Genomic DNA, 72,089 nt, shown 5'->3' on the forward strand with positions numbered 1-72,089 from the left:
AACATTGCCCTGCAGATTCCGCATCTTAACAGTTCAAGCATTCCTGAAATTTTACAGCTTGCCGCTTAGACGATCTGAATACGCATTCATTAATGATCCAAATTCCTTCTTCCTTGCTCATTGGCCTCGATTTCACACTCCACAGATCATATTTGTTCAAAAACAATTAGATAGCCTGAATGTGAACATTCGAGAGGTAATTCCGTCAACCGAATCACATCAGAATATTAAGATAGATTTTGATGACATTTTCCCCCCAAACTCTAAGTTTCAATCAGCCACTTTTTTAAATAACCTGTTGCAAGATTACCTAGCACACGTGCAAACAAATAACATAATAGCTACGGACGCTTCAGTGAACAACGAAAAGGCGGGCGTAGGCATCTTCTCGCTTCCGCTTGGCTGGTCATTCTCCCTGAGACTGCCAGACTTCACACCTGTTTTTGAAGCCGAGCTTTTAGCAATTCTATTAGCGCTCCGGAAACTACCGTCGAACTCAATAAGTGCGGTTATAATAACAGATTCACTTTCGGTCTGTACTTCGCTTACGGCTTCACCCAATTCGCCACCAATAAAGACGTTTCTAACATTAGTTCCTCCGCAGTTGAATTCTCTAAAACTATTATGGGTACCTGGACATTGTGGCTTACGGCTTACATTTAAATGAAATGGCAGACGCATTAGCGCGAGCATCCCTGAGTGGACCAATAATGCAGGTTCTTCCTTTGGTGGCTCACATAACAGCAATCAGATATAGAAAATATTCAATTCATAGAGATGTCAGTGAATCAATAACAACATGGACAGAATATCAGCACCTCAAATTTCCGTGGAAAATCCAGTGGTGTCCATCAAGACAATCAGAAGTAGCGGTCACGAGATTACGCTGCCGTGTCCCTCCATTAAACCTATATTTACACAGGACTGGTCTGACGCTATCACCTCTGTGTCCATACTGTCAAGAAACAGAATCACTAGATCATTATTTTTTGGCATGTCGACGATACAAATTGTTAAGAAAAAGACATCTAGAACTTCCGTTCGCAAAATTAGGGTTAATGTTATCACCAGAAACCATACTATCTTTCGGTGCGTCAGTTATAGGGGTCAGCCACAGGGACGTATTTGATGCCGTTTGCAGTTACATAACGTCAACAAAACGAATATATTTTTAACTTTTGTCTTGTATTTTATTGGTTTTTGTATGTTTTCTTATATATATATATATATATATATATATATATATATATATATATATTTATCATCGAATAAGTGGCACTTCAAAAAAATAGGTGAACGTTTCAGCACGCAATTCTTGGCCAATCCCCCAGTGTGGGTATGAGCCATAATATGAGGCTATCATCATCATCATCAGCGTCCGGTCGCGCATTTGCTGAGCTCCGCACTGCTAGCGTTCTTTCTACTGCCAGCCATGCACTACCTGCCACGTCTGCGCAAGATCGTCACCAGAAAGAAGAAGCTAAAGCCCCAGGTGAGCGCAGTTTGTGCTATCCGTTAGTTTACGCTTAAGAGCAACCACGACTCAGAAGGCTGCCGTTGATGTGCGGTAGCTCAGCTGAAATTTCCTCGTCGCTGACGATCGAAAGGTTTAGGCCCGCCCTGCCCGAAAGGTTCCTCGCACAACACTGCCTAGATAAAGACGTCGCGTGTCCCTGCAGAACTCAACGGATCCGCTAACAAATTTGTTTTGATCATAGAGTGCGCGTAACAAAATGTGTACCTTGTCGGCTAAAGGTTACGATTTACCCTTAACGATGTTCCCGCTTTCCTTTTCTAGGCTATTGGAAGGTAGAAATCTATTTCATGAAATTATTTCGCATCTAAAGTATAGCTTTGCTTGCCTAGTCCCGCAATTCTCACTTCAGAAGAGAAGCCATTTGGCATCGAAACGTGTAGTGGAATGGAAAATGACAGCTACAGCGATGAGACGCGTGATGGCGGCAGCTGGGAACGCGCGCGGCTGTTACCATGGTTACCGAGATGGAGCAGCGCTCCACCTGATCCCAGAGGCCATGTTCGTGCCATAGAGTTTCGAACCAAAATTACTTGAGGGAACCCGGCGCCACCATGAGAACGATGGTTAGTTGGTTAGTACATGGTTTTGTCTGATCTTCGTTTTGTATCTTGAGACGTACTTGAGGCTTCATTTACTACGTTTTATATGCCTTTATACGCCATTTCAACGCAACATATATATCTGCGCGCTAGCGTAACTGGCCACCTCATCAATTCAGTGGTGTCTGTCTGAGGTTACGAAGCAAGAGAACGAGGAAGGCGCCTGAACGTGAAGCGAATCGCGTGCCGGGGATAGTACGATGGAGCGTGTCCAGCGCGCGGCAAAGTACCGCCACCTAGAGGAATGTGTAGGTTACGTTGAGCAAAGTTGGGATGGAGAAACGAGGCGAAGCGTCGCGCAGGAGGAAAGTAGGTGGAGGTGGAGTTCCTACAGATTTTCTTGTGATGCCCACGTACCGGGGTCGTCTGCTCGTAACATCGTACTCGCGCGCTGTGGCTGTGTGTACGAGTGAAAGCGTGCGACGGTAAGCTGATGATGGGGGCTCAATCTCATGTGCTCAATGGGAGGAAGCGCGGTATCTCGTGGTGCGCATGGCACCATGGAACGGGGGGAGGGGAGGGAGGGGAGACGTTGTACTTCGGCCGTGCGTAGTCCACGGGCTTTATTTTAAAGCGATCTGCTTCGGGGGCACAGTCTAGGTGGGCCGACGGCTCGGACCTTAGCAAGTGCTGTGTTCTTACCGCTCAGTTTACGATGAAGTGACAGATATCACGAAGGTCACTTCGCTCACTGCTACTGCCGCGATTCCTCATGCCAGCGTTTTGACAGCGAGTGTCCGCGGCCATCGAGTATGAATGTTCATGCTTGCCTGTGCGCGCTGACACCGTGCTGGGTAATTTAGATAGTAAGCACATGTTCACAACGGTGAGTTTTACTCCAGCGGTCGTTGCTTATGGCGTGGTAGCGCGAGCCCTCTCTTGAAAACGATCTACGATGCGGAGAGTGTAGGCGCCAAGGCGACCGAGGGCGGGTAGCGTCGTGTGCCGTATAGCTACCGAGTGCGCTGTAGCACTAAAGCTTCCCCTTCAGGCGAGGCTTTCTCACTGCCCCAACTCGGACACCGCCTATTCGAATACATGTAAAACACAGAATCGCTTTTCTAAAATAAGCCCCGGGCCAATTTTATTGAAATTTGCGGCATTCGAGAAAAAATGCTAAATTCTAGTGACTGTTACAAGCAGAATTGCAATTTATGGTCTCAATTTCTTACTATGATTCTTATATATATGTGGGTTTAAAAATATGGAAACCGGAAGCTTAGTAATTTGTCCCTCTGCAGCAAAAGCAGATATCGCATCCATCGTAACATTCATAACATCCATAAATCGCATCCATCGTAACATTCAAAGCGGGAAAATTTGATATATATTAATTTATGTCCGTCGCGTGCGGTCCTGTAGAACTGTGATGCGAACGAAAGACTGACGCCACTCCGATGTAGCCACGTGCCCAGAAATTGGTAGGCGTGCCTAATCCTTGATTTAGGTGTCCTTTAGTGGCACTCGCACCTCTGCTTTAGTGTTTTAGGTTAACCATAGGCAAACGCAACGCACGAACCGAACTCGCAGGCAACTGTTTTTCAATAATTAGCCGGAGAAATATCATGCCACCTTGTTTGTGAGGTCATTTCTGGCGTCATTACTTCCGCTTTCTACTTCCGTGCTTCCAGGAATTTCGCTAAAGTCGTGCTCACCTGGCGGTTCTCCAATATCTACGATTCTGTGCTTTAGTGTGCGGTAATGAGTTGTTTCTAATTATTTCTACTTGTTCCAGACACTTCAATTACTCAACTTGTAACAATACGTATGCTCCGATATCATGTATATATCATGAAATCCATGAATTTTGTGCTGTACCATTTCCTATTTTTTCTCATTTATTCTGAATTTCGTCCCCGGCCGTTTCAGTGATTTCTGTGTAATTTACATTATTGCAGACACATAAGTAACTCAACTTGTGCTTCGTTATCACATCTATAATGAAACCCATGAATTTTGTACTATGCTATTTTTTATCTACTCTTTCCTCATTTATTCTGAATTTCCTCCCCGGTCGCATCGACAGGTGAACCGGAAGTGCTGTGCAAGAAACAAGTGTCATTCGATGCGTGTGCCACTAAAAATCCCCGTGTTTATTAGGCAGCCACGTTTTATTCCTGTTTCTTAGTGATGTCACAGGGCCGTCCACACCAGGGCTTGACCACAACAGAGATAACCGAAAACACTAGAATTACTTACGTGACAATCTTAAACGTTTAAGGAGATTTTGCAACATTGCTGCTATGATTATAGGTGCATTTGAAAACCATTTATAACACACGGAATTTGTCAGCTTTGGATGTGCTATTAGATGTGATAGACATAATTGGGATATTGTATTTGATTGCTCAGGTACAGAGCTGTAAACTTGACATACTCGTTTTCGGGAAGTTTTCAATTGTTGACAATTTTTATAAATGCGATGGTGTAAATAAATAATCCGCTTCTAACAGTAATTAGATTTAAACTTTTTTAAAATGCAACAGGCCTAATCAAATATAGTGTAGTGGTTGCCGAGAAAACGATTTCTCCTTTCGTATATATTTACACAGGAGCCGCCAAGCTAAAGCTCACCCTTAGGCTTTAACACAATTTTAAGAATAAAGAAATTCTGTAATCGGAACGAAACGATGGATCTTGGCAGGTCGTTTAAGGACGTGGAACACTTGATTAAGCATTGGTGATCATAATTATTGACACAAATCCAACGCCTACGCTGGAAAGCGAAGCTTTTGGGAAGGGGCTAATTAATTGATATAAAACCAAATGCGATGTGAGTTGCGTTCATTCTCATCCCATCCACTGTGTAATCTGAGCAATGCTGATGCTTATATATAGCCAAAGTGAAAACCTTTATTGACTTCAAACCATGATTATGCTTATGCAATATACGGTTCATAAAGCTAAGCCGAAATGCAAACACCACTTCATGCAAGTGCGCATTGAGACGTTAACGCACTGGTGCCACGACGTGAAGACGAAGTTTGATGTTTGTTGAGGATACAATTGTGGAAAGAGGGATTTGCCGACAGATGTAAGACGCGAAATACAGTGGTATAATTGATATTTACTCGATAATTAATTACTGCAACTGTGGCCTAACGGACACTGGCGGCCATACTTTCCCGCGCACGAGCTCTCGCGCACACGTGCTCTCGGTCACGTGTAACGTGACGTAACACAGGCACCTTTAGTCTGAAAAAGTCACCTCGCTTTCACACCAAAGAAGTATGCTCACGACTGTGACCTAGGTATTACCGCGATAGCGTTAAGAGCCCCGTGTCGCAGGAAATCCGGTACCGGCGTCCCGCGTCCAGCGTCTAATTAAGTTGTTCCGAACCGCGCATACCCAACCACGCAGGCTCTTCATGCAGAGCCGAGACGTTACTGAAGGAATTGAATTTCTCCAAGTAAAACGCTTGAGGAAAAGTCGTAAAGTACGACTTACTCAAAACCAACAGACGTGGACAGCGTCAGATTGTAATTTAAATATGCGAGAAAACATAATCCCGTTGCGCGGAAATTAAACTCAAATCCGTTTTCCAGTTTTTATCATTCAAAAAGCGGCGCGCCCGGTTCCTTGCAAAGGCGTCCAGATGGCGCTCGCCTACGCGCATCTGCGGCCCATGCAAGAGCCAGCGCTTTTACCAGAAAAGTCGCCTTCGTGCATTGCGTTCGCTGCCAGCGTTTGCGGGTAAACATTATGGCTACATAAGCTGAAGCATGAGGAGCAGTCAGGGATCTTTGAATGGTATCACGTTCCACACTTAAAGGCGAAGCTTAAGCGCGCACAAAATTCTAGAGCGTAGAGGGTTATGCCCGATTCCAAAGGTCCATCCCGCCGTCAGACACGTAATTGTTTAAGTTTCTACCTGCAGGCTATTTGAAAAGACAACAGCATCTGTAGAAACGGTCAGCCAAGTCTAGAGGGGGTTGCAAAAAGTGTTAAAAAAAACCTTGGCTCTAAAGTGATGTAGCGGTGTCAATGCGGTGGTATAATGGTGACGACTATGCGTGGTCGTCATTGTATCGGTTTCTGTCCGACGACGCAGCTGACGAGGCCGCCCCAGCCGCTGGACTTCTACACGGAGAGGACCAGAGCCTCGATGGCATCGTGTGCGGCGCCCACAGAGCCTTCGCGACCCTTCGAACATGGACTGAGGCGCCAGATGATACGCGAGCGTGTGGCCGCGGCGGTAGTCGTGCCCGAGGAACTGCGCCACTGGGCAGATGACTTTCCGTGGCGCCGTGCGATGTACGCGGCCATCGTCGCGGCGGTCATCGTGGGCGTGTGCGCGGCGGCGCTGATCGTGGCCCAGAAGGTGGAGGTCGAACCGCGCATCTGCGACGAGGACTGCATGTTGTACACCAAGGTTCGTGTACAAAAAAAAGTCTATGGGCACTTTGCTGAGCTAAGCTGCGTTAAGCGAAATACTATCTATGGATGCCCCTGTAGCTCTTGTTTGAACTGTTCTGCGAACGGACACCGCCGTGGACGGTAAGCATGGGATGCAATCACAGCAATATGGCTGAAAGGTTTGTCGCCGATGTGCGCACACCCCCACGCGCATGTTCTCGCTCTCCCACGCGCCCAGTCGCACAGCGCTACTCGCATGGCGCCTCCTCTCCTAGCTCCCCTCGCCGGTGATCACCGCTTTCCTGCGTTCACCACGGACTGCGCCCGGACATTCATGAGCCACTAAAGGCTTTCGCCTTAGCATGATCACCTTCGCGGAAATACGTGCGACGAAGGGTTTTATGCTGTAGCTGATTCCACATTGAGAGAAGCGCTAAGTCCACGGGCGACATTGCAGGCCTGCGAGCGCTTGTGTAGCCTTCAGACTTGTGCATGTTTTCACTGTAGTACGGGTGACTCCGTTGCAATGTCTCAGGGGCTGTGGCACGCACTGAGCATGAGGATGAGGTCGCCCGGTCGCGGCGGTCTATTTCTATAAGAGGTAGAGTGTAACGAGGTTGACGTAGGCCGATGCTTCGTACGCGTCGTCAAGAATCCCTGTGATGGTCTTAATTTATTCGACGCTATGCTGCTACGGTGTAAGGCATAGCCACTGCCTTGCACTGAAATGTCACCGAGCCTCATGAAAAATATTTGATTGATGCTGAAAGTTGCCAGGCGCCCCCAAAGTAATGTTGTACTGCCTTGGCTGCGCCAATTATTTAAAGGGTGTCGTAATAGCGGAAATATAGCAATAGGAAGTGTTCTGAGAGGCATTTTTGGAGAAGCGAGCTAGCACGACAGGCAGTTGCCCATTGCCTTGACCAACAGCCGTAATGGATGCATCTTCATAGAGATTACGTGACGTTCACGTCAGTGCCCCTGCCTACATGTTTCATCCTCTGTGTCCTACACTCTTATTGAAGTTCTTTGTAGTTACAACATAGTTTTCTCAGCATTCTATACCGTGGTAGTTCAGTTGGTAAGGGTAGATGTAGTAGCGTTACCGACTAAGCAAAGTAGCCACTGTTGATAATGAAGCTCAGCTAACAATTCTAAATGCAGTTAGCACCGGAGGAAACAAAATTTGTACCCTATTACTGATATATCTAATCCACTCACGAATTTCGCACCGGGCCGTTTTGATGCAGGGAATGAACTCGAAACGTGCTTAGTTCACTCTGTAGCTCTTTTACAATAAAAAAGCAGTTAATCTTTACTGAGAGTGAAATAATTATGCACGAGGAGATGCTGTCAAGACCCCCGACGTCCCAGCTAGCTGTTGTGCAACTTTTTTTATCGATCTTTCTCTGTTGGTGATAGCTGATGTTTCGGAAATCCGCGAGGGTGATATTTTATTACAGCTTCAGTTACACTCCTCTTTAGTGCCCCTTCATTATCGTTAGTTTCAGAATAACAAAACAAACAAAACTAAAAAAAAACCAAAACAAACCCAGATCAGTGCACTTCACACAATAGTTTCCCCTCAGTGCATTAGAAATTACCACGATCCCCGTATCCTTCGCGGCAGCGGTGTCTTCATGGAGCTTCTTTAATTATTGTTGCTGCCGCATGAAAGAGCCACCAACAATGTTTCGCAACGACGTCTTCTTTGCATAGGCAGTGCATAAAGCTGGTGCATGCTTCTTCAGAACGGTTAGTGATATGCGCAAGTAATTATTGTTGTACATGGGAATATCCACTTCGGTCATCGTAGTGAAATAGGTGGTCCCCATGTGTGTTATCTACGACCAACTACGTTTCTAATTCGTATTCCAGTGTAGCCAGCCTTCTGATGCGATGTCTCGGCGCTGAACGCAGAGTATCAGAGGGATTGATTGCGATAGCGATTATACGAATGCCTCAGGCGCATTCACGCCGTCGCCACTGCCGCCGTCGTTGCGACGCAGTCCCACTCACGGCGCATGCGTGGCTCGCTCGCGGAGATTTCGAGAGTCTCCAAACACGTGGCGTGTGTTTGGCTGCAAAAACAAAGAAGCAAGCGAAGTGGGCGTTCCGTCACCGCTACGCTCATTCGCCTCGGTCGCAGAGCAAGGGCTGGGGTCTGGCTCACGCTCCAGGCTACTGTCAACTGGCAACGCACAGTCGATAGGCAAACTAGCGTTTCTGCTCATCTGCCGTGAGTGTGAGCGCTAAACTAACGATGTACCCCAGTCAGGCGGGCAACCTTGGTGTCACTTCGAGCGAGTGCACTTCGCCGTTAGTGTCACTCGCAGGCTGTGAAACGGAAAGGTTTAGTGACACTTGCTGTGGCATGGACTGGCCATGGAGTGTGTTCGAGGAACTCCGTTGCATTGAAGTGTGTAGCCTGTATGGCAAGGCGTCAAGGATAAGGGAATAAATGCTCGCAGGAGAGTCACCGCCAATTCTAGGACCACTTTTACCGTGGAGGTGTATACCATTACCTCTCCCCCCCCCCCCCCCCCCCCACCGCCTAATGAATTTGTCGTGTTCGCGGGTGAAAATAATCGCTTTCTTGGGCCGATCCCGGAGGCAGTACCATCGTAGGCTAAAATAGAAGTGAAAAGTGTGAAAACTTACTCCGATAACACGCACAGTGCATGACACATGTTTCGACAAAGACGAGCATTACGCACACCTTCGATCAACGTGATGGATCATAAGCCAGTAGCTAACAATGGGAGGCACAGAATGATTGATAACCACATCCGATTGTAACAGGCGACTGGAGGTCAATACTCATATCAAATATAAACTAAAGTGCAGGTTTGTTACAGCACAGTGTGTAACGCAGGACGTGACGTCACTACATTACATATAAGCAAGCAGAGCCAGGCTAGTAAGGAATTGCATTTGTGTTCTGACCATGCTGTGGGAAAGCCACGTATAGTGAGGATTCCTGAAGAGCAGCGCGCATGCGATGAGTCATGCACTAATTGTGGCCATGTTGTCCCTGCAAACGTCTTAATGTCATCTGCCCACCTAACTTTCTGCCGCCCCCTGCTGCGCTTCCCTTCCCTTGGAATCCATTCCGTAACCCTTAGTGATCATCGGTTATCTTCCCTCCTCATTACATGTCCTGCCCATGCCCATTTCTTTTTCTTAATTTCAACTAAGATGTCATTAACTCGCGTTTGTTCCCTCACCCAATTTGCTCTTTTCTTATCCCTTAACGTTACACCTATCATTCTTCTTTCCATAGCTCGTTGCATCGTCCTCAATTTAAGTAGAACCCTTTTCGTAAGCCTCCAGGTTTCTGCCCCGTACGTGAGTACTGGTAAGACACAGCTGTTATAAACTTTTCTCTTGAGGGATAATGGCAGTCTGCTGTTCATGATCTGAGAATGCCTGCCAAACGCACCCTAGCCCATTCTTATTCTTCTGGTTATTTCAGTCTCATGATCCGGATCCATGGTCACTACTTGCCCTAAGTAGATGTATTCCCTTACCACTTCCAGTGCCTCGCTACCTATCGTAAACTGCTGTTCTCTTCCGAGACTGTTAAACATTACTTAGTTTTCTGCAGATTAATTTTTAGACCCACTCTTCTGCTTTGCCTCTCCAGGTCAGTGAGCATGCATTGCAGTTGGTCCCCTGAGTTACTAAGCAAGGCAACATCATCAGCGAATCGCAAGTTACTAAGGTATTCTCCATTAACTCTTATCCCCATTTCTTCCCAATCCAGGTCTCTGAATACCTCCTGTAAACACGCTGTGAATAGCATTGGAGAGATCGTATCTCCCTGCCTGACGCCTTTCTTTATTGGGATTTTGTTGCTTTCTTTATGGAGAACTACGGTGGCTGTGGAGCCGCTATAGATATCTTTCAGTATTTTTACATACGGCTCATCTACACCCTGATTCCGTAATGCCTCCATGACTGCTGAGGTTTCGGCAGAATCAAATGCTTTCTCGTAATCAATGAAAGCTATGTATAAGGGTATATTATATTCCGCACATTTTTCTATCACCTGATTGATAGTGTGAATATGATCTATTGTTGAGTAGCCTTTACGGAATCCTGCCTGGTCCTTTGCTTGACAGTAGTCTAAGGTGTTCCTGATTCTATTTGCGATTACCTTAGTAAATAGTTTGTAGGCAACGGACAGTAAGCTGATCGGTCTATAATTTTTCAAGTCTTTGGCGTCCCCTGTCTTATGGATTAGGACTATGTTAGCGTTTTTCCAAGATTCCGGTACGCTCGACGTTATGGGACATTGCGTATACAGGGTGACCAGTTTCTCTAGAACAATCTGCCCACCATCCTTCAACAAATCTGCTGTTACCTGATCCTCCCCAGCTGCCTTCCCCGTTTGCATATCTCCCAAGGCTTTCTTTACTTCTTCCGGCGTTACCTGTTGTTTTTCGAAATCCCCTGGACCATTTTCTCTTCCATTATCGTCGTGGGTGCCACTGGTACTGTATAAATCTCTATAGAGCTCCTCAGCCACTTGAGCTATCTCATTCATATTAGTATGAGATAGCGGCTAGGATAGCGGCTGTAAAATGAGTCGTCTTCATTGACCGATAGGCTCCAAGACTCTGGCAGCAAATGCACTTTTGTGCGAGACCTGAAGAGACACGGTTCGTATCGTAACTGCCTGCCACAATATGGAGCCCGAACTGAGCGCATGCTGAACGGCCCACTCTTCGTCGTCTTCAGGCCCACGCTGCGCGACGGGACCGCACTGCGCTACATTGTCGATCTCTGCGGTGGCCTGGTGGCGCGCACACGTGACCTGCTCTCTCCAGACGAAGGTAGTGCACCGCAAGCATGGCGCCCAGACGAATGCGCGGTACCGCGTGAGTGCACTGGAAACGCCACGAGAACAGTCAGCCTAACGTACAATTTTTGACATCAGTGAGGCCAAAAAGAAAAAAAAGAAAAAGCTTGAAATCTTAATTATCGACGGATTCCGCCATTTCGACCAAGTTGAATTTGTAGTACATTGCCTGCTTGCATTGGCTCAACACAAACGGACTTGTTAGTGCGCTTACAATATTTATATTTTTGATGGTGGAAGTTCTGGTACAGGGTAGTGCGCATTTCGCTGCGGCTGTTCCAAAACAGGTTTTGCACTAATCGGTGCACTATTACTGCTCAAATTTTTCTGAAACATGGCGTTTTGGAGTCTACAACGTTTGGTATAACACTTCCCACAGTTAGTTGCCAATTTAAAAGGAATATTTGAAATTTACCTTCACCTATGCGGATGGGAGCTGCTGCCGTGATGGCGCAAGCATAACGTTGTGTTGCCGCCTGCCTGCAGCAGCTTAGAAAGTAGGATTTCTTGGAGGGCAGTTGTGTGTGGCCCGCTCCTGGAAGAGCCCTAAACGTACCTATTATTATCAATGCTTCACATTTCAATGCGAAATGTTAATTTGATCAGCATTCTCAGGGTACTTGACGCATTTACTGAGGTCTGTCTATCGGTCTGCCTGCCTGCCGGCCTGCCTGCCTGCCTGCCTGTGTATTTAGGCGTTTACCCGAGAACGTGAGTCGTTGGGTAGTACACGGCTAAATTAGTGTCTCACTAAGCTGCTGCGGTGAGGGAAAAGGGTTTCATACCAACCGTTGGACCGGCAAGTGGTACTGCACATGTGCTGCTGTTCAATGAACCTCTTTGTTGCCAACCTAGAGCAGCGTGTACATGCCACTTGGTCTTCGCCACTCTTTAACGAACCTCTTTGACGCCAGCTTGTGTCACTCGGTGTGTGGCACGAAATGAACATCGACATTCCTGCCGTATATTGTTTTGTCAGGAAATAAAAAAATTGTGCGCATGCAGAAAGTTTAGATCAAATGGCTCACCATGTTTTGTCAATGAACGAGCCAGCTAGCCAAGTGCTTTTCTCATAACTCTGACGCGTTGCTCACTACTCCTTGGCTGTGTGCAGCTACTCAACGAAAGCATGGACTGGTCGGTGGATCCTTGCCAAGACTTCTACCACTTCGTGTGTGGCCGCTGGAAGCACAAGTCGTCGGTGCGCGACCGCGTTAGCTACCGCTTCATCCAAGAGGTTGCCAACATCGCCAGGTGGGGGATAAGTTATTTTGTGTCTATAGAGTTCACATGCAAAACCACCACAGTGGTATTTGTTAAAAAGCTTGGGCGACTGGGTATTTCAAATTTCATCTAAAGAATTTCAAATTTTATATTCCCAAAGCTTTTTGGAATGGTTGAGAGCCGATTTCGTTTTTAAGTCATCGCTTTCTTCAGCTCTTTCCCCAACTGTGATATATGTCAGTTCCTGGCCATTTATGTGACTTTGAGGGTGACCTTGACACGTGATTAGGAGCGCTGAAGAAGTTGCGGTTGTAGTGCGTGCGTAGTTGTCAAACTTAGTTCCCTCAGCACTGTAACGCGACCCTCTAATCATTCGGCCACTGGAAGTGGTTTTCCCCACGGGAATAACAACTTCCTTCTTTTTTTACACCGGGAAAATGAAAAAAAGAGGATTAAAATTTCCGCAGACATGCTAAGGTTGAAGACTGGGCTTCTTGGTATAGCATACTAGAAGCTGGATTGCGCCACATTTTGACTGGACCGAGAGAAGGTCACACACACACACACACACACAAACACAAACAAACACACACACACACACACACACACACACACACACACACGCACGCACGCACACGCACGCACACACACGCACACACACACACACACACACACACACACACACACACACACACACACACACACACACACACACACACACACACACACGCACACACACACACACACACACACACACACGCACACACACACACACACACACACACACACACACACACACACACACACACACACACACACGCGCACACACACACAGCACGGGCATACACGCACTCACTTAGGCGCAGGTAGATTCAAAAAGGGAGACATAAAGACGTGCGTACCCGCCGTGGTTGCTCAGTGGCTATGGTGTTAGGCTGCTGAGCACGAGGTCGCGGGATCGAATCGCGGCCATGGCGGCCGCATTTCGATGGGGGCGAAAACACCCGTGTACTTAGATTTAGGTGCACGTTAAAGAACCCCAGGTGGTCGAAATTTCCGGAGTTCTCCACTACGGCGTGCCTCATAATCAGAAAGTGGTTTTGGCACGTAAAACCCCACAATTTAACTTTCTTTAAATAAAGACGTGCGCATGCGCAAATGCAAGTACACATGCTACACATGCTACCATAACGCGCTTAACAAATCATGCACGCACTCCATGCAAGAAAGCTTCAGTCATCAAACAGATCGTCTGGTAAAGGCTGGTTATCTTAAGTAGTTGCTGGTGTCAGTGTCAGAAATCATCCTCAGAAGTGTGAGCCAAAACAGAAAAGAACAAAGGGTGGATTCGACGACAGAAAAGGAAAAAGTAAAAACCGCTGTAGTGCCTTATATTCATCATATCTTCCATAGAATAAAAAAGATAGCCAACAGAGCACATGTCAAAGCAGTTTTCTCGGCACCGGATAAGCTTGGGAAGATGTGAAAAATGGTTAACAATGAATTCGTTCCAAGAGAGTGCAACATTAAGCATGAAAATCAATTTGTCTCTTGTAAATAGGGAGTTGTCTACGCCATTCTATTGTCATGTGGCAGGCTTAATGTCGGTCAAACGGGGAGATGCCTTAATGCACGCCTGAGGGAGCACAACAACAATGTGCATAATACAGTAAAAGGGCATCTGGGCATCCATTGTAGAGACTGCGACACTAATGCCTGCCATCCTGACTTCGCTAGAACACAAATTTTAAGTGAACACAGTAACCAACTAACCCGTGAATTCATCGAAGCAGCGCACATCGCCTGGTGAAAAGACGCATGCGTCAGTAGCCCCTCCTTATCCATTACGTCCAAAGAACTAGCATGTTTAGCGGCGGGAAGGATATGATGATTACAGGTATCTCCCCTGTTCAGTGCAGCGGGTAGGAATGATGGTGGATATATTGCTACGGGACAGCCGCCACAGTGTGGCTGCACTGATGAGGGCGAAGACGACGTGTGTGCCAGCTTGATATAGCGTCGCCATTTTGGCCTCCGTGAGCTTCCCTGTAAATAAATTGCAAATAGTATTCGGCTTCAGCTTTAAGTAACATTAATTTAGTGGAGGTGGACGTTCCCCGTAGCGGTCATGGAGCTTCGCAGCGGTCGCAACGGCAACAATGCAACTTCGGCTCCTGCTGGCGGCGCTTCATCTACGCAAGCGTCTCCGCCTGCAGCCTCGACCTACGTCGCCGTTTCACCACCTCGGGATCCTGGTGTTTTCAACGGAGTCGACAGTCCTGATGTTGACGTCTGGCTCGGCTTATACGAACGTGTCAGCACCAGTCACAGGTGGGATCCGACTATTATGCTTGCCAACGTGCTTTTCTACCTCGACGGAGATCCATTGGCGTGGTTCCAGACTCACGAAGAGGAGATCTCTACCTGGGATCTCTTCAAAGACAAGCTACGCGACCTTTTTGGCAATCCGTTTAGTCGCAAGTCAATGCTAAGAAAGCCCTTACCACACGTGTACAGACGTCGACCGAGTCCTACGTGTCGTACATTATCGACGTCTTGGCTCTTTGTGCCAAGGCTGACCCGAACATGACTGAGGACGATACGGTTAATCACGTCCTCAAAGGCATTGCTGACGACGCCTTCAATTTACTGGTATTTACGAACGTCACCAGCATCGATACCATCCTCAAGGAGTGCCGCCGTCTCGAGCGTGCTAGAGGCCGCCGGGTTTCACAGCACATCACGCGACTTCCCAACACAGCTGCAACGTCATCCTGTGACGACCTGTTCTACCAGCCGTCGCGATGTGACAACTTGACCAGCATCATTCGTCGTGAGGTTGAAGCGGCACAGCCGGCGGCCCCTTCATTCCCGTTACCTGTTCATTCTCCGGTGACAATCTCCTTGATCCAGGCCGTCGTCCGTCAAGAGTTGTCCAACGTCGGCCTGCAATCCATTCGTTCCGTACGCTCGGAACCTTTGTCTCCACGCACGTCCCCACCGCGCTCTTCTTACTCTTCTTATGGACAGCGCAACCCCTCCGAATGGCGAACCGTGGACGACAAGCCGATCTGTTTTAACTGCCGACGCATTGGACATGTCGCTCGCCACTGCCGCAGCCGCTGGGCTTCTCCGACGCGCTATTATCCTGATTACCCCCCTCGCCCCTCTAGCACATTCTTTTCCTTCGCCCCTTCTATGTCCGCTCCATGATCTGACCCTGTCACACATTTGACACGACTCCGCTACTCCCGCTCGCCTTCTCCCTCCCGCCGCCAATCTCGCTCGCCCCCGTCACGCCGTGCTCCTTCTCCGACCTACTCGCCGCACCCCCGACCGGAAAACTAGACAGTGCAGCTTCTGGAGGTGAAGCTGCATTGACGACATTGGCACGAAATCCTCGCTTCACCTTACCCACGAAGAAGAATCTTTTGGACGTTCTCGTCGACAATGTTCCTGTGTTCGCGTTGATTGACACCGGGGCGCATGTGTCCATTATGAATGCTGCTATTCACCGTCGGCTCAAGAAAGTTCTGACGCCTGCCCCGAACCGAGTTGTACAAGTCGTCGACGGAGAGTCTGTCGCTATTGTTGGCATGTGTTCTGCCCGACTCACCATTGATGAGCGGCACACCGTCGTTCTCTTCACCGTCATCGAGCATTGACCTCACGAACTCATTCTCGGTCTGGATTTTCTTGCGTATCATTCTGCCCTCAGTGACTGTTCGGCCGGCTCACTTCGCATTGACTTGCCTCTTCTTGCCGACGCTGTGGACCCCCCTCCAAGTCATCTGAGCTGCATGGATTTTATTCGCGTACCGCCTCACTCTGTGACACACGTCGACTTGTCCTCACCAGCTCTACCTGACGGCAATTACGTGGCCGCACCAATTCCGGCCGTTATGCTTACACATGGTGTTATCGTACCGCACACTTTGCTGAAAATTACTGGCAAGCGCACCTGCCTCAGGGGATTTCCTTGGCTATAATTAGCGCTTTGCAGGATGATGAGGTCGAGGCATTAATAGTGGAAGATCATTACAGCTCAGCCCATACCGTGAAGTCATCGCACGGTACTGACGTGGACATTAAGAGGATGGTTTTATCTGACCTTACACCTGCTCAAGCTGAACAACTTTGCCGCGTTCTTGTAGGCTATCGCGACATTTCTGACCTTGACAATAGACCCTTAGGTCAAACGTCCGTCGTGACCCATCGCATATATACTGGCGATGCGAACCCTATTCACCGACTTTCATATCGTGTTTCTGCGGCGGAACGAGCTGTTATCCAACAGGAAGTTAAAAAGATGCTTGCAAAGGACATTATCGAGCCTTCCTGTAGACCCTGGGCATCTCCCACCGTACTTGTCAAAAAGAAGGATGGGACGTGGCGCTTTTGTGTAGATTATCGCCACCTGAACAAAATCACAAAAAAGGACGTGTGCCCTTTTTAACGTATTGATGACGCTCTAGACTGCCTGTACGGTGCCACCTATTTTTCTTCTATCGCCTTACGGTCCGGCTACTGGCAGATATCTGTCGATGACATGGACCGAGACAAGACTGCATGTGTTGCCCCTGACGGCCTTTATCAGTTCAAGGTGATGCCTTTCGGTCTCTGTAACGCGCCCGCCACCTTCGAACGAACGGACTCTTAGCTTCAGGGGTTCTGGTGGTCCCCCTGTTTGTGCTATCTGGACGACGTCATCATTTATTCGCCCACATTCGACACGCATCTAGACCGTCTTTCAGCGTTTATTGACGTGTGCCGCCGCGCCGGTCTCCAGCTGAACTAGTCAAAATGCCATTTCTCTCACCGCCAAATCGCCGACCTTGGACACCTCGTAGACGCCAGAGGCGTGCGACCCGATCCAGACAAAATTCGCGCCGTTACGAATTTTCCTGTTCCGAAGTCTGCCAAGGACGTTCGTAGTTTCGTAGGGCTGTGCTATTATTTCCGACGCTTTGTGAAGGATTTTGCGACCATCGCACGTCCCCTTACCGACCGCTTGAAGAAAGACGCCCCTTTTTCTTGGGGTCCTGACCATGCCGTATCTTTTTCGCAGCTGACTACTCTCCTTACCATGTCTCCAATTTTGACCCACTTTGACCCGTCTGCCTCAACGGAAGTTCGGACTGATGCCAGCGGTCATGGCATAGGAGCAGTGTTAGCACAGCACTAGCGTGGACATGATCGCGTTATAGCCTATGCAAGCCGACTTCTATCACCCACCGAGCGCAATTATTCAATCGCAGAGCGCGAGTGCCTTGCTCTTGTGTGGGCTGTTGCAAAATTTCGTCCATACTTGTACGGACGCCCCTTCTGTGTCATCACTGATCACCACGCTGTCTGCTGGCTATCCTCGCTCAAGGACCCCACAGGACGACTCGCTTGCTGGGCGTTACGCCTGCAAGAATATACCTTCTCCGTGGTATATAAGACGGGACGCTTGCACAAGGATGCTGATTGTTTGTCCCGCTGCCCCGTCGACGAACCGGCTGATGCGGACGCCATCGCTTGCGTTTTCTCTGTGTCCCAGTTGCTTCAAATCGGCAACGAGCAACGGCGCGATCCTTCATTACGTGCCCTCATCGACCTTCTGGAGTCGACTCCTGGCGACGCCTCTCTCCGGATGTTTCTCCTTAAGGAGGGGGCACTATTCCCCCGCAGTTTTGATCCACATGGCCTTGACCTTCTGCTCGTCATTCCATCGCATCTGCGTTCGACTGTCCTCCAGCAACTTCACGATGCTCCCTTGGCTGGACACTTGGGCGTCTCGCGCACATACGACCGTGTACGCCGTCGATTCTTTTCACCGGGTCTCGCCCGCTCCGTGCGGCGCAATGTTGCCACTTGTGAGCCCTGTCAGCGCCGGAAGAAGCCCTCCACACCTCCAGCTGGATGTCTGCAGCTGATCGACATCCCACCCGAACCCTTTTTCAGTATTGTTCTAGACCTTCTTGGACCATTTCCTCTCTCGGGCTCCGGAAATAAATGGTTCGCCGTCGCTACCGATTATGCTACGCGGTACGCTATCACCAGAGCTCTCCCGACAAGTTGCGCTACTGACATTGCTGACTTTCTGCTCGATGACATCATTTTAGTGCACGGTGCCCCGCGCCAATTACTCACTGACCATGGCCGCAGCTTTCTGCCGGCAGTCGTCGAGGACATCATCCGCTCTTGCTCGACTAAGCACAAGTTCAGCACGTCCTACCACCCACAGACCAACGGCCTCCCGGAGCGCCTCAACTGGACCATCACCGACATGCTATCCAAGTACGTCGCGACCGACCACCACGACTGGGATCTTCACTTACCATATTTACCATATGTGACGTTCGCTTATAATTCATCGCGTCACGACACCGCCGGCTATTCACCATTCTATCTCCTAAATGGCCGAGAAACCGTGTTGCCCTTGGACACTTTGCTGCCCTCGGCCACACGTTCCGCCACTGAATACGCCCGCGACGCGATCGCACACACCGACCACGTGCGCCAGCTCGCCCGCACCCGTCTCGAGGCCTCACAGGAGCATCAGAGATGCCTCTGTGACTGCCACCATCGTGACGTGCACTTTTCTCCGGGTTCGCTGGTGCTTCTCTGGTCACCCGTTCGACGTTTGGGCCTTTTCGAAAAGCTGCCGTCGAGCTACACTGGCCCTTACCGTGTGCTACGACAAGTGACCGATGTCTTGTATGAAATCATCCCCACCGATCTCCCAGCGTCATCATCGGCTGCAAGTGACATCGTTCACGTGGCAAGACTAAAATCATACCATACACCCTTCACCGCGGATGTGTAGTATAAGCACCGGGACGGTGCTTCTACAGCGGGGGGTGATGCTACGGAACAGCCGCCACAGTGTGGCTGCACTGATGAGGACGAAGACGACGTGTGTGCCGGCTCGATATAGCGTCGCCATTTTGGCCTCCGTGAGCTTCCCTGTAGATAAATTGTAAATAGTATTCGGCTCCAGCTTCAAGTAGCAATATGTATGTTTTTTTGGTTTCTCCTATTGGTTGGAGCAGTTATATATGCTTCGTTCCAAGCAATAAACTTCAGTTGCAAGTCAGCGATCGTCCGTGTCGTTTCTCCCTGCTTGTCCCCGTGAACACCGCGCTGTTCCGTTTAAAATAAGTTTTTGGAAGGCACGCGGGCACCAGCGATTTCCCTGGAACTTTCCATAGTCATGTCTAAAAGCCGATACGCTTGACTCGCAGATCAGATTTCGATGATCCCCGACGGTGTTCGCCACCATCATTGTGGTCTGATTGTAGCCTGTTGTTGTGGCCACAGGTTCACTCAATAAAAACTGTTTCCTCAATAATAGTTTTCTGCTGAGTTCTTCACCGCTCTGCTAGATGACATCTGGTGGAAGTGTTAGCCCATTCATGTGCCGAACATCCCCACAAATCCCCGATCCAAGCCCTAAACCCGAGGACAACACCAACGTCGCCAAGGACCAGCGACCTAGCTGTAGGCAACGACTGCTACCGGAATGCGGACCTCTTCCTGAGAAGACCATGTGGATCAAGGCCAAGTCAACGACCCAATGGCAGTCCCAGCATCCATCATCCTGCTGTAACAACCTCGGGAACCAACAAGTTTCTGTGGATCACCGGCTGCAAACTCTGAAACCCGACTGGAGACATACGAGAGCATCACGATGTTCAACAACTAGAGCGGCTACGTCTAGCTGCGCCATGTCTATTTTTTTTTCATTGGAGTTTGCTGCTGGGACCTAGTTTGAGAACAGAGAGCGCCCTGGTTACTGAGGCCTATTTCATGAGAAATTCGTAAAGCTTTTCACCGGTGTCGTACAAAAGGAAAGGGCCGAACTTCTCTTAGGAATCAGGGTGCAACTACAGAACGAGAGCATCGCGATGTTCACGGACGAGGTGACTCGCCTCTTGCGCCATGCCGACCCTAACATGGCTGATGAAAAGAGTTCGGTTCTCGATTGTGGGTGTCAAAAAGCAACTATTCGCTGGATTAATACGCAACCCACCCAAGACTGTCGCATAATTTCTTCTGGAGGCCGCATCAATCGAGAAGACTCTTGAAATGCGGACCAGGCAATGCAACCGCCGTGCGCTGACAACGAACTACGCCGAAGCTGAAGCGCTAAGCTCCGACGACCTGCTCGAGACGATCAGAGTGGTCGTACGGAACAGCTGCCAAAGTTGTGCCCATAGTCGGAGCGCCAGGCTGATTTTGATTGCTGACATAGTTACTGGAGAGCTTCCGCGGTAATTGGAAGTACTGGAAGTTCCGGAATCGCTGCAACCCCAGCCGGGAGCGAAAACATAGGCCACCGTCGCCTACTGTCAAGGTCCAGCTCCGCGACCACGCCAAGGCTCCACAACACCGCAATTTCATCGCCCACTGCCGCCGCCGCCAGCATGTCCGCCAGTCACCCTGTGCAGCTACTCGAGGATGACGGGCATTCGGAGCACCCCCGACGAACGCCCGCTCAGCTATCACTGCGGGAAAGCGAGCCATGTATGTCGCCGATATCCATACCGCGGTTTGGGACGACGAGGGTTTGCCTTCAACGCGCCGTCAATGCGCCGTGCTCACAGCAATGTGAAGAGCCACATGATATCACCGACTAGCTTGCTGCCACTCGGTAGAGCCCTCAATGTTCGTCATCGCCCGGCAGATACCTGTCGCTGCAGCGCCGATCATACAGTGGTCCAGCTTTAATCCGGAAAACTAAATGCAGGAAACGACTGAGGTGGGGTTGCCTTCGTCAAACTGACGAAGATCATCTGCCGTCGATGGAGACGCCGAAAAGACTATCTCGACGACATATCAACAAGACGCCGCTTTGCCTACGAAGCCTGGAAGCAAAGAATACGCCCGCCAAGAAAGCCTTGACGACGCCACGTTAGAGCCACAGGTTAACATGACGCAGCTGTGATCCTATGCCCAAACCTAACTGCAACGCAAGAAAAAGAACCACTGGCTTCGGCGTGGTTCTTGACGCTCATGCAGTCAGCGCTTTAATAGACCCATCACCGCCCAGTTGAAGAATGTCAAAACTACATGGGAAGGCCCTCAAATTCGGACCGCAGGAAGAAGCCTAATAAGTCGGACAGGAATGAGCGCAGGAAGAATTACCGTTCGTGGCCGAATTCATCCTGCCATTTTTGTTGTCCTCTTATAGTGTTTTTCTTGATAGAATTTGTGCAGTTCAATTTCATCATTTTTTCTTTAGCTAGTTAAGTGGTTGTTTGTGTTGCACCGTGGCCACCGAGATATATGCGCGCAGGCGATGGCCTCCTTTTTTGTCGCTTCTCTTCTTTTTCGGGGGAGAACGCCTTCCTTGGTCTGCCCATCTTATGGGTGGATTGCACTACGAGTGCTCGAGTACGCCAGAGCATACTTCATCGCTAGGCGTAGCCCCCTGCACGCCTTATCACTAAAACAACTGCGCCGGGACGCACGCTCCTAGCTGTTGCGTCTCTATGTCTCGCTTAGCCTTTCCTCCTCTCCCCTTCCCTTTGCTTAGCTGCGCCGATTTTTCAGCGGTCGCCGGGCACGGCTGGAACTCAAGCTTAAGCAGCTCCGCCGTTCAAAATATCCAGGTGACGAAAGCTTTATTCCCACTGTGTAATAAGCATGCAAAATAAATATTCCATGCAAAAAGAATAATAGAAATTAAAACTGAAAGCAGGAAAGACTAGGTTTGGTAAGATATTAGCAGATATTGGTCAGAGATAACGACTCTGCAGAGTATACGTGTACAACGTGGTAGTTGGCATAATAAATGCTCAATCAACCCCATGCAAAGGGCAAGAAAGCAAGCAGATAAAGACCGTAGAATAGAAGAGAAAACCAGGCAACAATAATTAAACTCTTCTATCTATGATGAGCTACATCTTCGCGGATAATGATTGGTGTGTGATGGCAGCCTAATGATTGGTAGCCTAATGTAGGCTACGTATTTTTCATGAATTTGCACACGCTAATTGGTAAGTGTAGCGATCTGTACTTTTCGTAGATTTTGTTTGTGTGTAGTGCTGTGTCGCAGAGATGTCACCCAACCGGTCCCTAGTGCTTTCCATAGCTTGAAGCTCTATTGGCCGTCGACATTGAATCTCTGCAATGCATGCGCGAATTGAATCAGACCCAGAGTTAGTGCACAGCGATAACTAAGCCCCTCAAGCCAGTGCTAACCGCGCGCGCGCTCCTCCCTTCTGCAGACACGAGGACGTCCCGGCTGAGGGCCAGACAGCGGCGCAGAAGGCGGCACGGCTCTTCAAGTCATGCGAAGACATCGTGACGCAGGACACGGACTACGTGCCACGCATCCGCGGATACATGCGCGACGCCAACCTGCACTGGCCGGAGCACCCCGAGACACGGGAGATCGAGTCGGTGGACGTGTTTCGCAGCATTCTTGAACTCAACGACAAGTGGGGGTGGCCCTGCCTGCTAGACTTGACCGCCGACTACGTCAGCGATAGCACGTTTGAGGTAAAAAAATCCACGGGCACTTTGCTGAGCTAAACTGCGATAGGCGAAAGCCTATCTATGACTGCCTCTGTTGCCGTTGTCTGAAATGTTCTCCGAACGGACGCCACTGTGTCCGCGAGCATGGGATGCAAGCGAGGTGTCACCGGCTGTGATTGATAACCGATTTCCTGCGTCCTCCACGCACTGTGCACGGACACTCGTGAGTCACTAAAGGCTTACGCCTTCCAATAACAAGGACGACCGAAGAGGCGTCGTGTGTTTTAAACATTGCGGGTGTATATAGTGACGCGTCATGCTAAACTAATTGCTATATTTCAGAAGTGCTAACTTCCCGACGCCCAGCTCGCACGCAAGAAGATCTTACTTAGCATGCTTAAGAATCGCGAAAAAGTTGTCATATATATATGTGATCTTACAGTTAGTGTCCCACTGCCATACCTGGCGCCATCCACCTAATTGTGGGATAAGTATAGGCAGCAAATAGATTGACGGTTTGTCTCCTAGGTATCAAATGATGCTACTCATAAAGTATTAATATATCAGTATGGCATTCTTGTCCCAGATTTCTCGGACGTGAAGCAAGCTGAAGCAGAGTACTAGAACCGCACACCGCGTAAGATTTCGAGACATTTCTTTTCGCTATGGATTTACATCGCATCAATGGTTTCGCTATTTCCATCGCAACAATGCTTTACCGTTCGAACAAACTGCTTTACTTTTTAGCTGCTCCTTCAGGTCATTTATCAATTTGCAGGTCTTCGCACGTCCTACCAGAGGCCTTGATCAGTTCCAGTTCCACGCGGCGACGCTTGGCGTGGGGTCGCCAGCCCATCGGACGTACTTCGATGCGCTGTATGCCCACTATGGTGGAGGCGTCCTGAATGGCGTCACCTTCGAAGAGATGCTCAGTTACGAGCACGACATCATGCTGCCGCTGCTAGAAGCGTACCACGCCCCGCCCAGGAGATATGTGTTCGAGAGGAATCACTCGGATACCTCGGGAACGTGGGAACGGTGGACCAGCGACATCGAAGATTTCTACGGTTTGACCGGAAACGAGCGGGTAAACCCACAACCTGCTATGTGCTATTTACTGTCTTCAGTGTTGCTGGCGATGTTCGAAGACGGGCTCTTTGACGCTGTTGCGTTAAAAGGCGGCAGGCGATGCTGCCCTGGTTTGCTGCTCCAGTTCACACTCTGGCAGCAGACAGTTTGCTATGACTGCAGTAGCGTCAAGCCGCGATTTGGCTTTTGTTTATCATTAAAGTACAACTGCAACGTCAAGCGTTTTTTTTTGTGAGTGAGTTAGTAATCGCGAAATACTGCGGACATATTTATCTAAGGAGAGTCATTACAAAGAACCGGTGCTGCCAACAAAAGCACTTTACATTACAGACACACGAACGCTTTAGGTTACCATTGAAACTAATGGTGATTAAATTCTGCGAGCCCCATTTGCAAGCCGATCTCAGTTGGACATGGTTTCTGCTTTCACTGAAACCGAATGTGTAACTGTGCTATCATCAAATTAGGACACTGATCATTAGGACACTAATAGACGACAGAAACGGACGAGCGTTAATTACGTTTCAAGGAAAAAGGTAATTAACAAAATTGAATTGATGTGCACGAGTATTAAACAAGTATGCGTTGTTTCTAGTTGTAGATTGTGGGAAGATTGACCAAAACTACGTCGTAACATCAAAGTCGAACCGGCAGACGAGATATATGTTGTTATTTCAGTTTCTTAATTTAATTATTATATATACCCCGGACACAAGGTCTATGCAGGAAGGGCTAAAGAAAAGAAAACACTGAACAAAACATGTGAACACAAAAAGTGCAAAAGTGAGAATTGTCACAAATCCAAGCGATTCTACTGATCAATGGTGCGCGAGAAAAGATGAGTATTTGAATATGCTTGTTCAATGATGGTTATGGCGAGTCTGTCTCGTTATTAATGGACGTACATAAATTGAGAAGTTGGATGCCACTTCGTTCCAGAATAAAAAAAAAGCTCACCCATATTTTACTCGTGTCTCATTCTGAAATTCATTATACCATTTCTTTCAACCCCAGGAATCGCAAAAATTGAATCGATACAGAGGCCATCGCTCATTCTCTAATGTCTACTGGGAAAGTTAAGTAACAAGAGCCACCATTGCTCATGCTCCTCCAGCTGTCTAATACAGTAACGGCTCATACTTTTGCACACACTAATCAGCGCATATCTGTTTTTCCACCACGTGCGAACAACACTTCGTTAGCACCGGCTCACGGATTGCGAGATTCCCTGCGCCTCCCAATGTACGGCCTGCGAGCCGTATCCCTAGAGCCATAAGTCTAGATGCCATGTAAACACTACAGGCTATAAAATCTCTACGCGCCGTGTCCAGGCTGTCGACTGCGTACACTCTTCAGGCCACGCATAGGTCACAGGCAATCCCAAACTCTCAAAAGTGCACTGTGGACAGTACACCAGCCAACGAACAAGTACAGCGAACACGGAGCTACTTAACCGACGTCTGACAAAGTGCATACTTAGGAAGAAGGAAAAACTAATTAAGCGATCCCAACAAATATTCATGTCTTCGTGGGAGAAAGACGAATGCGAAATGTGGCAGAGTCTTCTACCACTCAAAGACAAGATAAATTTGTTGTCTTTTCTCCCTCGGTGTTCTCGACAAGCAAGATCGCAGCTCACGCTTACGCGCACCGCACGCGCGCGCCCTCCCAGATCGAGATCGCCACCAGCCACCACGAATACTTCAAGCTGTTGATCGAGCTGATCAAGACGAAAGAGACCATCGTCGAGCTCATCATAGGCTGGATGGCCGTCCAGTTCACCGCGCGGTTCGCCAACCGGCAGCTCATCGCCAACCACTACAACACTCTGGAGGGCGCCGAGGAGTTCCACCGGAAGGGCTGCTTCGCCTTCGCCAGCTACCTCATGGGGGCCGCCCTGTTTCTGCCGTTCCTGGAGCGCGTCTACACCGAACCAGTGCGCACGGACGCGCGGCGCATTGCGAGGGAGGTGCGTCGCGTCGTGTACCAGAGGCTCGATCGTGCCACCTACCCGTGGGCCGAACTCGACGTGGCCTTCAAGTACATGGAGATAGCCCGAATGGACGACATCGAGGCGAGGTTCGGAACCGCATGGCACCTTATAGTAAAGTGAATGGGAAGTGAAAGCGTTTTAGCTTTGCGGCGGTACGCTGCGGTGTATGCTCTAAGCCCAGAGGGGACGCAGCCTCACCACTCCTATAATTGCCTATGTATCGCGCCTCACGAGGAATAGTCGGGGTGTGAAAAACCAGCGGCAAGTGAACCAAAAACCGGGCTGAATCCTTTTTTCGAACCTACAACCCCAAGCTAAGCGGCAAAATTTTTCAGCTATTAAGCAAGCGTGGCAGCTCGTAGAGCGCCACGCAGTAACCATTAAATAAGGGATAAAAAGTCCATTTGCAAGGACAATCGGGTGTTTTAATTTTCCAACACCCGAAAAGCGCAACCGCCGCGAGTTATACACTCGTGTACTGTTTTGTAGTCCTCGAACTTTGCACGTTTTAGTACTAATTTTGCGTTATATTCAGGAAAACAAAAGTACGCAAGTACTACAGGGTGCGGGGTTTGCGACACTCAGAGGCAATTGGTGAGCTAGTTTTAAAGCTTACTCTTGTTGAAATTTCGGCGCTTTCGTACTCGAAACAGGTTCTCACAATACCCGGATATGGAGGCCAGCTTTGTAAAGAATCTGCGTGACGCGATTAAGGCCTACCGTCGGGCGGACATCAAAGCCATCGGCGGGATGCTCCAGCCATGGGTGCTTGAAAGCCACTTCTACCACCCGAATATTAATCACGACCGCTTCGACTACGCCCTCAAGCCGTCCATTTTGATGACGCCTATGTACCACATGACCGCGCCTACGGCGGTGCGCTTGGGCACCTTCGGCGTTGAAGTGGCCAAGGCAACGGTCGTGTCCTACATGGAGCTTCGATTCCAAGGCCATGGGACCGATCCCCTGGACCGCTTCCAATTATATTTCTTCGGCGTGGAGGATAAGCAGGTTGGTATGGCTCTAGGATATCTCTGTGGGCCAGGTGGTGCATTTCTGTTCACAACGTGTGTAGCGCAAATGGACGCGACCACCAAAATATGCATGTACACAGGTCATGTCAACGCATCCTGGTGTGATTGTGTTTCTTTCTCTGCAAATCATGCTAGAAGGTTGGCCAGAGTTTTTTAAACCGAACCCACGGGGTTCAAAACACAGGGCACGTCTAGTTTACCAGTACCTCCAAGCTACTAGGCACAGTTGTTGAGAGTTAGGTTTAGCGGAGGCAAGGAATACACGTTTGGACAACCAGAGAAGGTGAATCTACGGGCTTTATTAAGAGTAAAATCAGGCTTCCTTATTGGCAGTAGTGGTGCTCCTGTCTTACAGCTACTTCGGTTCGAGCAGGCACAATGACCCTCATGGCGGGAACAGGGAAGTGACCAGCGCTGGCTACAGAGGCTCCTCCCTCTCCCTTCAGAAAGCTGGAGGCCTAGGTCTGAATGGTGAAAGGAATGAAGAGTTCAGGTTCAATATAGGCTGGTTTCACGCGTTCACACGACACTGTCTCTTCTTTGCCGCGAACGTAAATTATCAAGGTCTTCTCTGAACGTGAAACCACACGAAAGGGCCCTCGTAAGAATGAGTCAGTGGTGGCTTGCTAGACTCGCGTAAGAAGTTACGGAGGATCGCTACACATTTACAGAATATCCACCTTTGTCAGCCCTCATGTTATACTCCAACCACTTAGTGACCAAGGGTATAGATATAGGGGGCTGGATAGGGCATCCATGGAGACGTGATGAAGTTGGAGCGCCGTGGTAGACAAGTTGATTTCTTGCGCATTTGTTGATTCAGGTGGGTGACTGCGTGAGTTATTTAATCTGCACAGTAACCTAGGGCTTCAGTAGCATAGAGTTCATCCTATGCGAAGATCACAATCCAAAATTGGCCTTTTTTAGAGATCCATCAAATCTTACTATATAACCGCAGTTACGTAGCCAGGATTACATTATCGTGGGTACATTACGCACTTGACGGAAGGCGGGGCGCGGTGACAGTGGGTTTTGTCGCACGTTGTTTCAACCCCCACTCGATAATTCCAGCTCCATTGACCTCCCCCCCCCCCCCTCACGCCGCCGCTCCCTAATCAGGGTGCGCGCCCTAATTAAGGCTTGTCATTTTCCACGCTATTTCAGCGGCAAGGGGAGCCCACCCCCCAATGGAGTAGTCTTATGGAGACCAACGTGGTAGATAGCGTTGCCCTGGACGTCGCGCTCATGGTTCTCAAGCTCGTACCGTCCTTCGACGAGGAACGGCTGCAGGACGTGCCGCTCACGGGCCACCAGCTCTTCTACGTCGTCCACTGTTACACGCTCTGCGCCGAAGAGAATGGAACGGCATTGTGCAACGGCCCCCTCAAGCACAAGGAGGACTTCGCGAACGTCTTCTCTTGCCCGCCGTACAGCAACATGCGATCGGAGGAGTGCCCAGGCTTCTGACACCGGAAACCTCCGCGGCACTGTATACCGCGTGGTACACCACGATATGGTTTTCTTTTATAGCTATTATAACCATGTTCCCAAAACTGCGCTTCAAGCTCTCGGCATGTTTTGTACATATCGACAGTGTTAACAGATTTAGCGAAAGCGTATAGGTTTAACCCGGGCTGAAATTCTTGTTTCCTTAGTCTCATCCGACAGGTGATCAAAATATACAGTCATGCGACTATATTCTGATCCAGATCAGTAAAAAAAAGACAGTAACAAACAGGCTGCACTTTCCCTGCGCTAATCCTTCCGAGATCATTCTATTCAAACTGAAGGGTTAACAATGGGGGATAGATGAAACCGTATAGCATAAACCAGATGTGCCGGGGTAATTGCTTGATGCTTGTCGCGTGTAAAGTGCCCCTTGTTTATTTTCTTTCACAATTTGTAAAACGCATTTGCATTTGTCGCAAAACAGCAAGTGTCTTTTTGGTGTGGGTGACATAAAGCTCGCGCGAGTTACGTCATCCAGCCAACTGTCCCACATTGTGCAGCGCTAATCTCTGTGATGATTCCATTTGCACGGGGTATGAATTAGTGGATGACGATGGGACGAACTGATGATTCACTCTGTATCTCGTTCCCGACTGTGTGGTGTGACCCGTTAGATACTTTACGGCGCACTGCCGGTATTGGACAGAGGTTATATCTGGTGTTTTGTTGGGATGGGCATCTACCCCCTTTCTCCGCCCTCCTGTTTCTGCAGTTTTTCGTCATTCGCTATATATACACATACATATCCGTTTTTGATGCTCAACGGTGCGTACGTTTGAACAAGCGTAAATGATGTTTACCACTTTCTAATGTTCAGAACGCCTGTGCACTTGTAAGCTAATCCTCTTCGTGGTACTTTGAAAGTGTTCCGCGCTTTGCTGTGATTTTTGTGTTGCAGGAGAGTGCGGCATAAGTCACGTGCCCGTTTGACGTTTGTGCCATGAATGCTGCGCAGTCGGCGCACCACCTGAACTCTTACTGTGACGCGTATGCGTATGAAAATTGACTTTGCTGAGATGGAACGCGCAAGGAGCGCTGCGATTGTGACGTCTACTTTCTACTTTTTTTTGCACGAGCACATTTTTAGCAGAGGACAGACTCTTGTTCTCCTTTTGGCATCAATGTGAAACGTGTCTGAACCATGGTGCATATACCGACTACGAGTGTCATACTCCGCACGTTCCGTATGAGTTTATTGGTATTCCGTATCAAGATGACAAAAAGCGAAACTTACGTGTACACTGCCACACACGGTTTGTCGTCCTCGAGGCTATAACAAACAGTTCGTTTGTCAAAACCTTGTCTTAGGCTTGGTCCTGCATCGGCCATTTGTACGTTGGAGCCTTGATAGCTTTCGACCACTGCACCACATTGATAGGCCACTTCAAGGCTCTTTTAATTCTGCGGATCACCGGTCGTTACACTATCGGCGGCTCTACCCTTGTCGCTTCCTCATTCTTTGCGCACCTATCACGTATTTCCGGACTGGCAATCATCGTTAACAGAGAGGGGTCACGATTACCGTGAGTGCAGGCCCGAGAGTCCTTGAAAGACGCGAGAATTATAGACCGGTGGTGACGTAGTTCCCACATGAACCCTGCGTGACGCGAGGAGCTTTGATGGCGTCAGCGCTATTTTTATTATAGGTAGAAATGAACTACGCTGTATTCTAAAACGTGGAAAGGGAATAGTTGGGTAGTCTTGAGATCGTTTACTGGTCGCCAAAACGACTCGACCCCGAGAACACCCTTTGAAATCAACGATGCCGCGCTGATGTACTGGCGTTGGGGTTTCGATGCGAACTTTCATGAAATGAAACTTTCTCCTTCGTTTTTCGCCTTCAAGAATCGGTTTTCCCAAGTCATAACTTGGAATTTATAAGATTATAGCAAGAGTAGCCGTTGGCTGACAAACGGCACATTAGAAAAGAAAACTTTGAGTGTATGTTGATGAAAGTGAAGAGTAACTCGCATAACACAAATCAAAATACAGTTGGCGAAAAAGCATTACGAATTTAATCGCGTCGACCTTAGGACGAAGTCCTGAATGACAGAGCGAACTTTCCCGTCGCTGTGCCTAATGGCAGCTTCGGATGGTCATTCCGGAGTGCGCTTGACCGCACCCGCATGGCCTTGCATGAGCCTGGTTCTTTTCTATTGCTTTCCTCCTCCGTCGAGTGCTCTCAGGCGCTCCGAGCCTTGTCCTAAGAGCACTCCGTCGAGCCTTGTCCGTCGAGCCTTGTCCGTCGAGTGCTCTCAGGCGCTCCGAGCCTTGTCCTAAGAGCACTCGTCAAGACAGAGCGTTTTGCGCCGCACGTCATCACAGCGCAGCGTCGCCGCTTTTGGCGATCTTGCACTGTTAAAAAAAGCCATTGCATGGCGGTTTCTTATGGAACGTTCGTCCTACCTGTGCGTGCGCTGTTCTTTCCAGCAGCACCGGGAACTTCGGCTGAGCGAAATTGGACGTTCGCTGTAGTGATGTGGTTCGGCGTCTGCCGTTTCATCCTGCTCCGAGAGCGGGTGGTACGTTCGGCTTGCCTGCTCGTTGTGTGCTTCTGAGCTAAAGAAAAAAAAAAAAACGTCGAACCTGCACGGCACTGATTTGGAGGATCAAGGCGGCCATATTGAAGATACCATAAGAGTCGAGGCACCCAAGTATACCAAATACGTAACAGTTAAATGTAATCCAAGAAGGTGGAGCTGCAGTTTAAGGGTTCTCCCTCGTAAAATAAATCGTTTACCAGAAACAAACCTGTGAGGGTGCTAGAGAAGCTCTGAGTGAGTATAAAGATCGCACTTGATAAGTTAGCATAGCGATAACTTGATAACAAATTCTACTTATGTTTATTTTAGTGGCTGAATAACATTGAATTCTTTACTAAGCAAGCAATATATGCCTGGTAAACTCTTAAAAAGAGTTTGAACGCTTAGGGGCTTATCTTTTCCCACAATTATCGCCATTTACCTCGTGCGCCTTTCCTTTCCTTAGTGCTGCGCTCCTCGTACTTCTAAGCCATAAACGGTATGCACATCCGCCTGACATAGCAGTTTTGACAGGAATATAACGCGCGAAGAGTTTTCAAGAAATAAAACGAACGGAAGGCAATGGCGATTACTGTTGTGGGACAAGATAAGCTCTAAAGCGTGTAAACTTTTTTTAAGTGGCGAGCATATGTAGGTCGTTTTTGTTAAAGGGGCTCGAGTTGTTGTGAACTAGTTCTCGGCTATTGTTCGGGTCCTTTCTATATTGTACGGGAACGGAAAATCGTATGAATGGGTGCTGCAATAGGGGGGGGGGGAGGGAGCGTTGGTAAAGGGTCCAAGAAACTGTTCAGACAGGCAGACAGGCGCAGGCGGCCGCGTTTCGAATGCTGCAAACGGACTCGTATCCGTCACGAGGCCTATTAAGCCACTACAATTCAGAAATCCCGGCAAATTGCCCAGACTGCCCAGAACCCTACTGCTCACTCTCGCACATGCTTTGGCAATGTACCGCGTTACCAGAGGGCCCTCTCTCCAGTGAGCCCGAATGGGAAGAAGCCCTGAAAAGCCCGGACCTCAAACTGCAATTCAAGGCCGTCCAGAGGGCCCAAGAACTGGCGGAGCGTCACCACGTTCCCGTCCCGACTTGGGCGTCGCCTACGGTTTCGGCCCAAGGAGCTCGCCGCGTGCGATCTCCAACGGCTTAGACCCCTCAGGACCTCAATAAAGTTCTTGACTGACTGACAGGCTTTATAGATGCCTACCGTACAGGTACAGTAAAACATTCGCACCGCAATATGTGTGAAGCTACGGACGTTTACAAGTTAGCCAAAGCCATAGCCATGCTTATTCTCCTCGACTTGTTCGCCGAGCGATTGCCGCTAAGCTCCGCCTTCAATGGCTCTGCGTCATGACGGGACGTCGTGTCGTCTACTTCCGGTTGTGTTGTAATCAGCGCCTCTCCAACCTCTCCGCCAGCCGCTCCAAGTGAGAGCTATCGAAGCAGCGTGCTTTGCGAGAATTCTGTCGCAGTGCGTTCAGTATTCGGGTAACTACAGGCAAGCTGCGTGTTTTGACGGATGGGCGGAGGCGCAAACTAAAGCCCGTCCATACCACTACCATTGTGATGTAGGAACTTAGCGTAGCCGTACGTGAGCGACCTGATCTGTCTCCATGGTCTAGCTACGTGGTGGCGCGGAGCTTAACCATATTTGTTCTGGCAAATACGCTGACAGAAAATCAGAATGCACTTGGTAAATTCTGGTAAGTCATTCGACGGTTTCGTCTATATAACAAGACGACTGCAACATCTACGGAACTAGTGGCAATTAGAGAGGCCGTTCAATATATTTCGCGGCTACCTCCTCAAATATGGACAGTCTTCAGTGACGCAAAATCAGCTCTGCAACTACTTAGAGTGGTGTTGAAAGAAAGCGCTTACAGAGTGCTGGCTCTTCAAACTGCCGAGCCAAAAAAACTTTAGTGCAAGAAAACGGCCACCACATCACATTCAAGCGGGTTCCCAGTCACTGTGGGATACACGGCCGCAAACCTGCGCGTTTGGTTTGGCGAAATCTATGATAACGTGCCAAAATAGGGATCGATAAGTTTCTACATGGCGTCATTCTTGCTTTCCCGCTGCTCTACTTCTCTAATGCTCTTCCCTCGTGGGTTAAAAATCTCTCAAAACGCGTGCAACAACTATTGACTTCTAGCTTGCGTTGTGCTGTACTTCTCATGAATACTCGTTTTGAAACTGTATTCCGTGCACTTATTTAAGCTTATATTCGTGAGAAAAATACTACTTAAAGACATAATAATGCATTAAAAACAGCAAACTAGCCGGAAAAAAATGCCGCGTGACGCACTACTCATACCTAGGAAGTGGCGGTAAAGCGCGACGGTGTGAAGGCATGTTAACGGTGACCCGACAAAGCTTTCAATATACTTAATCTATGGACTTGATGCCAAATTGCATTCTCGCGCCTTCTGCCGAACTAATGTTGTGACACCGAGAAAGGGCAATGCGCATGCGCTGCTTATTGTGCTCGAGTATCGGCCAATGCGCAATTCGCCTCCTGCGTTGTCACTAAGTGAACTAATGCAATTTTGCATGCACTCGCCCACCCCACAGGATTTTAACCCTGTCTGTGGTACATACATTTTCCAGTGCTCGAGCATTGCGTACCGTGGACGCTCGTGTATACCGGCAACACAGTGCACTCTACAGTACGCTTATTTTAATAGCGCTACGATGATAAGCGATCTTTAAGAAAGCGGGAACACACACACACACACACACACACACACACACACACACACACACACACACACACACACACATATATATATATATATATATATATATATATATATACACACGCAGTAAAGAGACGACGAACTTTTTGGAAGACATCCTAACGTTTTCGGCTGCCCAGCGGAAAACGGTAATTAAAGAAGTCTTCCCAAAAGTTTGTCGTCTCTTTCCTGCGTATGTTACGTCAGGTCCTGCGTGCTGAACTTTGAAGAAAACGTACATATATACATATATATACAGAACAGTCTGTAGGTCCGGGGGTATGCACGTAGTTTAGCCTGAAGGGGCACACATAAACAAAACGAATGAAGCATATCTGCGAGTCGGCCTAGTTGGAACAGATTAATTTTGAAAAGCACTTTGAGCGCAAAACAAACACGGACGAAGAGAAGGAGCAACTTAAAGACGAGCACTGGTCCTTGTGTTGCTCCTTTTCTTCGTCCATATTTGTTTTGCGTTCGAAGTGTTTTAAAAACAAAACGAATGCTCATTTTCTGACATTACGGCTATGGAACGACCTTCGTTATACCGACGAAGGCCGTGCCACGGCGGTAACGTAGGCAAGTGAGCACGCTTTCTTTTGTACGTGCGCTTCTTTTTAAGCTATACCGGGTGTCCCAGTTTATTAGCAGCTAGATTAAAAAAAACAAGAGTTCTAGAGAAATTGGACAGAGTGCATTGTAGCGGCAGTCGTGTGTACTAACAGGCAGTATTTTTTCTTCACGAAGTCCTAATTAATTGCTTTGAATCTGCGAACCTTTACTTACTGATTGTGTAGCAAACATGTCAATGGAAAAGTTGTAGGGCACCTCAATTAACCTGCGAATGAAGCATTTCTTTCGTGCTGAAGTGTCTGGTTGTTTTCTTTACAGGAAAAAAAGAAAACAAAAGCTCGCGAAATACGCGAAATATGAAATAGATGAGCCATCGCGTGGCGCTAATGAAGCGCCTTCAAGCAACCTTTGAAAGATATACGGCTGCATTCGTTTATCGCAGCATTTTACAAGCCTTCGCCACGTAGGCTGACTCGAAAGTTTTCGCGACTTAACCAGCGTGGTGCGATAAGCGTCAGCATATGCGAGCGCAAGAATGTTTTGCTCGATCACGAGGCACTCGGCGTAGCTTTAACCTTCGCATTTCTCGAAACAAATCTGCAAGAGAAATTCAACCATTGTCAAAAACAGTGTGCAAAAAAGCACGATGAAAGAAAAGGCAGCTCTTAGAAGAACCGAAAAGAGATACTCAGGAGTTTATTTCAATACAAAATAAACAAAATGCACGTAAGCAGTCTCAGCCGCCCACAAAAAAACACCCAAAGGTGCAACTGGTTTATCCATTTACAATTTCTGTCTCTTGAACTCCGTAAAAGAGGCAAAACAAAGCAGTTCCTTCTGCCTATTTCTATCTATGTTGCAAGCTTTTTTTGTCTAAGGATAGGGTGACATCATGAATGTGCGTTAAACAGTCATGTTTGTGCGTTAAACAGTTTCAGTGGTATTTTCAGTGGTTAAGCAGTTTTCAGTGATATTTTCCACTGCCACTTATAGCACGTGCTCAAACAGGTCACCGTCTGAAGCCAATGCAGTATTTGCTTCTTTCCAACACTTATGCTGTTGCAGCTTTGATCAACGACGTTGGAATCTCGCGGCAGACTCTGCTTATTTTTGCCTTCAGGGTGTCCGGTAGGGTAGTTTCGCTGCTATATACGCGATCTTTCACGTAGCCCCACAAGAAGAAGTCCAGCGGTGTCATGTCCGGCGACCTTGCAGGCCAGGGTACAGGTCCGTGCCGGCCAATCCACCGTCCAGAAAAAAAACTTGTCGAGCCACGCTCGAGAGTGACTGCTACTATGCGCAGGAGCACCATCGTGTCGAAACCAGATGTTCCGAAGGTGCACAAGTGGAACGTTGCAACACACGTTGTTCACGGGGCCCTCGAGGATGGCGTTGACGTAGCGTTGCATCGTAGTGTGTTGTCAAAAAGGTGTTTTGATTAAAAATGCCGCACCACACATTAAACGACTACTGGTATCGGTGTCGTGTTTGTGCCAGCCAGTGGGGATTCCTATCACTACAGTAGTGCGCGTTGCGAAGATTAACGTGGGGGTTTCTGGAGAAATTAGCCGCATCCGTCCAAAGCGTGCGAGTGAGAAAGTTCGGGGCTTTTTGACATTTCGGGAAAATCGAATAGACCAGATCAAATCTGTTTGCAAAATCTTGGTCTTCAAGTATTTGATGAACATGTACATAGTACGGGTGCATATTAAGTTTTTATAAATATTCCACGCTGATGACCTTGAGGTTCCGGCCTCCGCACTGGCGTCGCGCCCCCTACCTCGATGGTTAGCAGCAAAGTATGCCAGAACATCCGTTTGCGCTTCTTGAACTACCGCTGTCTTGTGAAGATACCCGTGTCGCAAAAGACTTTCTTGTAGGGGTGACGTCTTTTGTTATTCCTGTTTTATTAGAACTGCTCGAGATTGGAACAGTTTATCATTAAGCATTGCATATGCCGCATCAAATGACGTGTTTTCTCCACGCATTAAAATAATTCGTTCGTGTACCTAGTTAAGTCTATCCCCTCCCTTCTGTAATGCCCTACGTGGCCATGCAGCTAATAAATAAATAAACTAGCCAAGCAACTGATTTCAATGTTGTTGCAGCGTCGCCATGGCCGGCGGCGTGCTGTCAAAATTACAATTGCTCCCATTCCTTCCATAACCTTAACATGGCACTACTACCCTTACTCTCAAGACATAAAGCATTGCATGCCCCCCTCAGAAGTTGTAATGGTGGTTTTCAATAGCTTCGCTGGACATACTTTCGCAGGGCCGGGATTGTGAGTTTATTTTGTTCCTTTATAGTTTCCTGCCACAGCATGAGTGTTACTTATGCTTTAAGCAGCAGGAGTATTCTCGCTCATATACCTAACCTGTAGGCATGGAAGCAGGAATTATAACTGCCTCGGTAGGTCTGAAGTTGACCATGGCACATGTCATGCCGCGAAGCGATATATCACTTTTATACCGTGGTTTAGTTTAGCGGCAGAAGTAGAAGGTGTTGTTTTCATTTCATTTCATCTTCATTTTATTGCTACTCTTGCCACACAAATGATCAAAACACTGAATGAACCCATAGCCAGAGGCTAGTGTGGGCTTCAGAAACAAAAATATACGACGGCAATGACATAGTACTTGTGTAAAATGAAAAGCCCAAAATCACGGTGAAATACCAAAGTACAGCATACAATGAGGAGAAAATAAAATAATCTGCATTTACAGCAGAGTGAATAAAGATCTGTCATGAACAACACGGTACAACAAACACAAACCGAAAACGATTGTCACACAGATCAAATAAGGCTCATAGAGTGTGCTCTTATTGGTTTATTTGTTTCGTGGGACTGTTTTATTTCAAGGGGTAAAGCATTTCAAACCTTGGCTCCTGAAAACTGCACCAATCTTTCCCTGTAGATATTAATATTCGGTGGCAGATTAAAGTTACTATGTGTGAGGTTCCTTGTGAGTAGACAAGGAGAGCGAAATAGGAAGGCAATAAATAATGGCGTTTTACGTGCCAAAACCACTTTCTGATTATGAGGCACGCCGTAGTGGAGGACTCCGGCAATTTAGACCACCGGCGGTTCTTTAACGTGCAGCTAAATCTAAGTACACGGGTGTTTTCGCATTTCGCCCCCATCGAAATGCGGCCGCCGTAGCCGGGATTCGATCCCGCGACCTCGTGCTCAGCAGCCCAACACCATAGCCACTGAGCAACCGCGGCGGGTCAGGAGGGCATTGAAAAGTGGAATATATTTTCCTATGTTGTTTACACACACCGCCATTTTTAAAGACCACAAGAGGTCAAAAGGAAGGATATTTAATAACTGGAAAATTGGTTTACTTGGTTCAGTATACTTGCTTTGTGTTATAATTCGGATAGCCCGCTTTTGTAATCGCCAGATAGGATCAAGGTAAGTGTTGTATGTCAAACACCATGTTTCTACACAGTATGTAAATTGACTGTTAATAAGGGCAAAATAAAGGGTACGCAGTGTATGTGTGTTAAAACAATTGCGGGCCTGTAAAAAAGCATAGCAGCTAGAAGCCAACTTCGAACAGACGGCGCTAATCTGATTTGTCCAGTGAAGATATTCATCTATAATGACACCAAGATACTTAAATGAATGTGTTCGTTCGAGTGAGTGGTCGTTAATGAAAATGTTAATTTTGGAAGCTGTCAATAACTTTTGCTCGTGAGCTAAATACTATGTATTTGGCTTTGCTTGAATTAATAGTTAGATTGTTGGTGAAAAACCAGCTTGAAATTTTTTTCAATTCAGCGTTTGTCTTTGCTCATAGATTCTCATTGTTGTCAGCTGTAACTATGATCACAGTGTTATTTGCATAGATTCAAATATCAGAGCAACTTAGGACCTTCGGCAAATCAGTCAAGTATAACGAAAATAACATGGGCCCTAAAACGGATTCTTGAGGAACCCCGGCCTGTAAATATTGAAGTGATGATATGTTATTGATAACTACAGCTTGTTGACTGTTTTCAATGTAACTGGAAAGCAAGCTGTAGACTTCAACGCGGAATCCATAGTGGTTTAATTTCGTGAGCATATTAGTGTGAACCATGGTATCAAATGCTTTCTTTAAATCAACAAATACAACGGCGGCCAGTTTGTTTTCGTGTAATGCTGTAATAATTAATTGAGTCAAGCTTAGGACTGCAGATGCCATTGAATGATGTTTTCGAAATCCATGTTGCTGTTGACAGAGTAAGTTGTATTTTTCTAATAATTAGCAAATAGTATTGGATAGAATCTCGCCGCAAATATTATTAATAATACTTAGCATAGAAATAGGGCTGTAGCTTGACGGGTTGGATCGGTCTCCATCTTTGTATACCGGGACGACTTTGGCAATCGTTAGTGCAGAGGGGTACATTGCACATTTTAATGAATGATTAAAAAGTTTGCATGCCATGGGGGGGGGGGGGTACCAAGATATCAGTGTTTTCCTTAAGTATGCATGGGTAAATTCCCTCCAGTCTGGCCGATTTATTGCCTGGTAAGCTGAGAATAATGGATTTAATTTCATCGGGTTCGATTTCAAACATTCCAAAAGTATGGAGAACTGGACTGGATCCAGCATTTTGTTGTTGTGATTCAGATAAATGAGCAGCCAATGCCGCGCCGATATTGATGAAAAAGGAAATAAATCTTTCTATAGTAGTGCGATCTATTTTTTCCGGGAGAACACGGCGCTAACTGGCTTTGGCAGCAACCTCATTGATTATTTTCGAGAGCCTATGTGAATTGACGGAAGCCTGTTCAACGAGACGCCTGTAATATGCTTTTTTCCTGCCCTAATCATCGACACGGTTCTGTTGCGCAGGCTCTTAAATTGGTTTAGATAGCAAACATTATCCTTTTGTTGCTTCCATTTGCGGTACCATGAATCGCTCTGTTTTAGAACGGCGAGGATTGCCGCAGTCATCCAATGGCATAATGGTACTTCGTAAGAGCTAAGACTAATATTTCGGCTGCAGTTAGTAACCATCTGCGAAAGCGCGTCAATTAGCTTAATAAACTCTGTATCGACGTCATCATGGTATATTGCACTTGGGTCGACGGCCAATAGATTATCATGCAGTAGTGCATCATATATTTTAGACACATACTTCTTGCTCTCACGCTCTGGTTGTATATCAGTGTGAGTAGCAACAAAAAGTGGGAGGTGATCGGAGATGCGTTCTCTGTAAACCCCCGTGCGTATCCCAGCCTGTATATTTGTTAATGCATGATCAATAATAGATGAAGAGGAGGTAGTTACACGCGTGGGTGTATTAATCATATTTCGGAAAATGTACGATGTTAACAGGCTCACATAGTCCTTGTGGCACTCAGTAGTGGTATCAATGTTGAAATCGCCAACAATAATTATGCGTTCTGAGTAAGTAGTAAGCGTTTCAAGAATTCCTGCGAGTTTATCAAGAAAGGACGAAAGGCGTGAATTTGGTGGGCGGTAAATAACTCCAACAGTGAATGAATAGGGCAGTTTTTTGAACAGTGTTTCTATGTCTGTATGCCTGAGGATGACTGGTGCCAAAAACGAGAAAGACAGTCCATTTTTGAGAAAAAAGGCAGCACCACCGCCACAGTTTTTTTATTCCCTCGGATGAGATAGCATAACCTAGCCAGGAAGCACAACTTTCTCATCTTTATGCTGCCAGGTTTCTGTAAGTGCTACAATATGAAAAGATTGGGAATATCTTGTCATAGAAGCCACTAGAAGGTTCAGGTTCTTCCTCACACTGCGGATATTGGAGTAAAATATTGACGTATTTTTGTCACTGCTTAACAGGCCATCTTCGTCTATGGCCAAGGACATTGGAAGAGTAAACAAGTACTAAAATAGATGAGAATTGGTAATCAAACAAGTTTTGTAGGTCATCTTCAGAAACTATGTGCATTACTATCGAGCTCTTGCTCATTAAACGCGGTGAGATGCCGCTAGCACTATGTCAGAAAGCAAACTAGCGGCGCACACATTGTGCACACAGTTAAATTCCACTACAAGTGGTCTAACTGGTATACAAATCTGCATGTACACTACTACGGCCTGAATTTGCCGAAAGGAAACCCTCGCTAACTTTTGGAAACATGTTAGAAGAAACTAAACTTAGTCCGATAGGTTCGTATGCGTATTCATTTTCACGTTTCACCGGGTTTGAGAATTCTATGGGCGTCAGGTGCCTGCTGTGTTCCCAAACCTGGGCACTGGCTCGAACACTGCATACTGCGAGCAAGGACAAGCGCCTGTCATCGGATACAGACGAAGTTATTGCACGTATCAGCTAAACACAAAAAGAAGGTGTATCCCGCCCTTCATTTGTTTTTATTCTAAGACACACTGACCAGAAAACTTTACAGTCTGTAGTCTCGTTCTAAGAGTGAAGAATATCTTTATATAGCTTCTGAAAGCACGAGCGACATTACTGCTATACACTGTGAGATGCTAACGCCTCATTGTAACAAGATTTGCAGTGTGTAGCCTAGCGAGAGTAGACTGCAAAAGAGTACGCATTTGGGCTGGTTGGTTCATGATTAAGAGCAATAAAAACAGCGCTAAACGACGGGACGAGTGAAGGGACACAGACAACAGCGCTGTTGTCTGTGTCCCTTCACTCGTCCCGTCTAGCGCTGCTTTTATTGCTAGCAAGAGTAGCCTATGAAGCTAGAAAACGACCAAGTATCATTCCTCCAGCCGTGAAGCAAACCTGTGAACAACTTCTTCCGCTTTCAGAGTCCCGTTACGCACGAATACTTCCCTTTATTTAACGTCTGGCCCGCTTGAACGGCTGTTTGTCTGCAAGAAAATATGATGCGGCTCGCTGGGCAGGCCGGACGCTTACCCGCACAGCGCAACTATTTCAGTGATTTGCCGCTCCAATCCTTTAGACTGGTCAAAATGAGGTGCTCAGCAACAAGGATTGTTTCGGCTTCCACGAAACACCTCGTTCAGACACAACAAAATAGAAACGTGACCAAAGCACGAAGCAATAGGGCCACCGTGAACCTGGGTGTCGTGGCCACCTTTATTAGGGCAGCTCAAGCTGCGGATTCTGGAGTTGCAAATAGTGCAAGTGCTGTTGATATACAAAATTACTCGTTAGAATGAGCGGCCTAATCGCTCTTGCAGAAAATTAAGAGCAGTTGGAAAGGAAACTGAAGCAGCTAACGAAGGCATCATCCGTTATTTTGCGAGATTAAGTCGGGTATTACGCTATTGTATATTTTACGGTGGGCCAGTAATAGAAATGCAACTTCCGACTCCGGTCCACGATGAAAAACTTGCATTTACGCAAGTGCTTCTTGCCATAAATCTGCAGTGGGTTAGTGTTTCATTCTAGGAAAGAGGAAGTCGGCCAAATGAATACCAATGAAATAAAATATGATATTCAAATAGCAAGAAGACAAATACAAATTATTATTATTAACAATATTACTTTTTAATTAAACCTATTCTTTAATACATTACCATTTACTATGGCCATTCAATGACATTAACTACTTTTGACTCGACGTGCTTATGCAGGGCTGACTACTTTATTACACACTATATGATTTATTTATAATAGGTTTCTTTCCCATCTGCGCTTATAACTATAGTGCTAATACCACCGGTTCGTGGGGTCTCCCCCACAGTGGGTTTCATCGTCAAACAGGGTGGGTCACAAGCAGGGCTGGGGTAGGAGCCGAAAAATCGGGGCAAAGGAGTCCGGCGAACAGCCGCCATGAACGAAGCGGCCGGCGTCAACGGACTCAACGGCATGAACGACGCTACTGGCGTGATCGAGCTATGGGGCGTCCCGCCGCCGCTACCAGACCTCACGGCTGATGAAGTCGCATTTTCTCGGCGGATTTATCTGCCAAGAGGTGAGGGCATGTTCGCAAGCATGCTGCTTGTGCGAACCGAAAAGGGAATCCCCGAGAGCGACGTTGACCTTGACGTCCGCGCACCCAAATGGCGACCGACGGAGACGCTGCCTTTCCGAAAGAACGTCTACCGAGAACACTTCGCGACAGCCCGGCGTTCCTCCGTGGACGTGGACGCGTACAGAAAAACAAAGGGCATCACTGTCGAGGGGCGCGCCGTGCCGAAGCCCGTTCTACGCCTTTACGAAGCCAACTTTCCAGGCGGCGTGCTAGAAGGCATCGAAGCGGGGAAGTACGGTCCGCCAACCGACATTCAGGCCCAGTGCTGGCCCATTGCTCTCAAGGGCAGGGACCTTATGGTCACGGCACGCGGCGGAGCTAGAGACAAGACACTGGCCTACCTGCTTCCAGCCATCGCGCACGTCATGCACCAGCCACCTCTCCAGTCTGGTGACGGCCCCATCGTGCTCGTGCTAGTAGCGACGCCGGAGCTGGCACGACAGACACACGAGCTGAACTGCCACTTTGAGAAATACACGGCAGTTCGCAGCGTGTGCCTATCTTGCGGAGACTGGAAGCTACGGCAACTAAAAGCCCTGAAGAGAGGCCCATGTGAGGTATGCGTGGCGACAGCTGGCCGTCTGTTGTCCTTCCTGAAAGAAGGCAAGGTGAATCTTCGTCGCTGCTCGTACCTGGTGATGGACCGAGTGGACCTCATGCTGATTATGGGCTTAGAAAAACAAATTCGCACCATCAACGCCCTAGTTCACCTAGTCTGTCAGAAGATAATGTTGGTTGCTTCACCAAATTGGGCCGTTTCCCATCTTGCCGATGAATTGATGCACGACTACATTCAGGTGAGCTTCGAGTTACAGACGGCGCATCAAAGCGGACAGATTGAGCATGTTGTTGTCATCTGTGGCGAAGCTGAGAAGGACGACAAATTAATTGCCATCTTTGAGGACATTCTTATCAATAAGTGGGACAAGGTGATCGTTTTCGTAGGAACGAGGCAAAGCCTGAATGCATTGGTGTTAAAACTGCGATTGCTGGATTGGCCAGTTGTCGCCATTCACGGTGGTATGACGGAAGGAATCCGCGACCGCGAACTCAACGCATTTCGAAAAGGCTCGGCGACCGTATTAGTCGCAACAGACGTGGCCACGCGTCAGCTGGACGATGGCGACGTGCGTTTCGTGATCAACTACGACTACCCGCTGTGTCTGGAGGACTATCATAAGCGGGTGGAGCACGCCACCCGCTGCGCTGGTCAGGGCACGGCGTACACCTTTATCAGCCCCAACGACAGCCGGCGTGCAAAAGAGCTCATCGCGATTCTTGGAGCTAACAAACAGACGGTGGCTCCACGACTCCGCGAGATAGCCACCAAGGTGCTTGACGCTGCAAAATATTAACTTTACTTATCCATTCGCTCACCTTGCGATGATGCGTTGCTTGAAAAACAGGTGTGTCCGTACTTGTAAATTGCTCGTGTATTCTAAAATGCAGACCACGCAAGAATTTTCTTCGTTTTAACAGGAAAAAGGCCGAAAGGATAACATTGGAGCCTTATGGTTGCTCTGCTTGCTTTCATTCAGGTGCTGGGCACGATCACGAAAATGTTCTTGACGTCGAAATTACGTGCTTCTCGTATTGTCAATATAAAAACGGCGGTATTTATGTATTGCTCCTATTTGACTTGTGTATAGCATGGGCGTGGCCAAAATGATCGGCTCACTTCAGCGTCACATACATGACCAATTTAGGAACGTGCACTATGTTCGCGTGTAGGGAAAAACACTGCTATCCATATATGTAACAGTAGCGTGTGGTGATTCTGATAGTAGAGGCAGTCGCAGTGGTAGCAATGATAGTAATAGTAACTAATTGTACTTCTACTAGTAGCAATAGTCGTCTTCTCCGGGGGCGTCAAATTCCCATCCAATTTTTTGTGCTAGTGGCACATGTCCACTCTAGGAGACAGGCAAGCGATTTTTAAGACGACCATAAGAAAGTATACTCTATCTGTGAGAAGCATGACACACTAGTTGAGCTTATATCGAAGTATAAGAAAATCGGTTACAGAGTGTGCTATTGAAAAATATAAATATTTCAAAACAAAGAAGGAACGAAGAAATAAAGTTAGCATATATAAAAAAGTTGACCTCACATTGTTCTGGAGTACGCTTCCGTGCCGCGGGGACCATGAGCACGGAAGCAAGTTAACCGCGCCTATCTCGAGGATGCTGTGGCAATCCTACTAGGCCTACCGGTTCCACTCCGACATTGGGTCCTACAGCTGACGCATTTCTGCCCAACCGCCATGAAAAACCTAACCTCGGAGTCAACATTTTTTCCCCGTGTCACTCTCTTTGCGCCCTGCTCTCTCTTTGACGTGGTATTCCTCGCCATCCTGCCTCTGCGGTACCACGTGATCATTGTTTTAAGTGTCCGTTTTCATCGGACTGCTGCGACCGCTCACTATGAACGACACGGGGTATTCGTAGCCAGCATTTTATTGCACTTGCGTTCGGGTAATAGCACTAAGGGCGAAGCACCGCGGTGAGCACATAAGTATTGATTTGACGTGCGACCACTTCATAGTTTTACCTATACCCTACGGTAATTAATTGCGGATTTGCGTCGGCACGCCATGCGTCAGTTGGCCACTCGACAAATTTGCATGATTTTTATTTTTTAGAAATAGCAGAAACGTGCAGTACCGTCCCTTCAGTTTGCCCGCAACCGCGGTCATGTCTATCCGTAGTAATAGCGTTTTGCTATCTTCTGACGTCGCCCTTTCCCTGTCCCATCCTTCCCCCCTGTATGAGAACTGCGAGCGAAGAATGGAAAGGGTATTATTCACTAGTTTCGCGAATACCCCGGTTCTACCCATTCTCCGCCTCTTCTCCTTGCCCCGTCTTTATCGTTTTATGTACTTATCTTCAGGACTCGCATGTTAGGCTAAGAGTAAGCGCGGCCGTTTCTGCAATGCTTTTTGCGGGTGGTCAGGGATAATTACAACTGCCGAAAGGCTAATGTGACGACGCCCAGGAAGCTCCAGAGGGCACTGTGCACATGTGACGCGATGGAAAGGTCCAAACGAGTTTCTTGCGCCACTTTCCCTCTTTTCCACGCTCCTTCCTATAGGAACGCTCTGAACCTCCCTTCGACACGACGTGCAAGACGGCAACAGCACCAGTGGAAAAGTCGAAGGAAGAAGCAAAAAAAGCTTCACCTTAAAAAAGTTATCTTCATTTGTTGGCGTACAGTGCCGTGGCGTCATCGCGTCCTTTGCGGGATTTTTAAACGGCGGGATTTCTATAGGAGCATACTATATTTCCTCTAAATATACTTTCGGCTTTAGGTGTTACCTTGCACGTCCGCTCATTCTGTTACGCTGACGGCGACCGTTGTCGTCAGGCAGCCTCCTCATTCTGAGCTTCGCCGTCACCAGAGAGCTGTCTTCGCAAACAAACCACTGGGATTCCAGCCCATGTATTCGTAGCATTCTGCATTTCTTAGCTGGGCACGCTAACCATTACGCTACAACCTCCCCTCACCACTTTCTCTTTATCTGTCTTCCCACTTGTCGTTTTCATCGCAGACGCAGGCAGAACGGACGCACAAACAAAAAAAAACTAAGGACTGCTTGAGCCGCTAGCTGACACATGACCTTAACTTTGGCTGGTGTTGCGTACTCCAGGGTAGCCTATCGTACTGCTGCCGAGTTGCAGCGATGCCTGCATATTGAAGCTTGACCGACGTTGCTAATAGGGTAGCGTGGCGTTGGCGGCGTTCTGCCGGCATCCGGTAGACCATGGCGACCGGGCAAGGACGAGACAATTTCTAGTGCGAAACTTGCGTGGTTTATGGAAAAGTTGATGAAAGATGATGAGAAGAGAATGGAGTGATCAAAGTACATTTCGGAACCCCTTAAATAGGCTCTCTACAATCGTGGGAGGGATCTTGCTTCTGTCGACGTCACGTGACCGGCACAGAAAGAGGGCCCCTCCTTCTCTTGTTATACCGAGCCTGCTGCAAGGAGGAGGGCGTCCCGCCTCCTGGAATCGTAGACGCTTGTCCGTCTCTTTTGTGCGTTGCTGGTTCGTGGAAGTTTTTCTGTAGAGTTTGGCCGTTCGAGAAAAGGGTCCCTCTAAAGCCGCACACACACCCACAAAAGAGGCCGATAAACAATTCGGGACTTCCGCCAGACCAGACACTCGAAATGGTCATGGCGCATTAGGAAGTCACGCTTCATTTCAGCGAGGCCTGGTGGGTGAAGGGCGGGTGCGAGAAAGTCCTTTCTGCATGAGTTGCGGGATGCCAGCCGTGGCAGGAGAAGTCACGCCTCATTTCGACGAGACATGGTGAGAGAAGATAGGGTGAAATTCCTTTCTGCACGTGGTGCCAGACGCCAACCATAACAGCATCTCCGGCAGGGGAGGAAGATCCCGACGCATAAGGGCCAGCAGCCGCTGTGCGAGGTATCGGCGTTTCAGCAGCAGAATTCCCATTAGAGGTGACGAACCCTTAGTTCGTAGCTGGTAGATTCCTGGGAGTTGTCATCAGTCCTCGTGGCGCTCTTGTGACTTTTCTCCCATATCCGGTCGGGTGAAATTGGTCTCACAAGCAGGTCTCGCAACTTTTCGTCTCCTGCGTGGGCAAGCAATCGCCCCAGAACAGTGCTGGACCCACAACCACAAATCACAAGGCCACCCTCCTCCAAGATACACCAGGCTTTAAGAAAGAAAGAGAACCCGCTACACCTTTCCCATTCCTTACGCACATTCCCCTCCCCCCCCCCCCCCTTCCACCCAACACTAAAAACAGCCATTTCTTGAGAGCGTTAAGACGTGGTTATTAAAATCAACTAACAATCGAATACACTTCAGAAAAAAAACGTAAGAATGAACGTAAAAATGCCACAGAAAGCCGGGTGAGCATGAGCCTTTTGTTACTCTACGGGCAACGACTCAAACCGTCGGCATTGCCGTTAAGCTTGCCCTTCTTGTAGCGAATATCGAAGGTGTACTGTTGAAGAGCCAAGCTCCAGCGCAAAAGACGACCGTTTTTCGTACACATGGACTGCAGCCATGTGACGGAACGGGACAGTGGTCAGTCTCTATATGGTGAACCTTGAACTAGCGATATAGCAAGCTAGCTTCTGCACCACCCATACTACGCAGGCGCATTTTTTTCTGATGCACTGTATGCTTCATCACGAACTGAAAGCTTTCTACTGGCGTACAGTACTGGGTGTTTGTTCTCGTCATGTCTCTATTGACAGAGCACCACCTGCATACCCCTGTCGCTGACATCACACTGAAAAATGAATGGCTTGGAATAGTCGGGCGCGTTCAAGACTGGCTGACTCGTTAGTGCTTTCTTGAGCAGTCTAAAAGCCTTTTCTTTTGCGTCATCCAACGTTATCCTTTGTGGTTCTGTTTTTCTGAGAGCATCCGTTAAGGAACTCGCAATCTCGGAATACCTCAGGATATATCTTTGGTAATAACCCACCAAGCCAAGGAACGACCTGATGTCGCGCTTGGTGCGGGATTGCGGGAAGTTGTCTACTGCGTTCATTTTAACCTCGGAAGGCCGACGATGGCCTGGCCCTATTACATGACCTAGATAAGCCACCTCCGCGCGCCCTAATTGGCATTTGGGAGCCTTAACAGGTAAGTTGGCCTCTCGTAGACGACACAGCACGCTTCGCAGGTGTTGCATATGGTCCGCCCATGATGAAGAAAAGATTGCTATTTCATCGAGATACGGAAGTGCAAACTCCTCCATTCCTCGTAGCACCTGGTCCATAAGGCTAGAGAAGCAATATGGAGCATTGTTCAATCCAAAGCTCAGGACTTTCGGACGAAAGGTTCCCATTGGGAAAATAAACGACGCAAGCCTGCTTGCCCTCTCGGTCAGCGGAACCTGCTAGTACCCTCTGACTAAATCGAGCGTAGAGATGAAGGTAGCACTGCTCACTTTCTCAAGCATTTCCTCGATATGCGGTATTGGACAAGTTTGGTCCTTCGTGATTAAATTGAACCTGCGATAGTTGATACATGATCGCGGCTCCTTTCCTGGGACTTCGACGAAGATAAAAGGCGAGGTATAACTACTCTCTCCTGGCTTGATTACACCTAGCTCTAACATTTTGTTTATTTCAACGGTCATGACTTTAGGTTGACGAGGCGAAACGCGATAAGGTTTCGAACGAACTTCGTCCGACGAGGTTAACTCGATATTGTGAACGATCGCAGTGGTCCTGCCCGGGGTGTTTGAAAATACGTCTTTAAATTCAAACAAGAGTTCCCTCAGTTCAGCCCTCTGATGGGGATTCAACTCCGCCTGTTCTACTAGCTTGTCAATGGTCTCGCGAATGTCTTTTGCCTCCGTCACTGCTGTTAACTCCGGAAAGTCGACAGGCGTCTCCTCAGGTTGGTTAAGGGACATGTTCACAATGACTTCCTTCTGCCGGTAGGGTTTAAGTAGATTGCAACGGTACACTTGGTGGTGTCCTTCGTTTTCCCGTAACCGTGATTGCGTAGTTTGTTTCAGATAATTTCTGAATTATGTCAACCGGTCCTTCCCATTGAACCTCCAGTTTGTTTTTCGGCGAGGGTTTCAGGATTATTACCTTTTCCCCAACTTTAAAGCGTCGCGTGCGAGCTGTCATGTCATAGTAATGCTCAGCAGTGCTTTGTGCTTTACGCACTGCCTGCTCAGCACTTATTGTGGCAGGGCTTACGTTCAATAACTTTTGTCTGCATTCTGCTTCGCGAGGCATTTCAGGCTCCGTTGCTTTCCTGACCTATTCATTAACTGGTGCACTTTCCGCTTTATCCCCTATAGGGCTGTCCTGTTCGGTGCTGGTTGACGAATCCTCCGTCGAACTTGTTTCCTCCACCACTAGAGATTCGTACACTGCCTTGGCCGCGAGCTCCCATGTCTTGGAATGAGTTAAGGCTTGTACTATCCGTTCACTAAACCCGATCCCCCTGCGTCGCAGCAAATCCTCAGATTTGTTAGAAAACAAATGTGGATACTGATGCGGGAGATGTGCCGAGACGGCAGCTTCTGTGTCCAGTACTCCAAAAGGGCCTTCAATATGAATCTTAGCCACAGGGAGACAAACACAGGAGGTTTCTACGGCTTGCCTTATCCAAGCACATTCGCCCGTGAACTGGCCTTCCCCTACGTACGACGAATGCACCACGTCCATTGTGGCTGCTGAGTCGCGAAACGTTCTCCAGCTGACGCATAGCTCTCAACCCAAGAACACTGCGTATCATCCCCAAACCAATGGATTAACAGAACGTCTGAATAGAACGCTGCTGATATGCTATCCATGTATGTCGACGTAGAGCACAAGACGTGGGACGAGATCTTACCCTATGTGACTTTCGCGTATAGCACTGCTGTACAGGAGACTACATAGTTTACGCCGTTCGAACTTGTATAAGGGCGCCACGTCACGTCAACACTTGACGCCATGCTACCTTTGGCTGATAATAGCCCGACCAGCGAACATGTGGAAGAGTTCGTACAAAGAGCCGAAGAGGCACGCCAGCTTGCTCGGCATCGTATCCGGAACCAACAGCATACCGATACCCTTCGATACAACCAGGGTCGACGCGACGCCCATAACAATACCGGCGCCTGCGTGTGGGTCTGGACGGCTGTCATGCACTCTCGGAAAAGTTAATCCGGCGGTATTTTTGTCCATAGAAGGTTACACGCCGCCTCAGTGACGTGACCTACGAAGTCGTCCCCTGCAGCTTTGACCCAGGTTCACTTCGTTGTCGTCCTCGCGCTGAGGTCGTTCATGTAGTGCACATGAAACCATACTATGCACGTACGTGAACGCCGAGATGCACCCGAGGAGCTCCATTACTTAGGTCGCTGAAAGAACTTTTTGACGCAACCGAGACGGTCGGTTTTCGCATGGGGGGCAATTGACACAAAGATGTGGGGCTCCCGCAGCGCAGGACGGCGCGTGCAAAGGTCGGTGGCACGAAAGACGAAGTGCGTAAGCTGCACGCTCTTCTTCTGGCCCGCCAATAAAGAGAAACAGCTATATGGTAAGACTCCGTCTTCAATGTACTTTACAATATTTCATTTTCCTCCGAGTGAAATTACGCTCTATTATTTCTCCTAGGAGCTCAGTTTTGCGGAGGCAAGGAACACATACTCCGACAGCTTGAGACTGGAGAGTCGAATGGCTTTATTCAAAAGTACAAGCAGGTTGGTTAAGTACTACGGTGGCGGCCCAGTCGGGCAGCCCCCTTGATTTCCCCCCAAAGCACACAGGGCAATGGCGCCACGGCGAGGCAAAGAAAACTTGATTACGGCGAAGTGGCGACAAGGTAGTGACGGATGGACGCTACAAGGTCTCCCCCCCCCCCCCCCCTAAGAATTCCAGAAGCCTAGGCATGAATGACGGAAGGAATGAAGAGTTCTTTTAGATAGGCTGGTTTCCCGCGGTCACACGAAGCTTTCTCTTCTTTATAGCGACAGTCAATCTCCAAGATTTCCTCTGGACGCGAAACCACACGAAAGCGGCCTTCATAGGAAGAAGTAATGGCGGCGTGCGTGGTTGTGTACATTGTCTTGAAACCAAACACTGGATGCCCGCCGGCGGCATGTGGGAGTGTAGGTCGAATGTGGCTGAGCCCAGAATGTAGCCTCTCTATGAGCAGCGCGGCCGCTGGCGGAGTGCCTTGCTGGGTGCCGAGAAACTCGCCTGGAACGCAGATTGACGACCCACAGCGCATATCGACTGCGCTGACTCCGAGGTCATCCTTGATTGCTGTTCGCAGCCCAAGCAGTTTTAGAGGTAGCTTTTGCACCCCAGAGCTGTTTGTCAAGCATGGCGGTCAATGACGCCTTCAATTGTCGGTGGAGACATTCGACAATGCCGAGCTGCGTGTTGTAAGCCGTGGTGCTCTGAAGGCGCGTACCGAGCGGTCTCGCCAAGGCAGAAAAAGCGAGCTTTGGTATTGCCGGCCTCGATCAGCAGTTATGCTCAAACGGCAACCGCATCGCGACACCCACGTAGCAACAAATGCTTCCGCCACTGTTTCAGCTGTGATGCCTTATGGAGGCGTCGCTTCAGGCCACCTTGAGCAGTGGTAGACAGATGTAAGGAGGTACGTGAAACCTTGGCAAGGCGGTAGAGACCCCAGCTCGTCTCAATGCACGTGATCGAAACATCTCTCTAGTGATTGAAACGGTTAACTGCCCCGCTGAACGCGTGTGCCAGTTCACTTTCACGGCTTGACAGGTTTGGCAGCTTCTTGCACAGCTTCGAACAAGTTTGTTGATCTTTGGCCAGACGAAGCTGTTTGTAATAAGACTGTGCGTCTCTCTGATGCCGGGATAGCTTAGACCGTGCAGTGAATTGACTATTCGGCGCCGAAACTGTTGGGGCACAAATGGGCCGCCCCAAGCTGGAGCGACGAGCCTTTCTCCCGCTATTGGCGCAGCTCGAGGTTGTTTTGATGGGGAAATGCTAGAGCTTGGGAATCCACAGGGCTAGCAGGCACAGTGCCGACTCGCGAAAGTGCGCCAGCTGCCTGATTTTTGATGCCAGCGATATGGCGGATGTCCGTAGAAAATTTGTAGAAAGAGTAAAGTTGCGGAAGATCACCTGAGTACAAGGAACTGTTCTTGAAAACGAAGTTTAGTGGCTTTTGGCAGGTCAGAATGTAAAAGCCACAGCCTTCAAGAAAAAAAAACGAAAATTCTTGACAGCGCCATAGAAAGCCAAAATTTCCCTCCCGATGGTGCAGCAGCAAGTTTTTATAGTTTGAGGCGCTTCGACAAGAAGCCAAACCGCCTCCAGAGTGTGCTATCGCGCTGCTACAGTACTGCACCCACTGCCGTGGTCGACGCGTCTACCATAAGGCGAGTCGGCACAATGGGCGACGGATGAATCAGCAACACTTCAGTCGCCAACCACGTTTCGTCTTCCTGAAAGGAGGGTTCGTGCCCCGAGGACCTGTGGAAGGTAGGAATATAGGAGGGGGGGGATCGTAAGGCAGCGCGTCGGTAAGCAGCTGAACAACTTACGCACAGCATGGTATGAAGCGCCTGTGAAAATATATGAACACTAGAAACTCGTGCAGATTTCGTAAGGAGCTTGGAGAGGGGAAATCCTCGATTGCCCACCTCCGTGATTCCAGTAGCTTGATGCCTTGGACTGAAATGCGTTGGCCGAGAAAATCAAGGGCTTCAACTCGAAAATGCATTTCTGGGGCTTTAGTACCAACGCGTGCTCATCCAGTCGCTCAAATAGAAGGTGAAGGTACTCCTTGTGATCTTCGTCTATGCGATACACAACGAGAATGTCGTCGATGCCGACGAAAATGAACGGAAATGCGCGCGTAGCCTTCTTCAGGAACCTTTGAAAAGTTTGCGCCACATTCTTCAAACCGTAAGGCATACAGAGAAACTCAAACAGGCCAAATGGAGTAGTGATCGCAGCGTTCGGAATGTCGCTGGGTTTCACAGGAATCTCACGATCATGAAATCGATCTTGCTGCATATTTTGGTTCCTGCCAGACGAGCGCCGGCGTCATTAGGGCAGGGGATAAGTGTCTATTGACTACAAGTTTTTCAGAAAACTAGAAAAATGCAAGCAATATACTAATCCACAAAAAGGAGGACGGTAAAGAACTGAAAAATGTAAGCCCGTTACCTTACTCCCAGTATTATATAAAATATTTACGAAAATGATCTCCAATAAAATAAGGGCAACACTGGACTTTATTTAACCAAGGGAACAGGGTGGCTTCAGGAAGGAATACTCTACAGTGGATCCCATTCATGTCATTCTTCAGGTTACTGAAGAATTGGCAGAGTACAATGAGCCTCTCTATATGGCGTTTATAGATTACGAAAAGGCATTTGATACAGTAGAAATACTATCAGTCACAGTGGCCATTGCGTAATCAATGAGCACGGACCACTTACGTAACTACCCCGGAAAATATCTACAGAGATTCCACAGCGACCTTATTTCTACACAACGAAAGTAGAAGGATACCAATAAACAAAGGGGTCAGGCAAGGAGACACAATCTCTCCTTGTCTGACCTTGTCTGACTGCGGGCTTGGAAGAAGTATTCGAGTTATTAAGCTGGGAAGGTTTAGCAGTAACGATTGACGGCGAATACCTCAGCAACGTTCGGTTTGCCGATGACACTGTTCTATTCAGCAACACGGCGGACGAGTTGCAACAAATGATTGAGGACCTAAACAAGGACAGCGTAAGAGTGGGTTTGAAGATTAATATGCAGAAGGCAAAGATAATGATAAATAACCCAGCAAGAGAACAAGAGTTGAAGATCGCAAGTCAGCCTCTAGAGTATGTGAAGGACTACGTTTGCACAGGTCCACTAATCACTGGAAGCCCTGCCCATGAGAAGAAAATTCAGAGAAGAATAAACATTAGTTTGATCGCAGACGGCAGACATCGCGAGCTCCTGACTGGGAGCTTACCGTTATCATGGAAAAGGAAAATATACAATCAGTGCATTTTACCGGTGCTGACATATGGGGCAGAGACTGGAGACAGACAAAGAAGCTTGAGAACAAGTTAAGGACCGCGCAAAGAGCGATGGAACGAAAGATGCTAGGCATAACTTTAAGAGACTGATACAGTGAAGTTTGAATCAGAGATCAAACGGGTGCGGACGACACTCCAATAGACATTAAAATAACAAATGGCAATGGGACGTCATGTAATGCGCAGATTATATAACCGTTGGACCATTAGGGTCACAGAATGGGTGCCAAAAGAAGGGAAGCGCAGTAGAGGATGGCAGAAGACTAGGTGGTGCAACAAAATTAAGAAATTTGCTGGTGCTAGTTGGAATCGGTTGGCACAGGACAAGGGTAAGTGGGGATCGCAGGGGTATGCCTTCGTCCTTCAGTGGACACAAAATAGGCGCATGAAGATGATGATGATGATGAAGATGATGATGTATCTGGGAGAAAAAGGAAAGCTGAACTCTAGTTAGTCCACTCTGCTAGCTTGTTACTGTAAAAATGAACTGTTATTGATTACCAGAACTTTCGTTTTCCTTATCATTTAGTTTTGTAGTGCTATAAGTGTGTTGGCATTTTCGGAGTTTTACTGCTTTAACTCTCTTGCTTATATCAATATCAATAAGAATCGATGGCCTCTTTACACGTTGCTTCCCCTTTTGTAGTACCACAAAGTCTAGGTAGGTCACGGAATGTTCTGCTATATCTACGTTATTTTTAAAATGGCTGTATGGCACCTTGCTTAGGCACTTGTGCGAGGTTTCCGTGTATTAATGTATCTTTCATGTACTTAGTATGGTCGTCGCTAAACATGCAGCTGGATGAGTGGCTTTCTATTCGTACTATGTGGTTTTTACACACAGCACATTGACAAAGAACTATTAAAAAAACAGTTGAGAGCTTGTGCTTGTGTCATTCATTTCTTGTTTGCCTATGTGCTTATGCAATGAAATGTTTTCTACAAAGTGCTGTTCCGTTTACTTTTGTTTGCGTCTTCCAGCTTGGAAACCAATATACTGTGTAAATCGAAGGGGTGAAAATCAATAATACAAATTCTCAAATTGGCATACTAGCCGAATCATGTGAACAGATGCTCAAACATCTTCCTGCAAAACCTCCCCTATCACTGTAAAGAAATATTCCAATGGTGCCCTGCGAAACGTTCCTCATGAGTGTAAAAAAGTATTCTCGTAGTTCACTACAAGAGCTCCTCGATTGATGAAAACGTATACTGCCATAGTTCGCCTGCAAAGTCTATTCAATGAATGTAAACACATACTGCAATAGTTCCATGCAAAAAGCACCTCGACTGATGTAAACACATAGTTCAATAGTCCCTAGTAAAAGCTCATCGATGGATCTAAAGATATGCTCCCATGATTCTCTGCATAGCTCGTTAATAGAGGCAAATATGTACTTCCATAGCTTCTTAAAAAAACTCCCCGATGAACATAAACATATCCTTCCATCAGTCCATTGAAGACTTCATTTCAGCAGGGGAGTAAAATTTTTACGAAGCCTAAGCAGGGTTTACTAAACTCCCACCGCAGAAGGTGCTAGAGGACAAGTCATTTACTCCCATCTCGACAAAGTTTTGTTTACAGTGTAAGAGATTGCATAATTCATCCTGCAATTGAGACGACTGATTTCTCTGGAGAAACATTTTGATTAAGAAAATAAATTAGACCACTGCGCTGCCTGCTAGAATGTTTGCGTAGCGAAAACCTATGAAAATTTGCTAAAGTAAACCAGAACTCATTCGTGAACTCGCTCGTGCATGCGCTTTTTATCACCGATTACTTGTTTTTGTGAAGTGTACGGTATACAGGATAAAAAAATGTATGTTCGCTTGGAAATATTGTTTCACTCTTTCACTGTGCTCTCGTTAACAATACTTTCCTGTATAATGTAAACGTTACCTTTATTTCGTGTATGCATTGACGAATCATTAGGTAGTATTAGCAGCACTACGAAATTGAGACTACATTAGGCTCTCTGAAAATATCTTTAAAATAAATAGGGTTGGATGATTTCCAGACAGGCCTTGTATCAGTCGGCATTTTATGTAAGCCGCAACACCTGAGTGTAGTAAAATACCCACTGAATCGTTTCTTTCCGTAGCCCCACATCACGCACAAAAGGTGGCATTGCTGAAAAGCTTGCAGATCTTTTATGGCGATAACCATTCTCTTGAAACTCAACGCGAAATTTGGCTGCCATTTTCGCCACCATTCTGCACATGAAGTCAAAGTGCGTCAGGATAAGCGGTCTGCGCGATCTTTGCTTTGGTTGCGAGGGCAATCGTGCCATGGTGAGCCTAGAAGGATGGTGGCTCGCTCCTTGCCGCCTTCCTGAGAGCTTTGTGCTAGATGTCGCGTGATGGATCAGACTCTAGAAGAAGTCAGCTATTTTCTCCTTCAGGAAAGCCGCTGCGGCACATGACACTAGCAGTGGCTGACCGCAAATGCGACCCGCGCACACAAGTGTTTGCGTACGGAGATGACTGCTGGTTTAAAGAATGTTCCCTTGTTTACACGCTAGTGTTGTAGCTGGTATATTATGGGTGCAGAAGCAGTGCCACAGGGAAAAAAAGTGAGGCGAGCGGCAAAGGGGAGCATTCGCTCGTCGTTGTCGACGCTCATCATGCCAGCTCTGTGAATGCGAGTTCTCGCACTGATTGAGTAAGGCCTGTGCTCGTTTGTGTGTGCACGTGTGAAACTATGCTTGTTTAGCCAGTAGAGGAATGTTTACCTTATTTGCTTGGCCAACAGAATTGAACAACGACCCTGACTGAGGGAAGTTCTCGTATACTTTGCTATCCTTGCCAATGCTTTGCACTTCGCTAAGACTGCGAATGTAGTAAAGTGCGGGAGAATTTGTTGTTTTTCCAAAGTTTCTTGTTGGTACACTGCAGCGGCATGCAGAAAGAAACCTGCGCATAATTCATTTCCCTAATATTGGAATTATTCCTTCCCAAAGAGCTAAAATTCAGCCACTGTTCTCCTATTGTAAGGTGTATGCTGGTATAATGTTGTTTCTTGCAATGTATATTACAAGAGCAATTTGTTCTGGATTATCAGTGACGAATTTTAATGTATTTGTAGAGAACAAAGCTTGTTACACAGGTGCATTTTTCACAAACATTTATTTGCCCTCCATCTACTTCCGTCACCACTAAGAATGCCTGGCATTCTAACCATCCACGGTATTCTATTTTTACGTCGCTGCAACAAAAGAGTGGGGTTGGTGCATTAGTTCGAGCAACGAGAACATGTGCAAAAAAATAAGGTAAGGAAAGACGGCAAATGTTTCCCACAATTAGCATGGAGCATATAGCCCGACGGTATAGTTAGGCGTAATACCACTGTGGTCACCCGTACTAAACGTTTCCTTTTTCTCCATACTGGCAATATGAAGTCGAAACCGTCTTACAATCAATGGATTAGAGGTACAAGATACGTTAACAAATATTATATGTTTGTTTACAAAGGGGGTGTGCGATGCTTCATTGATGGTTCACATGCTTCTTTTAACTTTGTTCTTTAGTGAAACACATGCGGTAATGTGTGTTATATGGGAGATTTCGATCAACGTATGCAATGATCGCTTGATATTGCTAAGCGCTTGTAGGATCTGCCCTCTGGGAGGACAAGCCATTGCACTTTTCGCTTGCTTAAGGGGTATGAGCGATTGCTGCCGTTGATATCTTTTGTACCACTCGACTAGAGTGAATGAAAACTTTATTAAAGATATCAGGCAACTTGGGTGAGGTAGGGCCAATTGTACCCCAGCTTAGGTTACGACCTCGAGTCTTAGGACTAGGGCGGCTTAGTCGGCGTGGCACACGGCCTACAGTTGCGCTCTACTAGACGCTGCGTTCTTTAGGTATGAGCCATTGCAAGGAGACACCTATGGCTTACGGTCTAATAAACAGCGGTGGTTTGAATTTGGGTTGCTAGACTCGGGATACTGGATATGTGCGGCGCTGTAATTAATCACTTTACACAAACTTAGGCACACGAGTATGCGTAAGTGGGTATCTGTCGTTCTCGCATGAATCTTATTGTCGCTCTCTTCCGTTGCTTGGTATGTGCCACTGCGCGTGAGCCTTTCTTCAACCACAAGAAAATTGCGGCAGAACCCATGTCATGGTGATTTTTGACGGCAATGCTTTAGCATTGAGTCAATATAGCGACACAACTTTTTGGCACCAATGAAACGAGTTAGGTAAATGCCGTGTACTGCCGCGGGACTCTTTTTTAGGCTTCCCTAAGAACACTCTGCACCATTTAACAACAACACCGCGAAGCCTGGGCGTGGCCTCCGAAATGCATAGGATGCCGATGCGTGCGAGAGAGGGAAACACGCCATGCTGCAGCCGGGCTCCCCTAGAGATTTTTTTGACATCCTGTGCCAACTAGTGGCATTGCCGAGACGTCCGCACGTATCCTCAGAGACAAAAAGCCTGGCTTACCGGTGCCTGTGAAAGCTGAGAATTCGTCCCTAGCGCACAGCACACTGAATCGCACATACTCAGTGCACCAAGTTGGCGAGAGGCTTATTGAAGAGCGGTAAATAACAAATGAATCCATGACACAGCTTTCTAAAGCAGAGGAGGGAAAGCTGTTTATTGAAAAGTGGCACGTACGCAGTGCATTTGTGGCCCTGCCTGCTAATGCACCCCGTTGCTACTCTCGACGATACCTCGAGACGTAGGTTTGATTCCGCTCAGCATCAGAGATATCAAGGTGTTATTCCTTCTACTTGTAGAGCGGAACAATTTAAGTGACACATGCCCAGTTACTGAGAATGAAAATTAGAACACACGTGCAAACTACATATCCGGTGACCCATGTTGGCGTCAGGAAGGTTCATTCTAGACCCAGTGGCACATATCCAGCACTTCAAGTCGGCGTCAAAATGTTTCTGCGTACAGCCGCATTTACGCAGTGCCGTGCGTACATTGACCCAGGACGACGTTAAAGTGGTTCGTTGAGCGTATGGACGACGCGCTGTAGTGCCTCCAAGGCGCTGAATTCTTTTCGTCCTTAGATTTACGATCGGGTTATTGGCAGGTCTTGGTGCTTGACGTAAACCACCCAAAAACGGCATTTGGTACACCTTACGATCTATATTAATTTACCGTGATCCCCATTCGCCTGTAACATTTCAAAGATTGATGGCTAACATCCTTAGGGGCTTCAAATGACAGACATGCCTTTGTTACCTGCTCCGACTCAAACGCGTGCTCACTTCCCTCGCCGATGCTCGACACCAGATCAACTTAGAGAAGCGTGGAATCGCCGCCGGGCAGCTAGTCATTCTTGCCGAAGTTGTTCCAGATCCAACCAAACTCCAAGCTGTCGCCGAATTCCCTCGACCAAAGACTACAAAAGAACTCCACAGATTCATCGGATTATGCTCCTACTTCATTTCATTCACAACTTCGCCACCATAATAGCGCCTTTCAAGCAGCTTCTCGTGGGTAACCACGACCTCTAAGCCTGGCCACCAGTTTGCGATGCCGCATTCACGAGGCTGCGTCGTCTTCTAGCGTCACCACCCATAAACCGACATTTTCATCCATGCGCACCGACCGAAATACACACGGATGCCAGTGCCGTCGGCATTGGCGCTTTTCGTACACAACGGCTAACAGCCCTGGACTTTCACCCAAGCTTGTGTCCAAGTACCAGGGTCCCTCCCTAGCGCGTCGTCAGTTAGACATCTCCTGTGAACTATTTGGTGGAACCCCTTGATCCGCCTTCCGATAAGCGCTGCCAAGGGCGCAAAGTTGTGCATGTTCAGGGGCTCAAGCCGTACTTTGATCCACTTGTGCTATCTTGCCCGTAGGTCGCCGAGACGGCTCCTCTTCTCCGGGGAGGCAAGTGCACTGGAGAAGAACGAGAAGCAGGCACTGCTTCGAGGAAGACAAGAACCAGGAGTGGTTGGAAGCCTTGTGCCTATGTTGCCTAAGCTGTGTGACTCTTCGCGCTGCGGTGCTGTATTACCTGAGGTTATATATATATATATATATATATATATATATATATATATATATATATATATATATATATATATATATATATATATATATATATATATATGGACACGTGCCTTTCGGGTGGTGGCGTTCGAATGATGGATGTTGACGCGTGGGAGCACTCACACATACCTACCGCGATAGCGTCGTATCTACGATGGGCCCATCGTATCAGGCCGGGCAACTCGTGCTATCTCTCGCGATAGTTCTACGCATGTTACTTCACGGACTTTAAATACTGCCAGCTGATAGGGGATGCTCGTTCTTTGTCGATTGCTGTCCATGCACATGTTGCTGCTATTGGGCTAGTTGTTTTTTTGGTTATGTGGGGCACAAGTTCGCCTCAATAAATGGTTGTCTTGCTGTGCGCTCGTCTTCTCTAATTATCTGTGTGTAGCACCACTCGTCATTATATATATGAGCGCCCCGTTCCAAAGGGGACGCTCATAAGATCCATCCCTTCAATCAAATGCCTCAGAGGTCCAATGCCCCAGCAGCATGCACGCCTCATATTTTCGGTGGTAGCGATATGGTGTGCCGATAGATAGCTTCAATGCTAATCACAGTCGCCTCGATATTGGTCATGACATGGGATCGGCAAACATTTTCAAGGATCATACCTACGTATCTTATGAACGCTGACTTATTTGACCAATTTGAAACGCTTCATAATAATCATCAGCCTGGCTTCGCTCACTGCAGGCCAAAGGCCTCTCCCGTACTTCTCCAACTACCCCGGTCATGTGCTAATTGTGGCCATGTTTTCCCAGCAAACTTCTTAATTTCATCCGTCCACCTAACTTTCTGCCACCTCCTGCTACATTTCCCTTGTCTTGGAATCGAGTTCGTAACCCTGAATGACCATCGATTATCATCGCTCCTCATTGCATGCTCTGCCCATGCCCACTTATTTTTTTTATTTCAACTAAGATGTGAAAACGTCACGTTTCTTCCCTCACCCAATGTGCTCTTTTCTTATCCCTTAACGTTACACCCACCATTCTTCTTTCCATAGCTCGTTGCGTCGTCCACAATTTAAGTAGAACCTTTTTCGTAATTCTCCAGATTTCTGCCCCGTAGGTGAGTACTGGTAAGAAACAGCTATTATACGCTTTTCTCTTAAGGGATAATGGCAACCTCCTGTTAGTGATCTCAGAATGCCTGCCAGATGCACCCCAACCCATTCTTATTTTTCTGAATATTTCAGTCTCATGATCCGGATCAGCCGTCACTACCTTCCCTAAATAGATGTATTCCTTCACCACTTCCAGTGCCTCACTACCTATTGTACACTGCTGTTACCTTCGGAGACTGTTAAACATTACTTTAGTTTTCTGCAGAATAGTGTTTAGACACACCCTTCGGGTTTGCCTTTCCAGATCAATGAGCATGCATTGCAATCCGTCCCCTGAGTTACTAAGCAAGGCAGTATCATCATCGAATCGCAAGTTACTAGGCTATTCTCCATTTACTCTTATGCACAATTCTTCCCAATCGAGGTCTCTTAATACCTCCTTTAAACACGCTTTGAATAGCACTTGATGCCCTTCTTTATTGGGAATTTGCTGTTTTCTTTATGGAACACTACCGTTGCTGTGGTGCTACTGGATATCTTTCAGTATTTTTACATACGGCTGGTCTACGCCCTGATTCCGTAATGCCTGCATGACTGCTGAGATTTCGACGGAATCAAATGCTTTCTCGTGATGAATGAAAGGTATATATAAGGATTGATTATATTCCACACACTTCTCTATCACCTGACTGATAGTGTGAATATAGTCTATTGTTGAGTAGCCTTTACGAAATCCTGCCTGGTCCTTTGGTTGACAGAAGTCTAAGGTGTTCCTTATTCTATTTTCGATTACCTTAGTAAATACTTTGTAGGCGACGGACAGTAAGCCGCTCGGTATCTAATTTTTCAAGTCTTCGACGTCCCCTTTCTTAAGGATAAAGATTATGTTGGCGTTCTTCCAAGATTCCGGTACATTCGCAGTCATGAGGCATTGCATATACAGGGTGGCCAGTTTTTCTAGAACAATCTGCCCACCATCCTTCAACAAATCTGCTGTTACCAGATTCTTTCTGGCTGCTTTCCTCCTTTGCACAGATCCCAAGGCTTTCTTTACTTCATCGGGCGTTACTTGTGAGATGTCAAATTTCTCGAGACTATTCTCTCTTACATTATCGTCGTGGATGCCACTTGTACTGTATCAATCTCTATACAACTGTTCAGCCACTTGAACTATATTATGCATATTAGTAATGATATTGACGGCTTTGTGTCTTAACGTATACATCTGGTCCTTGCCTATTCCTAGTTTCTTCTTCACTGATTTTAGGCCTCCTGCGTTCCTGAGAGCATGCTCAATTCTATCCATGGCATACTTCCTTATGTCAGCTATCTTACGCTTGTTCATTCGCTTGAAAAGTTCTGCCAGTTCCAGTGTACCTGTAGGGTTATAGGCTTTCATGCATTAGCGTTTCTTAAACAGACCTTTCGTCTGCTGCAATAGCTTACTGGTATCCTATCTAACGAAGTTACCACCGACTTTTGCGCACTTCTTGATGATGCCCATAAGATTGTCGTTAATTGCTTCAACACTAAGGTCCTCTTCCTGAGATAAAGCTGAATACCTTTTCTGTAGCTTGATCCCGAATCCATCTATTTCCCCCCTTTGAAACTCATTGATCGGCTTCTTATGTACCAGTTTCTTCTGTTCTCTCCTCAAGTCTAGGTTAACTCGAGAATTTAATATCCTGTGGTATCTGCAGCGCACCTTCCCGAGCACGTCCGCATCTTGTTTGGTGCCAGGGTTAGCACAGAGTATGAGGTCTATTTCATTTCTTGTCTCGCCGTTCGGGCTCCTCCACGTTCAGTTTCGGTTATCCCGCTTTCCCAAGAGGTTATTCATTATCCGCAAATTATTCCGTTCTGCAAACTCTATCATTAACTCTCCTCTTCTGTTCCTATAACCTATGCGATATTCTCCTACTCACTTGTCTCCAGCCTGCTTCTTGCCTACCCTGGCCTTGAAATCGTCCATCAGTATAGTGTATTTTGGTTTGACTTTACCCATCACCGATTCCACGTCTTCATCGAAGATTTCAACTTCCTGGTCATCATGACTGAATGTAGGCGCGTAGACCTGTGCGACCTTCAATTTGTACCGCTTATTAAGTTGCACAACAAGACCTGCCAACCTCTCGGTAATGCTATAGAGTTCCTCTATATTATCAGCCACATCCTTATTAATCAGGAATCCGACTCCTAGCTCTCGTCTCTCCGCTAAGCCGCTGTAGCACATGACGTGCCGGCTTTTTAGCACTGTATATGGGTAATTTGGCCTCCTAACCTCACGGAGCCCTATTATATCCAATTTATTGCCCGCTAATTCCTCCAATAGCACTGATAGACTCGCCTCACTAGATTACGTTCTAGCATTAAACATTGCCAGGTTCGTATTCCACTGGCGGCCTGTCCGGATGTAGAGATTCTTAGCACCCTCTGCTGCGTCCCAGATCTGACCACTGCCGTAGTCAGTTGCTTCGCAGCCACTAGGGACTGGGGGCCGGGGTTTGATTGTTTTATTCATATAGTAGATTGTGGCCAGGTACTGCCCCAGGGTGGCCAATCCTGCTATGATGAGCGAGTGGATTAGTGGTTCTGGTCGCCGGGATCAGGCCGCTCTCCAGGCCTGTTTATGCAATTTTAGCAACACGCGGATTTTTTTATTCCGATAGAAAATTCCGTGGCACCAGGATTCGAACCATGGTCCTATTGCACACCAGGCAGTTGCTCTATCTCTACGCCATCGGTGCACCCGCTTAGATATCTATTATTAGGACGTCAGCCCCCACGTTAATTGTTCTTCTACATCTATAATCACGAAGAGGCGGTGAGTATATAAAATTACGTAGCATATTTGATTCGCAAGTGCACACAAGGCACGGATAAACGGCTCTTGGAAAGATGGTGACCCTTAACCGTAAGTGAGCCTTTTTTGTTTTATTACAAAGTGATGAAAATTGCAACAATAACTTTGTTTCCCTATTGTCTTCGCCTTTTATGCGTTTTTATGAAAACTGTCAAATCGTAAATTACGGTTCAATTCCTGTTTTAGAGTAAGTGTTTTTACTATTTGCGATTCTGTTCCGGCTCGATGCCCTGCAATCGTTCTACGAAGTCTTCTGAGGAATACACTCATAACACGAGTCATGGATCAAACTTTACCTAGTCGTTGTACTGTGTTGTCATCAGCATCAGTCTATCTTTTTGACCATTGAAGGGCGAAGGCCTCTCCTAGCGATCACTAATTCTTCCGGTTTGCTCTAGCTGATTGTGACTTCCACCTGTAAAATTCTTAACTTCATCCATTAGATGATTTTCTGCCCTATTCGGCTACGCTTCATTTTCCTTTGCACCAATTTGTATAATCTAACACCCCTGCTGTAATCTGTATAACACGTAAATATTCCCCTTTTTAAGTCCATCACCTTTGCCATCCTCCCTCGCTTTCTGTGGTAATTATACTGCTTTCCTGCATCCTCTCAGCGTTGACCGCAGTGCAGGTGTAGGAAGACTGCTTTGAAAAATTGGTTAGGGAACAAGTATTTCTTTCCTTCTTTTTTTGTACAGTGTAACAACTTTGGTAAAATACCTGTCGCTATTACTACTGGGTTCCTAATAGCGACGGTCAACCTAAGACTTAAACCGACGCCACACGTCACACACTGCTGTACGCTTGCCATTTCATAAGTGATACACGAACTATTTGTAGGCAGTAGCAATCGAAGGTTCTTCCAAGCATTCCGCTTCACGGCGCTCAGCGCTAATCTCACTGATCTTGCGCAGTCATTTCTTCCGTTCCACATCTCTTTTGGCAGCCTAACGACGCCGATATGCTCACATGTTTTCGCTGAATATAAGTTTCGGGAGAACACGTAGTACCCGTTTAAACGCCAGCCCGATTTTCGTGGACGCACTTCAAGTTTATAATGTAGAAGCTCACCACAAGCAGAAGCTATCGTCTCTATCTGCCACCCTTCATCTTCTCTATGACAGCTGCGTGATGCCAGCGCAGCTTCGGCCACTTACAGCCGAGGTGTGGATGTTTGTGCTACCGGCTCGGTAGCTAGAGGTAGTAGTTTGCTTCTCACTGCCGGACGCCCAGCGGTTTAAAAGACGGGGTGGAAAGTGACCAACTCCCTGTTCAGGTGGGTGAATTTCTACGAGACTTTCCAGGGTGAATTTCTTGGGAGAGGTTTGTACAAAGCACTAAGCTTGCCTTTTAATAGCCAACACAATGAAACCGCTCTAGCAACTCAAAAAGAGGTCGGCAGTATTTAGGGCATGAACGTGTCTCTAGATGGCTGTCCTTCCAAACGGCCTGAAGTCCCATTGTTGCCGAGCATCTGGCCGGGAGCACGCTTTTTCCTATTTCACCTGTTGCTACCCGTCACCAGCACTCGTCTGCCTCCCGCAGAAGTGGCGCGCGCTTGACTATTTTGCCAAAGTTCTGGTGGGAACAAGGGGCGCCCAGATATACCCTCAGCAATCGCGGTAGCGCCCCCTTTTGAGATGAGAGCTCATATGAGCAACCGAATGCCAGATCATGATACACCTGTAATCATGGTGAAGAACCGGTTGGCTTCCGGCGCCCCCAGGATTCCAACCTAGTCGTCCCGTTTTCAAGGCTCCAGCTCTGCCACTTCAACAGCGCTGGAGTCTCTCCTGCGCCAGTGACTTACTTTCAGGCTAGTGAAACAGCCCCGCCACAAACCCTGTTCTTATCTGCGAGCAGGCTATTCGCAGATTATTTTAAAGATACCTGCCACAATAGACAGTGGTATTCGTTGAAAAAAAGAAAGCAAACTGCTGCAAAGGAGAAGAGCGCTTTACTTGGCTGCTAAACAAGTCGCGAGTTCCTGGCCATGTTCACGGCAAATATTACGTCTATTCTAACTGCCGCGAACAGAGTTAAATCACTATGGTACAGCTTTTATTTATTTATTTATTTATTTGAGTACCCTAAGGGCCCGTTAGGGCATTACATAGGGGGGGACGAAAAAGTTCAAGCATGATTAAAATCTGTACAATGTAAATATATTGACACGTGTATTTATATTTATCGGGCGACCAGGTTTCACCGCCTAACAAATCTTATCGCGCAGCGCGGGACGCGCTTGCATGTATCCGAAGTTTCTGGAAAGTTATCGATGCTTCTATCCGCGTGTCTGTTGTCGCCGAACCTTGTGTTATCAGATTTCATCGCGTGACATGAATGGTGTAGAACTTAGTGGAAGACACGCGGGTCCCATCAGGTAATCTGGAACATTCGACGACTGATCTATAAAAGCCGACGCGCTTGACCCACTGGTCAGTTTTTCCGACGATCGCCGACCGTGTTCGCCGCTATCGTTGTGCTATAAGTGTAGCCTGTTTTTGTGGGCACAGGTTCGCCCAATAAAAGTTAGTTTTCTCGTTCACAGTATTGCTACTGTGTTATTGCTTCTTTCTTCACCGTCACTACCACGTGACATCTGGTGGAGGTGCTTTTCGTCCATGTACAGGACGCCCCCGACAAGCCGTGATCCCAGCCCAGACCGCGAACAGAACACCAACGTAATCCCGGACCACCGAGCAAGCCGCCGTCTTCAACAGCTGCCCCCGGAGCACGGACTTCTACCTGAGAAGACCAAGAAGATTGTGGCCAAGGCAACCGCAATGGCAGCCCCAGCGTCCCCCATCGTCCCATCGTCCACATTTGAGGACCCGGAAACCTGGCTGGAAACGTATGAGAGGGTCGCTACGTTTAACAACTGGGCAAGCGACGACAAGCTACGACATGTCTATTTCGCATTGGAGGACGCCGCCAAGACGTGGTTCGAGAATCGAGAAGCCACCTTGACGACGTGGGACCTCTTCCGAAGCGGCTTCCTGAAAACATTTCAAAGCGTCGTGCGAAAAGAACGAGCCCAAGCTCTACTGGAGACAAGAGCGCAGCTGCCGAATGAGACGATCGCGATTTTCACTGAGGAAATGAGCCGTCTGTTCCGCCACGCCGACCCAGAAATGTCCGAGGAGAAGAAAGTACGTCTACTGATGCGTGGCGTAAAGGAGGAACTTTTCGCCGGTATGGTAAGAAGTCCACCGAAGACCGTCGACGAGTTTCTTCGTGAGGCGACGAGCATCGAGAAGACACTGGAATTGCGGAACCGGCAACTTGACCGACGCACCAAGCCAACAAGCTACTCCGGAATTCAATCACTGGCCACGGACGATTTATGCGAGACCATCAGGGCCATCGTGCGCGAAGAACTGCGCAAGGTCTTGCCATCGTCGCAGCCTCAAGTGGCCTCGATCGCCGACGTCGTGAAAGAAGAGGTGCACCGATCGCTTGGAGTTCCTGAGGTGCAACCACAATTACCGCAGCCCCAGCCAGAAGCGATGACTTACGCCGCCATCGCACGCCGTCAAGCTCCCCCTCCGCGACAACGCCAGGTCCCTGTAACGCCGCAATTCCGTCGTCCACCGCCGCCGCCGCCAGCACGCCCACCCGTCGCCCAGCGCACCTACGCGAGGAAGACGGACATTTGGCGTGCCCCCGACCACCACCCGCTCTGTTACCACTGCGGCGAAGCCGGGCACGTGTACCGCCGATGCCCATACCGCGACCTGGGATTGCGAGGCTTCGCCATGAACGCACAGCGCCCGAGGGAAGGTGAACGCCCTCGTGACATCGCCGATTACCTCGCCGCTACTCAGTGGAGCCCTCGACGACCGTCCCGTTCGCCGTCACCAGGCCGCTACCTGTCGCCGCAGCACCGACCATACACCGGCCCAGCCCGGGGCCGCTCTGCGAGCCCATATCCGGAAAACTAAAAGCAGCAACCGATGGAGGTGCGGTTGCTGTTCGTCGAATTGACGAAGATCCTCCGCCGCCGACGAAGACGACGAAGAAACCGTCTCGACGACCTAATGACGACACGCCGCCGTCCCGACGAAGTCAGGAAGCCAAGACTACACCGACGAAAGACGACTTGACGAAGCGACGTTCCAGCTTCAGTTCAACACGACGCAGCCGTGATCCGACGCCACGACCTAACTGCAACGCCAGACAAAGAACCACCGACCTTGACGTGCTTCTCGACGGCCACGCAGTCACTGCCTTAGTCGACACAGGGGCCGATTACTCCGTAATGAGTGGACGCATCGCCGCCCAGTTGAAGAAGGTTAAGACTGCATGGGAGGGCCCCCAAATTCGGACCGCTGGAGGGCACCTCATTACGCCGACTGGAATCTGCACGGCAAGAATTACCATTCATGACCGGACTTACCCTGCCACCTTCGTTATCCTGCAACAGTGTTCACGAGACGTCATTCTCGGCATGGACTTCCTGAACAACCACGGCGCCATCATCGACCTGAAGTCGCAGTCAATAACGCTGTCGGAAGATCAAGCGATACCATCGGAACGCCCTTGTAGCCACCACGCCTTGAGTGTGCTCGAAGATCAAGTGAGCATCCCGCCTCGCTCCAGCATCGTTATTTCGGTCGGCACCGAAACACCCGCTGACGTAGAAGGCGTCATCGAAGGCGACCAACGTCTACTACTCGACCGTGAAATTTGCGTCGCAAGAGGGATCGCTCGACTGCACGGAGGAAACACGAGAGTGTTGCTGACAAACTTCAGCCAGGAGTTCAAGCACATCAACAAGGGCACGACGATCGCATTCATCGAGGAAATACAGGAAACCAGCGATGCCTTCGTCCTCTCGGATTCTGTTGCATCTACCCCGACGACCGTAGTTCCCGAGCCAGACTTCAACATAAATCCAAGTCTCCCCGTGATTAAGCAGCAACAGCTCAGAAGTCTGCTTCGACGATACAAAGACTGCTTTTCGACGTCATCAAGGATTCGACAAACACCAGTCGCAAAGCATCGCATAATCACCGAAGAGAGCGCTCCACCACTACGCCGGAGCCCTTACCGAGTTTCGACGCGAGAACGCGAAGCTATAAGACAACAAGTCGACGAAATGCTGCGCGACGACATCATCCAGCCGTCGAAAAGCCCGTGGGCGTCTCCAGTTGTTTTAGTGAAGAAAAAGGACGGAACCCTACGTTTCTGCGTCGATTATCGTCGACTGAACAAAATCACGAAGAAAGACGTATACCCCCTCCCACGGATAGACGACGCATTAGATCGGCTCTGCAATGCTAAATACTTCTCGTCGATGGACCTCAAGTCTGGCTACTGGCAAATAGAAGTCGACGAAAGGGATCGCGAAAAGACCGCCTTCATCACGCCAGACGGCCTCTATGAATTCAAGGTTATGCCGTTTGGACTGTGCTCGGCGCCTGCAACGTTCCAGCGCGTGATGGACACGGTTTTAGCAGGATTGAAGTGGCAGACCTGTCTTGTTTACTTGGATGACGTCGTCGTCTTCGCCGGAAATTTCGACGATCACCTTAAGCGGCTTGCGACAGTATTAGAGGCCATCAAGTCATCAGGGCTCACCCTGAAGCCGGAAAAGTGTCACTTCGCTTACGATGAGCTTCTATTCCTAGGCCATGTCATCAGCAAATCTGGAGTACGCCCCGACCCGCAGAAGACAGCTGCCATCGCAAAGTTCCCGCAGCCAATCGACAAGAAGGCAGTGCGCAGATTCCTTGGCATGTGTGCCTACTATAGGCGCTTTGTCAAGGACTTTTCACGCATCGCTGAGCCGCTGACGCAGCTAACTAAATGCGACGTCGAGTTCAAGTGGGAAACGCCGCAGGCCGAGGCATTTCAAGAACTCAAACGACGCATGCAGTCGCCGCCCGTACTTGCGCACTTCGACGAACACGCCGATACCGAAATCCACACTGACGCCAGTAGCCTAGGCCTCGGCGCGTCCTGGTCCAGAGAAAAGATGGACATGAACACGTGATAGCTTACGCTAGCCGGTCGTTGTCAAAAGCGGAAGGCAATTATTCTACAACCGAAAAGGAATGCCTCGCCATCGTTTGGGCTACAGCGAAATTTCGCCCTTACCTATATGGCAGGCCATTCAAAGTCGTCAGCGACCATCACGCCTTGTGTTGGCTAGCGAATTTAAAGGATCCCTCAGGACGGCTGGCACGGTGGAGCCTCAGACTACAAGAATACGACATCACCGTAACATACAAGTCCGGACGAAAACACTCAGACGCCGATTGCCTATCCCGCGCCCCCATTGACCCGCCGCCGCAAGATGACGAGGATGACGACGCCTTCCTTGGAATAATAAGCGCGGAAGACTTCGCCGAACACCAACGAGCGGACCCGGAACTTAAAGGCCTCGTCGATTATTTGGAAGGGCACACCGACGTTGCCCCCAGGGCATTTAAGCGCGGATTATCTTCCTTCACGCTTCAAGACAGTCTACTCGTGAAGAAGAACTTCTCGCCAGTCCGCGCCAATTACCTTCTTGTTGTCCCGTCAGGACTTCGTCTAGAAGTATTGCATGCCCTACATGACGATCCGACCGCTGGACACCTCGGATTTTCCCGGACACTATCAAGGATACAAGAAAAGTATTATTGGCCGCGCCTGACCGCCGACGTCGCCCGTTATGTCAGAACATGCCGAGACTGTCAGCGACACAAGACACCGCCGACAAGGCCAGCCGGATTACTACAGCCAATCGAGCCTCCTTGCCGACCATTCCAGCAGATCGGGATGGACTTGCTGGGACCCTTTCCGACGTCAATAACCGGAAATAAGTGGATCGTCGTGGCGACGGACTACCTCACCCGCTTCGCTGAAACAAAAGCACTGCCGAAAGGTAGCGCAGCCGAAGTGGCGAAATTCTTTATCGAAAACATCCTGCTGCGACATGGCGCCCCAGAAGTCCTCATCACCGACCGAGGAACGGCCTTTACAGCGGAGCTCACCCAAGCCATTCTGAAATACAGTCAGACAAGGCACAGGAGGACAACGGCTTACCACCCGCAGACGAATGGTCTTACGGAGCGGCTGAATAAGACCCTCGCCGACATGCTAGCGATGTACGTCGACGTCGAACACAAGACCTGGGATGCCGTCCTGCCGTACGTAACATTCGCTTATAACACGGCCGTTCAAGTTGGTTTACGGCAGGAACCCGACGACGACGCTCGACGCCATGCTGCCGCACGTAACGGACGAAGAGAATCTTGACGTCGCTACCTATCTCCAGCGCGCCGAAGAAGCCCGACAGCTCGCCCGCCTGCGAATCAAGAACCAGCAGAGGACCGACAGCCGACACTACAATCTCCGACGACGCTTCGTCGAGTACCAGCCCGGCGACCGTGTTTGGGTATGGACCCCTATACGCCGACGAGGACTGAGCGAGAAGCTTTTGCGTCGCTATTTTGGACCGTACAAGATCATCCGACGTATTGGTGCGCTGGACTACGAGGTCATGCCAGACGGCATTTCGCTGTCACAGCGGCGCCGCTCACGACCTGAAATTGTCCACGTTGTGCGGCTCAAGCCGTACCACCAGCGTTGACGAACTTTGGGACTTCGCGTAACTGACCTTTGGACTTTATTTCTTTTCGTTGTTTTGTTACTTATGTTTAATAAGTGTCCCTTTGTGTTTCGCTCTCTTTGTAGCATCGGGACGATGCTTTTTAAGAGGGGGGTATTGACACGTGTATTTATATTTATCGGGCGACCAGGTTTCACCGCCTAACAAATCTTATCGCGCAGCGCGGGACGCGCTTGCATGTATCCGAAGTTTCTGGAAAGTTATCGATGCTTCTATCCGCGTGTCTGTTGTCGCCGAACCTTGTGTTATCAGATTTCATCGCGTGACATGAATGGTGTAGAACTTTGTGGAAGACACGCGGGTCCCATCAGGTAATCTGGAACATTCGACGACTGATCTATAAAAGCCGACGCGCTTGACCCGCTGGTCAGTTTTTCCGACGATCGCCGACCGTGATCGCCGCTATCGTTGTGCTATAAGTGTAGCCTGTTTTTGTGGGCACAGGTTCGCCCAATAAAAGTTAGTTTTCTCGTTCACAGTATTGCTACTGTGTTATTGCTTCTTTCTTCA

At 48.2% G+C, this 72,089-nt stretch overlaps 1 protein-coding gene and 1 pseudogene across 1 annotated transcript; both read left to right on the plus strand.

Annotated features, from left to right (window-relative positions):
• Positions 1-1,373: 1,373 nt before the first annotated feature.
• LOC139049543 (endothelin-converting enzyme 1-like) lies at positions 1,374-29,851 on the plus strand. Its single transcript, XM_070525089.1, has 8 exons — positions 1,374-1,492; positions 6,189-6,509; positions 12,472-12,611; positions 22,799-23,072; positions 23,827-24,135; positions 25,810-26,216; positions 26,784-27,141; positions 28,329-29,851. Exons 1-8 carry the CDS (start codon positions 1,433-1,435, stop codon positions 28,629-28,631), a joined length of 2,172 nt encoding a protein of 723 aa, XP_070381190.1. The 5' UTR covers positions 1,374-1,432; the 3' UTR covers positions 28,632-29,851.
• A 12,426-nt stretch (positions 29,852-42,277) lies between these two features.
• Positions 42,278-43,834, plus strand: LOC139050169 (probable ATP-dependent RNA helicase DDX5 pseudogene; annotated as a pseudogene).
• The last annotated feature ends 28,255 nt before the right edge of the window (positions 43,835-72,089 follow it).

Source organism: Dermacentor albipictus, chromosome 9, assembly GCF_038994185.2.
Source record: "Dermacentor albipictus isolate Rhodes 1998 colony chromosome 9, USDA_Dalb.pri_finalv2, whole genome shotgun sequence".
Taxonomy (NCBI): Eukaryota; Metazoa; Arthropoda; class Arachnida; order Ixodida; family Ixodidae; genus Dermacentor; species Dermacentor albipictus.

Bases quoted from the DNA above. Each gene is read 5' to 3' on its own strand.
- LOC139049543 (XM_070525089.1), top strand. From the start codon at position 1,433: ATGCACTACCTGCCACGTCTGCGCAAGATCGTCACCAGAAAGAAGAAG. The intron at 1,493-6,188 runs GTGAGCGCAGTT...CCGACGACGCAG, and splicing joins AGAAGAAGCTAAAGCCCCAG to CTGACGAGGCCGCCCCAGCC. The intron at 27,142-28,328 runs GTTGGTATGGCT...ACGCTATTTCAG, and splicing joins TCGGCGTGGAGGATAAGCAG to CGGCAAGGGGAGCCCACCCC.